Below are 72,089 nucleotides of genomic sequence, written 5' to 3' on the forward strand. Positions count from 1 at the left end.
TCGCGTAAGTGCACGATAATGTCATCACGCATCATTTCATGCTCAGGCGTGTGGAGCACGCACACACACACAGCGAGCGTAAAATTCTGCCCTATTACTTCTTTACAACGTTTTATCACTGTCGTCTGTTTCAGATGCATATTTGTGTCTAAAGTGTTCTCTGGTTCATACAGTTGTGGTTGGGTATTCTAATGTCATTCTGTAATCCTGAAAATTCCAAAACCTAAAAATAACTTGGTCCCAAGCATTCTGAACTGGAGAAGTTACAGTGTATCTGCAATGGTGACCAAACTACCAGATTGTCGTAAAAAAAAAATCCAAACTGGTTCACTAATATCCATTAGGGAAGGAAACCTGCTGTGCCTATCCGATCTGGCTTGTATGTCACTTCAGGTGCCCAGTAATGTGGTTGGCTCTCAAGTGCCAATGGGCTAGCAATGGCTAACAAGCCCAATGGTATACAAGAAGGTGGTTAACCAGCACCTTCAGGGGCAATTAGGGATGCACAATAAATGTTGGCTTTTCTCGTGATGTCCGCAACCTATGCACGAACAAAACAATATTCCGATTTATTGTTTACCATGAGCCAAAGTCTGAAAGGGAAGTAGGACATGAAGTGTATCCTATACACGCGAGATAGATAATTTAGACAGTCCATTTTAGATATATGAATTTTAATCAATTAATGCTCTGAACATTTTCAAAACGGTGGGCAATTACATCGGAAGAGTTGAAAATGAAGTTACATATGCTTGGCATTTCATCTAGGTTTCTCAATTTTACAAAATGACAAATGAGAAAGGCATTTCAAAAACAACCTTTTATTTACTGGAGGTTACAAACCATTGACAATCATGTGTGGAAAAAAAACTCAAAATAAATACAGGACAATTTCAATCAATCTGATGGAACGAAACAAAAGAGCATACACATTTGGAAGTCAGCAAATGACGGTAAGGTGTCAACTGGAAATTAACAGTATTTATTCCCACAACTTCAAATGAAGAGTTTTACATAGGACAGAACATGCACAACACTGCAAATGAGACGGTGCACTAAAGCGCTTGCCAAGGTTTCCATACAAAATAAAAACAGGGACGAGGGTATTTTAAAAGAAAACCTCTCAATGCTCAATATATTATTTTGGCACTAAAGAATTATTGAAAATTATTTAAAGTATAACCTCTGATTCAGCCAGGGACAACAGCCATCAAGAATTGTGTTGTGACCTTCTTGCCCATTAATTAGACGACACATTTTTCTTTTTGCATACCTTATTTGATTCAGTTTTCTACATGTTCTGAACCATTCTGCCAGGTGATAGACTAATTTTGTAGTTTATTTAGACTTTGAAAAGTCTAATACTGATCTTTCAGAACGATCTGATTGGGAATTAAGGTCACTGATACTTTGACATTGTAATTGATTAGAAGTAAGGATTTCAACGTTTCAAAGCTGTTTAAGGATGCATCTGTTATACTGGAGTTTAAAGGATTGGGTTCAACTTATCCACATTGCAACTCTCCTCATTCTTTGAATGAAGTTGGTCTCTTCATACCAGAAGGAATCAAACAAGCATTACAGCAACTCAAGCACAGGAATTCATATCCTTAAATAAACCATCAGTTTGGGTGGTGTACCTGATGACTAGAGGGATGAGATGCATGTTTCTGCCCGTATCCTCCACCTCACCCATCCCAGCACATGGAGTAACAGATTTCAGCCACATGGCAATGGGGAAGCGACAAGTAGAAGGAAAGCTGGAGAAAGCCATATCAGGGCCATTCTTGTCCAGCTCCTGTTACACGATGTTGAATTATGGCGAAGCATTGGCTGAATGCTAGGAGATGCAAGAATATGGGCTTATGAGAGTTTTGAGGGATTAGGCATCGCAAGAGTTGAAGTTTTGCTCTAAATTTACTGTTCAGCAAAAATACACTGCTTTAGACTGACTGCTGCCTTCTGTTAGGTGTATTACCACAAGTGGCCTTGTTACTGCGAAAACTTATTATTGTCACTAAAGACAGAGGAAACGAACACTGAGGCTCAGCTGTCTATACAGCCTTGTCTCTTTCTATGTCTGTGGGAGTAACAAACTTTTGTAAACTGTTGAAATATAATCAACCACCATTCTCTTTTAAAATTTTTCCACATTAGGTTTTGCTGGATTGTAGTTTAATATTGAAAAAGCAGGTCTATACATTATTTTTATTTCTCCTCTGTTCGAATTAGGGAAGAACATTTTAAAATCTAGGCTCTACTTCCAGTTGCCAGAAATCAGCACAGTTCAGTTTCTTTTTGGCCAAAAAGTGTAGGGTCATTTAACTCTTGCGCTGCCTAATCTCTCCAAGTGACCTCAAACTCATTCTCTCACAGATTACTCACCATCATGGATATGGACAGTATGGGAAGATCAAGATGATGCAGGAGAAACATTACTTTAAAAAGCGAGTATCTAATATCAATTTACTATGGCTCCTTCTTGCAGTTTCAAGGCCCCTAAAAATGTTCATCTTTAGTTTTTTCTGACCAGAAGATACTTACACCAATTATATTGTCAGTCCATTATCTTAATGTTAACACCAGTCTCATGGCACACCTACCAGTGACACACCTACCAGTAGGTACCCATTGATTTTGATATACTATACAATATGTAGCCTATGGAAGTACAAACCAATAAGGAGAGGGATGATCCGCTTTCTTAGTAGAAGACGTATCCAGAATTGTTTGCTGTAAGCTGTAAAATTTGTGACAAGGTTGACAAAATAATAATAAAGATGATTTTTAAAAAGTTTGGGGCTATTCCATGGGATTGCCCTGTATACAACATAAAGTTAAATCATCAGATCACATGGACATATCAGATGCAGCAAATCAATATCTACTGCACCAAATAGCAGGACACCCTTTATTATAGCTCACATTCAGCTTTATTTGCATGGGACATACATTTTAAAGAGGATGTCCTGGTGATTTTGGTCCCCTTAATGTAGAAGTAGAGTGTTTCACTGAAATTAAATTCTCTCTCAAAAGTACACAGGATGAATTAGAAACCAAGTTCCTGTTGGACACACAGTTGGAATTTAAATCCTTTTAAGCAGAATTTCATGTAGTCTAACATAGCAAAACACATTTGCAATTAGCACATACAACAGCATTCTCCTAGACAACATCATGGTTTGCAAGGCCTAAGTGTTCTTAAATGCAGCCTTGCACTTGTATAATGCCTTTGAACACTGTGTTCTAAACATGACATAGCGTCATTACGGCACAGAAGGTGGCCATTCGTCCCATTGAGTCCATGCTGGACCCAGCAACTGGAAGCAAGGGCAAGAGTTCATTTCACGGTTACATTAGATGCTAGATCTCATTTTTTCTGTAATAGGTACTCCTGCAGAAAATGCAAAGAGTCTCATCTCCCAAGTTGAACACAGCAGAAACTGGGTTGCCCATTCCCACTCTGCTTTTCCCATTAGTCTAGCTATAGCGTAATAATGACGATTCATCTTGAACTACACAACTTGTACCCTATCCCATACAAGTCATACTTATCTCCTCTCTTCTTGGCAACAAGCATTAGCCCCCAATCCCTCATTCAAGTTCAAAATCTCAGCAGAATTACTTCATGGCCTTTTTTCTTCCTACCTATACAACCTTCTTCAGCTCCAGTTCCTTGTCTACATTCTCTGTTTTACCAATTCTGGTACACTGTGCTCTACGCCTAAACTCCTATCCTACCATTGGCAGTACATTATTTAGCCATCTTTCCAACATGTCCTGAATTTCCCAAATCTCTTGGTTTTGCTATGTACCTTCCAATCTTCTGAAGCCTGCTCAAAATCTAATTCTGAAGGCATCTATTGGCAGCTTCTTCGGAGATATTGAGAGGCTGTTTTAGGGGTCATAGTCTCAGGATATGGTGTCAACCATTTAGATGAGAAGAAATTTCTTCACTCAGAGGACTGTGATTCTTCAGAATTCACTGTCTCAAAGGGCTTTGGATGCGTGTCGTTGAGTATATTCAAAGTGAGATTGCTTGATTTTGGGAGTATCAAGGGAATCAAGAGATATAGGGAAAGGGCAAAAAAGTGGAGTTGAAGTAGAATATTAGCTATCATCCTAATTAATGACAGCGAAAGATTGAAGGGACCATATGACCGACCCTTGGCTCATACTTATATCCTTATTAGTTTCCTTTGGATTTGACCTCTAATTATAAAATGACTCGAGACATTCTATTAAAGGTTTGAAAGGAGAACACTGCTGTTAATGCAAAGTACTTTTTTTGCCCTTAAAATATTCAAATTTTCCAGTAATTTGAACTAAGTGATTTAAATAACAGCGCTGGAGCTGCTTTTGCACAACTTCAGTTTGAACTAAAACATCTCAAGTTAAGCAACTTTGAGATATGATGAGACTATAAACGTAAGTTTGGTTTCTTGAGAGCACAAGTAAATTCTTTAAAGGGAAAAAAGCCTACTGAAGCTCGTTTGTCTAATACCCTAACTTGTCCATCTTGGCTCCAAATCTCCTATTGGCTTTGCCACTTATATACTTTCTAAGTGTTAGCTACAGATTGACATTGGCAGAAGCCAAAGCATACAGTAGGGGTATGGGTACTTGTTGAAAACAGGATATATGAACCTAAAGAAATTTTAAAAAGTGCACGGTTCCCAATGTCACCCCGGTGGAACCTGTTAACTCTGTGGATAGTTTTTATGTTTAAGTACTGAAGAAGTCATGAAAACAAATTTCAATGCTGTCATCAGGCAGATTTAACGTATGGATTATCAATGTGTTGTATTATGGAGGAGAATAAAATCGCGCTTATACCTCAAGTTTGCATAATAAACTTGTGCAATATTCTTAATTCGCCAAACAGTCTGGGGTTGGGCAAATAAGTTTCCTTGGGGTAATGTTAGCCTCAAAGTGGCACACATGGCAGAGATAATCCTCTGGCAGACAGATGCCATGACTGACCAGCCAACTTGGCTCACTGGAGGGCCCTACAGGGGTAATCAGTTTTCTCAGCACTAGCATTCTTCTCACATGGTGCCAGATAACTGCAATCAAATATTCGAATAGACAAAATTTATCTTAACTGGACTTTATGTGCAGGATACATAGCAGCTTTTCAAAAGTTGGGCCACACATTCCTGCATTGTGCAGGGAGTTGCTTTGGCTGGCAATACAGAAAATGTGCCCGTTTCAGGCTTGTGATTCAGGCTTCTAATATATTACACAGATGCGACAGGCTATGATGGCATCCACCTAGTAGTGTCCCTTTCTCTGGAGATGATCTGAAGCTTTCCCAAATCGATTTGAATCACTTACAGAACTATGGATTCACCAGGGGTGTTGAAAAACAGTTAAGACAACCCCTATAAAGTCTGTCTATTCAGAAACACCCCGGCTTTCCTTCTAAACATCTGCTACCCCATCCGAAAGGAAATAGGGAGAGTTTGCATCAGAAACCTCAAGGCTTTTCCCTGCTCCTTCGACTGTGTGATGGCCAGCTCTTACATGTGCTAAGTGCACTTGCCCTGAAAAAGATCCTCGTAACTAACCACTATATCTTCCCAATGCAGCCTCTTCTCCTAATTCAACTTCAGAAGATTTCCCCCTTGTGTCAATGGGTCTTTGCTGGGACTACTATGATACTAGAGAGTGGCCAAACTACCAAGGTAAAGTCGACACCTTGTAGCAATGATTGCTGAAGGAAGTCAGGGAAAATGGGATTTTAAGGTTTTTGCGAGGAGTTGCAGATCCTCCCGTCTGAAAATTTCCAGCACTGACATTCCCTTGAAACAAGAATTTCATGGTGCCCCCATTGCATACTCAGACTATCCACTGTATGCGGTACAGAACCAACCGATGAGGATTTGCATTGTAAAGTATATGGTATACACATAACGTGTTATATATCCCACTCTGAACATTTCCTTAATCCTGCTTTGCAATAATAATCAGCAGTCAAAACATAATGTTTGGGAAATTACCAGGGAAATTTAGTATTGGAATAACAAACATTTTACATGCTAAACAATGGAGTAATTGTGCTCAGGTTTTGTGAAGCGTGGTGACATCTGGTTGTGCCCAAAGTTAGAATCTAATTTTTGGTATCTGAGATTGTTTACTTTCCTATGTTTCTCCTCTTTTCACCAGAAAAAAGGAGACTTCTTCAACAGAAACTTTCCAGTCAGAGTGATATTTGTCTTTCCTGATTAAATTTGAATTGTTACATTGAGCATTCAGTACTATGTTACGTTTGCTAACTAATGTGCTCAAGAGGTGCATGAACCACTGATTTGACTTATGTTGTTGACTCTGCTGGTCTCTGGCTTCACCTGTGATGATAGCCAGCCAGGTGGTGGGCTTGACTACCTCCGATGGCGGCTGTGTCCTTTGTTGGAGTCCCTATAATGGCTGCGTTCCCTGCTGGAGTCCCTACGATGACGGCTGCGCTCCCTGCTCGAGCTTTTCCGGTGACGGTTCCGCTCGCCACTCACCCCCCGCCGCTGGCTCCGCTCCTTGCTCAGATTCCGCTGGCTGCTCCGCTCTCTGCTGGAACCCTTCTGGACGCGGACCAGCTCCTTGCTCACGTTCCTCTGGTGCCGCTTCCGCTCGCGGCTCATGTCTCGCCGACTGCGGCTCAGCTCATTGCTGGAGTCTCGCCAGTTTCGGCTTTGCTCCCTGCTCGAGTCCCTACCGTGCCGGACACTATCCTTCCTTGAGCGGCCCTGGTGCCGGCTCCATTCCCTTTGATGGCAGCTGCCATCACTACTCGAGTCCCTCCAGTTTCTACTACGCTCACTGCTCGTGCTGCTCTTACGGGATTTGTGTGCCCTTTTCAAGTCCTTCTGGATTTGGTTGCTTTCAACTTTGACGGGGTTGGTTTGAAGCTCTTTTCCTTCATGGCTGGGGCCATTTTGGTATTTACCTTTTTTACTACTGCACTCCTGCAGAGAACACCCTTGACTTTTAGATAACACAGTTACGTGCTGCTCATCCTGGGCAGACTTGCATGCACTCTGAACAGCAGCGTTGTTAATATCTCTTTGTCCCTGCATTTGGTCCAAATCACTGCTGGATCTTTCAGGTGCATCTGGCTTTCCATTGATGTCCTGACTGAGTGACACTTTCTTGCCATGGGCAAGAGCACCAGTGCATGCAAGCTGACTGGTAGCAGCTGGTGCAGCAGAGACAGTGGTTGTTCCCAATGCTGGACACACACTCACAATTGCATTCACAGCTACCTGGTCCCTGGGGCACAAATTTGGCTCCGCTCTGCTCTGCTGGCTCTCACCTTCTTCCTTTCGTTTCAGGTTTTCCAGCAGTTTCTCCCTCAATTCCTTCTCCTTCTGTTGGAGCTCTACCACTCGCTCTTTCTCTTCCTCCACTCGCTTGAGCTCGGCCTCTTGCTGCCGGCGCTTTTCTTCCATCTGGTGCAGCCGAGCTGCTTCTGCTTCGCGTGCCTCCAGCTCCTGCTGTTTCCCAACCTACAGAGAGCAGCCAACAGTGAATAAAAGTTCAACAGAAATACTCTCTTCGAAACTGAAAAAAAACCTGGCGTTGCAAATTTTGTAAAAACAGAAGAAACAGAAATCCTTTCAATTTTCACAAATGGCTTATGAAAATAATTCAAGCAGAAAAATAATGAAAATATTTCTGTTTTTGTCCTCCCCAGATGGGTTGGTAAATGGAGCTTTTAAGCATCAAACACTTTCAGACCACATGCAGTCTTACTTTTATTAGCTTAAAAGCAAAATATGGTGAACTCTAGAAATCTGAAACAAAAACAGAAAATGCTGGAAATACTCAGCAGGTTGGACAGCATCTGTGGAGAAAGAAACCAAGTTAAAATTTCAGGTCTGTGACCAAATGAACCATTCCAACTGAAATTCCACTCTTCACGTTTTGGATCCACCACAATTATAGACATCTCCTTGACAATTCCTCGAATCGCTGTTTTCACCACATTCTAAAATCCACTTTCAACACCATGCACCACCCGCATGCACATTCTTGACCACTTTCTTAGGCAGCACCAACCTGCTCAATTTGAAAGTTGTCCTGGTCTGGGGGAGGCAGTGGCGTAGTGGTATTGTCACTGAGTAGTCTTCTGGAAACCCAGGGTAATGCTCTGGGGACCTGGGTTTGAATCCCAGCCACAGCAAATGATGAAATTTGAATTCAATAAAAATCTGGAATTAAAAGTCTGATGATGACCATGTAACCATTGCCGATGCTTGTTAAAAAGCCACCTGGTTCACTAACGTCCTTTGGGGAAGGAAATCTGCTGTCCTTACCTGGTCTGGCCTACGTGTGACTCCAGACCCACAGCAATGTGATTGACTCTTAAATGCCCTCTGAACAAGGGCAATTCGGGATGGGCAATAAATGCTGGTCTAGCCAGCTACGCCCACATCTCATGAATGAATAAAAAAAGAAAGTTTTATTTCACCCTTCAACAGCAATTTAACCAAAAACATTTTATTTTCCTTTTCATGTATGAAGAATCGCAAGATTAGCAACTCATGGGTACCAACATCCCTCCTGGACCCTTCCTCCGACCTCATCTCTTACCCCTTGCCATGTATTCACAATACCCTGATCTGCCCCTCTCTGCTGAGGACAGATCACTCAAAGGCTTCACCTTCATTCCCTTATGCCCCTAATTCAATGAACGTTGTGGTAGGCACAATGTTGAGCTCTTGTTCTGTTGCCTTTACCTCCATGTCCATTTTTATGGTCAGGAGTTTTTTCTCCACTTATGAACCTTTTACCCATTTCCAGTGTTCTCCCTCCATCTGGACCCCTCCCTCTGGCCTCTTACCCTCTCTTGATCTTCTCACTGCCGGCGTGACATCAGCCATCTCAATTTCTCTGCTCCCCTCACTCACTCTAACCTATCTCCTTCTGAACTTGCAGAACTCTGTTCTCTCAGATTCAACCCTAGCATCGTCATCAATTCTGATGAAAGGTCACAGACCTGAAATGTTAATTCTGCTTCTCTCTCCATAGTATGCTGTCAGACCCGAGTGTTTCCAGCATTTACTGTTTTTATTCCTATTAATTAAATGTTATCTTAATTCAATATTATTTCTTGTGCTAAGAAACTTTGTATTATTCAGTATTTCAAGTCAAGCAATTCAGATAAGACAACTCTGGCGGCATTCAGGGCAACTTGAGTTATCAAACCAATTCACATTACAGTACAGGACGATGAATTGATAAGCATAAACCGTATAGCATGAACTAAATGTTTGAAAAATTGTTTGCCACCCCGCCCTAATGCCATGTTTCTGAGAGAAGTCACAATACAAGTAGTGATAAGCTGGTAGAAAGTTCTAACTTATCATAAAGCGAGTTTCTTTAAGAAATATTTCTCAGTCTCTTTTCCCGTGAAATTAAATTTAAGCAGTGACCCAGACATTGAAAGAGCACAAATAAAAAAAACAAGCTGGTTTGAGAAATGGGCAACGTGCGCTTCACAAGCTAACAGAGCTCCAAAGCATCCACTATTTGAAATAGGAGGACTTAAACAACAGAGAGGAGAGCGGAGGGAAAAGGATATCCATGTATGGAGCTGGAAAAAAGGGCAGTTCAGAAAGGAGCTGCCAGCCTAGTGGCACCTTCTTAGTATTTATCTCTTCATGGCACTGATTGCTCAAACTGGAGTACATCTCCAGGACGAGCTCCGGATGCAGTACATCTATCCATTTTTTAACCGATAGGCAGAAAGCCATTTGGCTGCAGGGGCTTTACAGATCAGCCATCTCCTGTACCTACCTGACCTCCATAGCAATCAAGCCTGGATTATTTTCTTATCCCTAACCCAGAGCTACCCCAACTGACGCCAATTGGGCTGGTTGACGATGCTGGGTTGAAGTCTTGGAACTCCCTACTTAACAACACTCTACAGACTAAAAAGCAGCTCGCCATCATGATTAGGGATGGGCAGTAAACACAGGCCTTGTCAGCAACACCATTATCCTGAGAATTTTTCTTTAGAATTACTCACTAGGTAAAAAATCGCTGAATGGACAAGAGAGCTTCAATAGCAATTTCACATGAATATTTTTAAACGCAAAACTCATTACTTTCCATACTGGCAGCACCAGGGCCATTAGCCCTTCAACAGATTTTTCTTGAAATTCTTTGGGTCCTTCTCTTTCTTTCACCCTTTGAAACCACTGGAATTGAAATTCTACACAAAATTAGCAGATCATTGGCCTATGGATGGAAAATCCTTGGTGAAAAGTCCAAGGTTCGGCCACTGTCTCACGCTCAGCTGCACAATAATCACCAGCAAGGAGTTCAGCAGGGGATTGGGACAGTGCTGGGATGGCAGCATGCCCAATATTTCTGTGGAAATTTCACAAAAAATTGTTATCACTGTTTAAAAGAAAAACTAGATGAACTCACACAGTCTTAAATGTGTTTATCGCCTCCGAAAGGTTAGGGGCTTATTGAGGTTGTTTGAGCTATAACCAGGCCTGCAGTAATCCAGTTCGACCTGCTGACCCTGTCTGCTTCATGCTTTGTGAATACTCAGTGCAGCGCATCCAAACCAACAAGTTATTACTTTGTTCAATATCATGTAATATTGTAATATATGTAATATAATTACCAACCCAATGAAAAATCCTATGATACTTACACTTGTGTATGGGGTATCATTTACTCCCTTAATACCACAATTTTGCAGAAGTTTCAGAAGCAGCTAAAAAAGCTAGTTTCAGAGCAGATCTGCACTTCATCAAATCATCTGCTCCTATAGTAGAAATGGGCTCTCCTTTTTGAAAAGCTTTCTTCAGGTGAGACAAATGGCCCAAATCCAAGCCAGTTTTAGTTTTTTTAATTCATTCATGGGATGTGGGAAATGCTGGCTAGACCACCATTTATTGCCCATTCCTAATTGCCCTTGTGAGGGTGGTGGTTAGCTGCCTTCTTGAACCACTGCAGTCCATGTGGTGTCGGTGCTGTTAGGGAGGAAGTTCCAGGATTTTGACTCAGTGACATTGAAGGAAGGGCGGTGTATTTTCAAGTCAGGATGGTGAGTGGCTTGGAGGGGAACTTCCAGGTGGTGGTATTCCCATCTATCTTGTCCTTCTAGATGGTAGTGGTCGTGGGTTTGGAAGGTGCTGTTTATAGAGGCTTGGTGAGTCCCTGCAGTGCATCTTGTAGATGGTGCACACTGCTGCCACTGTGTGTCAGTGGAGGAGAGGGTGAATGTTTGTGGATGAGATGCCAAACAAGCGGGCTGCTTTGTCCTAGATGGTGTCAAGCTTTGACTGTTGTTGGAGCTGCACTCTTCCAGGCAAGTGGGGAGTATTCCATCATATTCCCGACTTGTGCCTTGTGGATTGTGGACAGGCTTTGGGGAGGCAGGGGATGAATTAATCATCACAGGATTCCTAGCCTCTGACCCGCTCTTGTAACCACAATATTTACTTGGCTAGTCCAGTTCAGTTTCTGGTCAATGGTAATGTTGATAGTAAGGGATTCTGCAATAGTAATGCCATTGTATGTCAAGAGGCAATGGTTAGATTCTCTATTCTTGGAGATGGTCATTGCCTTGTACTTGTCTGGCACGAATGTTACTTGCCACTTGTCAGCCCGGGGCTGGGTATTGTTCAGGTCTTGCTGTATTTGGACATGGGCTGTTTTAGGATCTGAAGAGTCACGAATGGTGCTGAACATTGTGCAATCATCAACAAACATCCTTACTTCTGACCTTATGATGGAAGGAAGGTCATTGATAAAGCAGGTGAAGATAGCTGGGCCAAGGACACTACTCTGAGGAACTCCTGCAGAGATGTCCTGCAACCACAACCATAACCATCTTCCTTTGTGCTAGGTATGACTCCAACCAGCAGAGAGTTTTCCCCCTGATTCCCATTGACTCCAGTTTTGCTAGGGCTCCTTGATGCCACACTCAGTCAAATGCTGCCTTGGTGTCAATGGCAGTCACTCTCACCTCACCTTGGGAGTTCAGCTCTTTCATGCATGTTTGAACCAAGGCTGTAATGAGATCAGAAGCTGAGTGACACTGGCAGAACCCAAACTGTGCATCAGTGAACAGGTTATTGCTAAGCAAGTGCCGCTTGATAGCACTGTTGGTGACCCCTTCCATTACTTTACTGATGATCGAGAGTAGACTGATGGGGCAGTAATTGGCCAGGTTTGATTTGTCCTGTTTTTTGTAGATGAGACATACCTGGGCAATTTTCCACATTGCCGGGTATACGCCAGTGTTGTAGCGATAGCGGAACAGTTTGGTTAGGGGTGCAGCAAGTTCTGGAGCACAAGTCTTCAGTACTATCGCTGGAATATTGTAAAGGCCCATAGCCTTTGAAGTATCCACTGCCCTCAGCCGTTTCTTGATATCAAGAGGAGTGAATCGAATTGGCTGAGGACTGGCAGCTCTGATGCTGAGGGCCTCTGGAGGAGGCCCAGGTGGCTCATCCAGTCGGCACTTCTGGCTGAAAATTGTTGCAAACGCTTCAGCCTTATCTTTTGCACTGATGTGCTGGGCTCCCCCATCATTGGCGATGGGGATATTTGTGGAGCCTCCTCCGCCAGTGAGTTGTTTGATTGTCCACCACCGTTCACGAATGTACGTGGCAGGACTGCAGAGCTTAGATCTGATCAGTTGATTGTAGAATCGCTTAGGTCTATCCATCACTTGCTACTTATTTGGCACGCAAGTAGTCTTGTGTTGTAGCTTCACCAGGCTGAAACCTTTTTAGGTGCTGCTCCTGGCATACCCTCCTGCACTCTTCGTTGAACCAGGGTTAAGCCCCTGTCTTGGTGGTAATGGTCGAATGAGGGATATGCCGGGCCATGAGGTTACAGATTGTGGTTGAGTACAATTCTGCTGCTGCTGCTGATGGCCCACAGTGCCTCACGGATGCCCAGTCTTGAGTTGCTAGATCTGTTTGAAATCTATCCCATTTAGCAGGTTGGTGTGCCACACAATACGATGGAGGGTATTCTCAATTTGATGCCAGAACTTCATCTCCACAAGGACTGTGCAGTGGTCACTCCTATCGATACTGTCTTGGAAAGTTACATCTGCAGCAAGAAGGTTGATGAGGATGAAGTCAGGTATGTTTTCCCCTCTTGTTGGTTCCCTCACCACCTGCCACAGACCCAGTCTAGCAGCTATGTCTTAGGCAAGCGTATTAAGAGTTAAAGGGTCAAGCCAGTAGACGGAGTTCAGATATAGATCAGCCATGATCTAAAAAGAACAAAAGACTTACATTTATATAGTTCCTTTCACTGCCTCAGGACATCCCAAAGAGTTTTAAAGTCAATAAAATACTTTTGAAACGTAGTCCCTGTTGTATAGAGGAACAGGCTCGAGGAACTGCATGGCCTACTCCTGTTCCTTTATTCCGAGCACCAGATGGGAAGTGTTTTCAGGGGGTGAGATCGCAATCTCAAGGCCCTGGCAACTTACATAAAACTACCAAGTGAGACCCAATAGCCATAGCTCATGACGGTAAAACAAGTGATGCATAGCACCTTTACAACATTGCTATCTGCCTAAGCACAACGTGTTAACCTGCTGATCCCACAGGATTCAGACACTCACCTTGGCTCTACTCAGCAGCTCTGCAATAAGTCGGATGGACTGTAGGTTCCTCTGCGCCAACAGGAGTTTTCTTTCTTCCAGGGCAATTTTCTCCTGCAGCCTTTTCTGCTCCTCCCGTTGCAGTTTCCGCATATTCCTTCTCTCCTCGCGCTCCTTCTGCTTCTGTTCCCTCTTTCTGACCTTTTCTTCCCTCTTCTTCTCTCGCTCCTGCTCATCCAACTCTTTCTGCTTCCTGGAGAAAAATGAGGAAGAATCCAATCAGTAGCAAATTCTACTGGATCTGTAATTTTGGAAAAGGTAAGACATCATGCTGCCTGACAGGCTCGCAAATATTAGGGTCCATGGTGAGAGACAGAAGAGGGACTGCTACATTTTGATTGAAAACTAGAGATAAAAATGTCACAATCAATGCCAAATTCAAGTTGCTTTTTTTAATTGTTAAATGGGGTTACGCCTATTACATGGCTCACAAAATGTTTTGAACACAACACACTGTGGTCTGTGTTGCAAGCAGTTTACATCCTTCAATAATAATGCAGTACTCCTACTATTCAAATGGGGGAGGCGGTGGCATAGTGGTAATGTTAATGGACTAACAATCCTGAGACCTGGGCTAATGCTCTGGGGATAAGGGTTCAAATCTCGCCAGCTCGTGGGATTTAAATTCAATTATTAAAAAAATCTGGAATATAAAGCTGGTTTCAGTATTGGTGACCATGAAATTATCATCCATTGTCATAAAAACCCATTTGGTGTGACTCCAGAACCACAGTAGCATGGTTGACTCATAGCTACCTTCTACTATGGCCTAGTAAGCCACTCAATTCAAGGGCAATGAGGGATAGCTAACATATGTTGGCCTTGCCAGCAGCTCCTACATCCCACGAAAGGATAAAAAAGGTCAATGAATGTAAAGCTTATTGATATGGCTTAAGGAGTGTAAAACAAGCCTATTGTAAATGGGTCCACTAAAAAGCAAATAGACAAATGTCATACAAACACTATATGTCTGTCCACTCATATCAGCAGTAATATCTAGGCTATAGTGAATTCTGAAGCAATCACTTGGTAGTACAGAACTTGAGCATTGCTGAAAAAAGAGACGTGTTATCAAAGCTTTTTATCTTGCATGCATCAGGAGAGACACAAGAATGCCAAATTTCAAAGGGAACAACAATTTATACTGCATGAGAAAAGAAGCGCTGGTTGGTTTGCCAATCAGGCAAATCAGCTGATTGGTTAAGACATTGTCATGGAGAATGCACCAGGGAGCTATTGTTCCCATGCTTTTGTTTATTCCAAAAAGTGCAATGTCCGGATATATTCCTTTTGCCCGCAGAGGACAGGTCCCTGCATTTGAATATATGTAGCTCCTAGCAAGCATGAGTTAGTTGTGAGCCTGACTGAATCTTAAATTGGTTGTCAGTGTAATTCTTAACACAAGTGCTATCCAATCATGGAATCACAGTTAATGTTAGACATTACGTTCTGAGTTTTGCAAACACAGTCAGTATTCTACCTATTGTGAACAGCCGAAGGGACATGCTGTTTGATACAATCCGCCCAGTCATTGGGATGTACAGTCTATGTACCTGGCATCACACAGGCACTGAAATTCATATCCTACATTACTCATCTGGGTGATATGCAAAACATCCTTTTGCCTTGACAGCAGCATCCTGTTAGTGGAAAACACCACTTGTGTTGCCACTCCAAAGTGGCAGTGCGAAACAGCTAGTTTCACCAGTTGCTCAAATGTTTGAGATACTGTACCCTCTCAGGGTAATTTTGAAATAGACTGGGCACTTTATTCAGGTCTGAAAGTGGCAGCCTCAAGCCCGTTCATGAGTCTGAGAGATATGCAGTGAGCAATGATCTGATTGGGGTAGCCATTATCTCTCAGGATAGCTCTGATGCGTCCTTTTTCAGTATCAAGCTTGCATGGTGAACTTGAACGTTTTTGAACAAAGAAAGGCATGAGGACAATAGTTCCCTGGTGTATTCTCCTTGGCAATGTCTCGTCCAGAGCCAACTTGACAACTTAAGTGCAAGAAGAAAAGCTTTGATAACATGTCTCTTTTTCAGCAATACTTGAACTCTGAAGCAGTTAAGCGCACGATTGCGATGTTTTAAAGGAAATTTGTAGTCAAATTAGTTAAGCTAAAGGAAGACAAAAGTGACAGTGCCTGATGGAACATATTTGACGATCCTGGTGGAGTTGAGGAAGGAGATTGTAGAGGTCTTCCAAATTGTATTTTACAGTTCTATTCAAGGCGGGTACATTCTGGAGAACTGGAATAATGATAGGTAGGGACTTAAAAGGTGTTGACCCAAAGATGATGAATTAGAATGGTGGAGAACTAGAAAGCAATGTTGCTCGTATGATGTTGCTCCCCTTGCCCTTCAATGAAGCACTGATCATGGAGCTGAAAGATACTTTCAAAGTAAAAGATGAATGGTGTGACTTTGTTCAGTGGAGTAAACATAGTTTAAACTAAGTTTATGAACAGGAGCTATAGACTTTACTTCCTCTGGTTCTAAACTCAATGTATCTCATTTGCCCATAAAGGAAACAGGGAAACATGTTGAAAAATACTTTATATTGAAGGAAAGAGACTACGCTGATTCCTTAATATAATCAGTTCAAGTAGACTGCACCCTATGCAAGTCAGAGGAAATGGTGCATGTGAGAGTGAATTTATAGCCTGGGTGACCAGGACCAGAATGAAAGAAGATGGGGATGGTCAGTTGCTGTCAGCTCAATTCAGCCATTTGTCAAATGGTAATCTCTGGAGGGGTATTACCCAGTGTAAAACTCATTAAATCAGACCTCATGCCCCTTTGACACAGCACCAACAATATTCTGCTGCTTGTCTGGTGGAAAATGTTGTTATTTAAAAGGTGATTTCATCTAGTCAAACCAACGTACCTTTCTTCCTCCTTTTTTCGCTCCTCTTCCTCTTTCTCCCGGCGTTTCTGCTCTTCTCGCTGCAGTTCCAGCTCCTGCAGCTTCTGTCTCTCCAGCTGTCTCCTCCTGATAGAAGCATCACTCAGGTGCTTTGTTGTGTCAAACGTCACCTGCAATACAATTACTTTTGAATACTTTCTTTACACCCCTGCTTTATTTCTCTCCTCTCGAGACACTGCCACCTCTCGAGGTACAAACCCACTTGCTCTGGCAGCCCCTTGGTACCTCAGCGAAGTGGTCATTATTCATCTCTGGGCCACTGCAATGGAGCTAATAATGAAACATTCAACACATTTTGCATGGGCATTGACTCCGCGCATTATCAACTGAAAGGCTGAATGCCTACTCCACATCTGATGCTCCTACATCTCCCAATGCAGCCAGCTAGTATTCAAGTAATGTCATGGCAATTAGGGGGCCTCCCCATGTTGCGACAGGAGTGACTATTCCAAAAAGACACTGAAGGAGAAAGCGAGCAGAGGAAAAGTCTTCCTGGCTCAAGGTGACCCCTAGTTTGAAATGAGGTTCTCTTCCTGCTCTTGCCCACGCATGGTACCATCCAATAGCTAAAGGAAAAGGTCAAAGTAACCCAGACCAGCTACACCAATAAGAAAACAGCTAACCCAATCCACATGTCTCTCCTGCCATGTTATATTTACTACATGCCAGCAGCTTATGTACGTGAACGGACCTCAAATTATGGTTAAGCAGTGTACCATCAGTAGTCTTGTTTGGAATAGTTTCATGATTCTTCTTTTAGGTGCTTCCTTAACCTTTTCTTCTTTAGTTAATAGTCTTGTTCACCCTAGTTTCTTTCCCAATCCCCTCCTGCCCCTCTCTGAGCTCATGTTGTCCATGAAACCCATCTCCTTCCTCCTCAACCCTATTCCCACAAAACGGATGATGACCCAACTTCCCCTCCCTGCACCCTTAGCCAATATTGCTAATGGTTTTCTCTGAATGGGTGTTGTTCCTCTCTCCTATAAATTTGCCATCATCACCCCTCTCCTAAAAAAAATCCTTGACCCTACTGCCACTGCAAACTGCCATCCTCATCTCCAATCTCCTTGAACATGTAGTCCCCTCCCATCTCAATGCCCATCTTCCCTGGAATTTCATGGTTGAATCTCTCTAATCAGGTTTCCACCCCTGAAGCAACTCTTATCAAAGTCACAAGTGATATTCAATGTTACTGTGACAAAGGCAGTCTATCCCTGCTTATCCTTATCTGCAGCTTTTGACACTGCTGGCCACAACATCTTTCTCCAACACTTCACCACCGCCATCCAGCCTGGTGGGACTGCTCTCACCTGGTTCCATTCTTATGTATCTAAGCATTGCCAAAGTATCACTTGCAATGGCTTCCTTTCCTGCTCCTGCAGCACTATCTCTGGTGTCCCTCAAGGATCTATCCTTGGCCCTCTCCTATTTCTCGTTCACATGCTGCCTCTCAGTATCATCTGTAAGCACGGCGTTAATTTTCACATATGCGCTGACATCACCTAGCTCTACCTCACCACCACCTCTCTCGACTCCTCCACTGTTGCTAAACTATCAGTGTGCTTATTTGACATCTAGTACTGGATTAGCAGAAATTTCCCCTGATTAAATATTGGGAAGAATGAAGCTATTGCTTTCGGTCCCTGTTGCAAACTCCATACACTAGCTACCATCTCCTTGGCAACAGTCTGAGACTGAAGCAGTCGGTTCGCAACCTTGGTGTCATATTTGACTGGGACGAACTTCTAGCCACATATTCACCAAGGACGCCAATTTCCACCTCCGTAACATCACCCAACTTTGTCCCTGTCTCAGCTCATCCGTGGCTGAAACCTTCATTCATGCCTTTGTTACTTGACTATTCCAATGCACTCCTGGCTGCTTACCCACATCCCACCCGCCTAACCTGTAGTTCATCCAAAACTCTGGTGGCCAGGTCTTAATTCACACCAAACCCCTTTCCTCTATCACCCCTGTGCTCATTGACCTACATTGGCTCCTGGTCAAGCAACATCCTGATTTTAAACTCTCATCCTTGTTTTCAAATCCCTCCAAGGCCAGGGCCCTCCTTGTCTCTGTAAGTTCCTCCAACCCTCCAAGATATCTATACTCAGCCAATCCTGGCCTCGAATCGCTGCACTATTGGTGCCTGAATCTTCAGCTGCCAAGGACCTAAAACTCTGGAATTCCCTCCTTATACCTCTCTGCTTCACTTTCCTCCTTTAAGACACTCCTTAAAACCTCCCTCTGTAACCAAGCCCTTAGTTATCTGACCTAATTTGCCATATTTTGTTTTATAATGCTACTGTGAAACTTCTTGGGGCAGTTAATTATGTTAAATGTGCCACAAAAATCTAAGCTGTTGCTGTTATAGGAAAAGCTCCATTATTAACTATATGCATCATCCCAGTGAATCAATCTGCACCTTTTCCATTGCTCTTGTACTCTTTATATAATGGAGTGCCCAAACAGCACAGAATGCATGGCAAGCTCACCTTTATGCTGCAGGCCACGGCCTTGGCATCATCCCCTTTGTACAGCAGTTTCATTCCCCTCAGGGCATCCATTGCCTTCACAAATCCTATGTATTCCTGGTACTGTACGTATGCTTCAAAGTTCAAGTGACCGCCAAAGCTGAAGGTGTGAAAGTTCTTCCCAGTCATCTCCTCTCTGTAAGGGTCCAGCATTGGGATGTCCACGTTTCGGATCTCCCCGAAGGTTTCAAACACCTTGCGCAGGATGAAATCACTTGGCTTCTCTGAACTGGAGTTCTTCAGGGCAAACCACTTACATGGCAGCCCCTCCAGATGTATGGTGTCCGGCCTCTCACCTGGTAAAGTCTCGTTTATGTCCTTGGCATCCCGGAAGAAAGAGTCCCAATCGTGACGGGTCGGGAAGTCTATTTTAACCTCAGCTGCTCGCACTTTTAAGGTGTCCGTGAAGCCACTGAGTTTAATGGTCTTGGCATCCAGTTTGGACAGGAAGGCTTTCACCATGTTCTTGTTTTCAACCTCCCCTTCGAAGCGAACAAAATCCATCGTGCTCTTGGACACACGAAGTGTAGCGAACTGCTCAGGGTGAACCATGTACTTGAGTCTCTCCATCACCTCCCAGTTTGATATAGACTTTCCTGGCTGTTTCAGCTGAGGAAGGGACACGCTAAGAGTCAGCTTAGCGATTGGCTTCAGGAATAAACCCTGTGGGGCAAACAGTTCCACGGCCTCCGAGGTATCATGTACTATTGTAGCAGCCATCTTAATAGCGGCCAGGAATTTACCTGGGAAAAGGAAATAACGTGTGTTAATTGGAATAAATCAGGGCCTTGCTGTCGTTAAACATGATACTTGCTCAAATCTAGACCAGTTTACTAGAGCCCGGGAGTGTTCCTTTGGATTGGAAGGATTTTCAAGGAGCTCGGATTTTCTAAAAGGGTGATAAGGGGACTACAGGGCCAGTAAGCTTGTCAGTTATAGAAAAGATGTTAGAAGGGATCATAAAGATGCTCTTTAGTGGAGTAAAGAAGCAGTCATCAGAGATACAACATAGCTTCTAGGAAAGAAGGTCATGTCTTAATAACTTGCTTTTTTGTTATTTAAGTTCCGGGGTTAGTGGTTCAACGTATTGAAGCACACGCATCAAGCTTTTGATAGGGTACTTCACAATAGGTTACATTGCAAAAACACAGGATCATGTGGAATCAATAGAAAGCTGACATAGCTGGCAAGTTATTAATGGTATGTGGATTTGCTTGGAAGCCAGTGCTTTCTCAGAGGGATCAGTGTTGGGATCATTGCCTTTTGCTAACTTTATAAATAACCCAGATACAGATGTCACAAGGATGAGCTGCAGGTTGTACACGTACGAGTGTTAAGAAAACATGGAAGAAAGTGTTAGGAGAATGTGGAAGAGAAGAAATATCTGAAAGCAGATATAATACTCTCGGAGAATGGGTAAATCTGGTTTATGGTGTTTAAACTAGATAAGCGCAGTGTTATATGTTTGGGTAGAACCAATACCAAGTATGCTTACACTTTACATGGACCTAAACTGAAATCATTTCAAAGAACAGGAACTTTGCACTGCATTCATAATTCTCTAAAAGGTCAATGGCCAGTGTCAAGAAGCAACAGTAAAAGCAAACAATGTATTAGGTTGTATTAACAGAACTATTCAAAATAATGTATAACATTTTTCCCTTGTACAACATCTTGGCTAGACGATATTTAGAACACTACATCCAGTTTTGGTCCCCTCATGTGGTGACAGAAATAAGCCGAGGCCTAACCAGTGACTTATGAAGGTATAGCACAACTTCACTGCTTTTATACTTTATGCCACTATCAATAAAGCCAAGGATCCCATCTGTTTTTTTAAAAAAAATTAAAAAACTACCTTTTCAACTTGTCCTATCACCTTCAAGGATTTGTGTATATCCGCCCGCAAGTTTCTCTCCTCATTCTTCCTGTCAAAGTGTATCACTACAGACTTTTGTGTGTTATATTTCATGTACCGTTTGTCTGTCCATTTTACCAGCATGTCCATGAGCTCCTGAGGTCTGTTATTATCCTCTTCACTGTTAACTTCATTTGAGTTTTCTATTATCTGCAAACTTTGAAATTATGTTTTGTATTTATTAAGGTATTAAGAGTCAAAAACAAAGAAGGACCCAAGTTCACCTTTTGTCTCTTGTAGAATCATAGAATGGTTACAGCACAGGAGGTCATTGTGCCCATCGCTGTCTGTAAGAGCTGCTCAGCTAGTCCCGCTCCCCTGCCTTTCCCTCATGGCTCTACAAATGTTTTCTCTTCGGATAATTATGCAATTGCCTTTTGTCTGCCACACTTGAATCTGCCTCCACCGCACTCTCAGGCAGGACATTTCAGATGCTATTCATGGGCTGCTTTAAAAAATTTGTCTTCACGTCACCTTTACTACTTTTGCTAATCACTTTCAAGTCGATGTCCTCTGGTTCTCGACCATTCCATCAATGGGAACAGTTGACCAAGCCAGGACCAGAAAAGAACCATTTAAGACATAAACAGGTTGCATGGAACGCAAAGAAACTGAACTATAACATGGTCATATCTCAATCAAAAAATGGCACCACAGCAAACTACTCATGTGAAATGGACCAGTGTAACGCATAGTTGCTACTTATTGTACCAATACACAGGAAACTTGAGAACACCAAGATACAGGAACAAACCGTATTAACAAGTTATTCTTTATTTGTACAAAATGTTATGGGATATTTGTAACAGATTGCTACATTAGTCTCTGAATCTCCACCATAGCCCTGAACTCATCCGCTTTTCAATTTCCCCTCTAACCCTTCTCGCAACTTCACCATGGAGACCGGTCCAGTTCCCCTGGTCCTATTCTTACTACATTGCTGACCACCTCTGATCAGCTCTTCTGCGTTACCAAGATGCCAACTTACAAATGTTCCCTTACTCCTCACAGCCTTATTGTGCTGGAATCGAGATTCACTGTGCCAGTTACTACTATAAGAATGGGGTCAGGGGAGCAAGGGGCATTGCAAAAGGAGCCTCAAGAGGAGCTTGGCAGGAACACATGGAAGAATTCTTCTTATTGTGTCCACGGACAGTCTATACATGGCCCAGCCAGAACTGGACACATTTTTGCGCCTTGTTAAATTCAGCAAGATCTGCAACAGTGCAGGGCTCCTCTAGCAATAGGCATTGCAAGAGATGTTGCATAGTCTGTGGCTCAGTTCCACATTCAAAAGTTGTCGGGCTGGTTGTATATCCCCATTTGCTTAGTGACACCTTTGAACGACCTACACCAGTCCTAAGTCTGTTAAGGCACTTCCAGGTTGCCCAGTTGCAATTAGCTCCTGGAGGAAGGCTTTCATCCAGTAGAATTTCCATCGCTGGGGGTTGTTCGAGACTGGCGAGCCGGTCTTTCCACAAGGCCGGAATTGAATTCATGAATGAATGAACACATGGAGGAATTGAAAACAAACTATACAGACAAAGAAAGAGCGAGTGACCACTTTCGTTTAACACATTCATAAATGCTCTGGAGCTAGGAATCACAAACATAATGACTAAATTCACAGATGATACAAAAGCTAATGAAGGTGGACCATGTCAAGTCCTATTATAAATCTGTGTGGTTTTACAATATACTCAGAGGTGGAATGTATAAGAGCAAGAAGCAAGGTTTTTACAACTGTTCCTGCTCTTTTTGAGATAGATTCGTCTTCCACTTCCAAAAGCTCCTGACCTTCAGCTCAACACAAAGCCCAATGCAAACTGGATCAACAGCACCTCATCTTCCATTTCAGCACTTTACAGCCTTCCGGACTTAACATTGAATTCGACAACTCCAGGCCATGAACTCTCTCCTCTATCTTCACCCCTTGTTAATCCCTTTTTAAAAATTAATTTTTATTGTTTATTTGCTTATTTTTATTCATTGTTTTATCCCCTTATCCCTTTCTCCCCAATCACCGCCCCCTCTTCTCACTCCACCCCCAAAAAGGCCGTCAGTTACTTATTCCATGCTGTTCTTTCACAGACCCTTGTTCTACTATTCACATATTCCACTTTCTTACCTTATGCCACTATCAGCACCTTCTTTAGCCCTTACCAATACCATTAACACTCCTTTTGTCTTGCGTCCATGACATCTTTCTCAATCTCTCCTTAGCCTCCACCGATCGCTGATCTTCTATCCAGCTTCACCTGCTCCACCATCCCCCCTTAAACAGTATAAATTTCACTACATTTCTATTTCTCTTTAGCTCTGAAGAGTCATACGAACTCAAAACATTAACTCTGTTTCTCTCTCCACAGATGCTGTCAGACCTGCTGAGTTTTTCCAGCATTTTCTGTTTTTACTCCTGACCTTTAACTGTTCAGCATGCAGCCATTTAGATCTTTGCCCCACGAAAAATGGCAGCAGCTAGTGAGTGGAAAGGTGACAGGGCGTAATTAAAAAGCATCTCACGATGCCATGATCCAAACTATGGGAGTGCATTTTCACCCAATGGCGTGCATTGCGTTCATATCCCACACAGATTGTGGCCTGAATTGATCTTGGTGGAAATGACAACAGTTAGCCAGAGATTTATACCCCTGTAACCAGGTCAGAAGGTGATTAAGCAGCAATGCACTTGTATTATAGTCTGCAAGCTCTTGAAGCTTGCAAGTGAACACAGTGACATCTATTAGCTTAAACCTTAGGAATTACTTTTATTCTTTGACAGCTCTCATTTTAATCAGCATTTTTGACAGAAAGCAGAAACAAATTATCACTGGACCCATAACACGTAAAAAAGTAGTTTTAAAGTCAGTCTTTACCGCCAATTTAAAAACCTGGGCTTTACAGGGCACCGTTCAGTTTTTATTTTTAACACAAAAGATAAACAAAAGAAAAAAAATACAAAAAGCCAGGACAAATTCAGCAGAAAATCAGCTGTTACTTTGAACACTACTGAACTTCACGAAAATAGCAGGAGACTAAGAAGACATGGTTAAACGGGAGGACAACCCAGGATTATTTACACCGCTTACAGACAATACTTCTATACCACCTTGATGGCTGTTCCAAGAATTCTACTTTTAATGTACTTTCTCTCCCCGCCACCACACCCACCAACCCCGACCACCCCCCCTCAGGCACAAGACAACACTTCCATTGAAAGCTTCAGCTAATGGGGGCCTCAAGGTACACTTTGCTTCTCTCCGCCACATGAGAAAGAAGCTTATTAAACAGGCATTGAGGATCACAGCCAGTAATGTCAAAAAGCGAATTTACCTCAGTTAATTTACCTCAGCGAATTTACCCCGCAGAAACATCTTGGAACTTACAACCATTGATAAAAGCATCAGGCTCACAGCTACAGACATTTAAAATAAAATCATAAAACATGTTAAAAACTGCAATACTTGCTTCAACTTATATGCACCAGGGCCATTCATACACAGTACAGGGCAGTCCAGAAAAGGTGCGCAAAATGGAACGCTCAAGGCAAAAAAATTTATAAAAAGTATACGAGAACTGTGAAGTTATATTCACCAAAGACCAAACAAGCCGAACCGGCGGTGGCGTAGTGGTATTGATGCTGGGGGGGCCAGGTTCGAATCTTGCTACGGCAGATAGTGGAATTTGAATTAAATAAAAATCTGGAATTAGAAGTCTGATGATGATCATGAAGCCATTGTCGATTGTAAAAACCCATCTGGTTCGCTAATGCCCTGTAGGGAAGGAAATCTGTCGTCCTTACTAGGTCTGGCCCACATGTGGCTCCTGACCCACAGCAAAATCAAAACAGCATTTTACGTTGACTCTTAAAATGACTTTGAATGGCCCAGCAGGCCACTCAGTTGTAACAAGCCGCTACAAACACACAAAAAGGAGTGAAACCGGACGGACCACCCAGCATTGACCCAGGCACCGGAATCGACAACGGCAAGTTCAGCCCTGTCGACCCTGCAAAGTCCTTCTTACTAACATCTGGGGGCCAGTGCCAAAACTGGGAGAGCTGCCTCACAAATTAGTCAAGCAACAGCCTGACATAGTCATCCTCATGGAATCATATCTTACAGATAATGTCCCAGACACCACCATCACCATCTCTGGGTACGTCCTGTCCCATTGGCAGGGCAGGCCCAGCAGAGGTGGCGGCACAGCAGCATACAGCCAGGAGGGAGGTTCCCCGTGAGTCCTCAACATCGACTACAGCCCCCATGAAGTCTCGTGACATCAGGTCAAACATGGGCAAGGAAACCTCCTGCTGATTACCACGCACCGCCCTCAGTGCGAATCAGTGCTCCTCCATGTTGAACACCACTTGGAGGAATCACGGAGGGTGGCAAGGGTGCAGAATGTACTCTGGGTGGGGGTCTTCAATGTCCATCACCAAGAGTGGCTCGGTAGCACCATTAATGACCGAGCTAGCCGATTCCCGAATGACATAGCTGCTAGACTGGGTCTGTGGCAGGTGGTGAGGGAACTAACAAGAGGGAAAAACATACTTGACCTCATCCTCACCAACCTGCCTGCTGCAGATGCATCTGTCCATGACCCTCCATTGTGTTGTATGGCACTACCACTATGCTAAATGGGATAGATTTCGAACAGATCTAGCAACTTAAGACTGGGCATCCATGAGGTGCTTTTTGCCATCAGCAGCAGCAGAACTGTACTCGAACACAATCTGTAACCTCATGGCCCAGCATATCCCCCACTCTACCATTGCCATCAAGCCAGGGGATCAACCCTGGTTCAATGAGGAGTGCAGGAGGGCATGCCAGGAGCAGCACCAGGCATACCTAAAAATGAGGTGTCAACCTGTGAAGCTACAACACAGGACAACTTGCGTGCCAAACAGCATAAGCGGCAAGCGATAGACTGAGCTACACGATCCCACAACCAACGGATCAGATCTAAGCTCTACAGTCCTGCCACATCCAGTCATGAATAGCGGTGGACAATTAACTCACTGGAGGAGGAGGTGGCTCCACAAATATCCCCATTGCCAATGATGGGAGGAGCCCAGCACACCAGTGCAAAAGATAAGGCTGAAGCATTTGCTACAATCCTCAGCCAGGAGTGCTGAGCGGACGATCCATCTTGGCCTCCTCCAGAGGTCTCCAGCATCACAGATGCCAATTCGATTCACTCCATGTGATATCAAGAAATGGCTGAAGGCATTGGATATTGCAAAAGCTACAGGGCCTGACAATATTCTAGCAATAGTACTGAAGACTTGGGCTCCAGAACTTGCCTCAACCCTAGCCAAGCTGTTCCAGTACAGCAACAACACTGGCATCTACTCAGTTATGTGGAATATTGCTCAGGTATGTCCTGTACACAAAAAGCAGGACAAATCCAACCTGGCCAATTACCGCCCCATCAGTCTACTCTCCATCATCAGTAAAGTAATGGAACGGGTCATCAACAGTGCTAACAAGCAGCACTTGCTTAGTCATAACCTGCTCACTGACGCCCAATTTGGGTTCCCTCAGGGCCATTCAGCCCCTGACCTTATTGCAGCCATAGTTCAAACATGGACAAAAGAGCTGAACTCCTGAGGTGAGGTGAGAGTAACTGCCCTTGACATCAAGGCTGCCTTTGACAGAGTGTGGCATCAAGCCCTAGCAAAATTGGAATCAATGGGAATCAGGGGGAAAACTCTCCACTGGTTGGAGTCATACCTAGCGCAAAGAAAGATGATTGTTGTTGTTGGAGGTCAGTCATCTCAGCTCCAGGATATTGCCGCAGATGTTCCTCAGAGTAGTGTCCTTGGCCTATCCATCTTCAGCTGCTTCATCAATGACCTTTCTTCCATCATAAGGTTAGAAGTGGGGATGTTCGCTGATGATTGCACGATGTTCAGCACCATTCGCGACTCCTCAGATACTGAAGCTGTCCAAATGCAGCAAGACCTGGACAATATCCAGGCTTGGGCTGACAAGTCACATTCGTGACACTCAAGTGTCAGGCAATAATCATCTCAACAAGAGAGAATCCAACCATTACCCCTTGATGTTCAATGGCATCACCATCACGGTATCCTCCACTATCAACATCCTGGGGGGTTACCATTGACCAGAAACTGAATTGGACTAACCATATAAATACTGTGGCTACAAGAGCAGGTCAGAGGCTAGGGGTCATGCGACGAGTATCTCACCTCCTGACTCCCCAAAGCCTGTCCACCATCTGCAATCAGGGATAGGCAATAAATGCTGGCCCAGCCAGCGAAGCCCACATCCTATGAATGAATGAATGAGTAAATATATAAAAAGGCTGGAGCTCCTTTCTCTTGAATGTAGAAGGCTAAGGGGTGGCCTAAGTTAAAATTATCAAAGGTTTTGATGAAGTGGATACAGAATATGTACCCATTTTTGGGGAAGAGGAAAGCTAAAGACCATCAGTATGATAGTCACCAAGAAATCAAATGAGGAACTCAGAAGAAACTTCTTTACCCAAAGAGAGCGTTGAGAATGTGGAGCTTACTGCCACAGGGAGTGGTTTCAGAGAATTGGGGATGTATTTAAGGAGAAGCAAGAAAAGCGCAAGAGGAAGAAATGAACTGAGGGTTATGTAAGTAGTTAGATGAGGAACGATGAGAGGAAACACGAGTGTAGCATGAAGGCCTGCAGAGATTGTTTGGGCCAAATGGACTGTTTCTGTGTTCTATACTCTTATTTTAGTGGGGAGTGGGTGAAAGAAATAAAAGGGAAAAAGAATCATACATGAATGGGGAGATAAAGTGATGAAAGAAACTGAGTGAAAAGGGGAGGCCACTTTTGAAACAGCTCAGTTACAAAGTGGACCCTGCAGCAGGCAAAACAGCTCCGAAGGATATTTAGCATCCTAAACCTCAGGAGCCACACTGCATTGAAAAAGCTTCATTGTGGGTTAACTTGTAGCTGGTGTGAAATTCTCTGGTAGATTCTTCACCTTTTATTTTACTGTGCATTTTGTATGAAAGGAATTCACAAGTGTTTTGTTTGGGGATTTAAACTGTACACCTTTTTACCTCTGTGTGCTGCCCCTGAATTCAGCATGATTAGCTCCAGGGAAATTTAGATTCCAAGTCATATCTTATTCAGAGTTTGGTCAGAGACTCAATTTTGCTGGGTTTGTACTTTTGCTCTTATGTAATTTTAATTTTTAAAAGCACCAAAACCAACTTGCTATTATTTGGGCCTTTAACTTGGTAAAATATCCCAAGGTGCTTCACAGGAGTGTTATCAAACAAAGTTTGACACTAGCCACACAAAGGAGGTATTAGGACTGGTGGTGTCTTAAAGATTGTTTTGAAGGCAAAGAAGTTTAGGGAAGGAATTCTGGAGTTCAGGGTCTAGGCGGTTGAAGACACAGCTTTCAACGTTGGGAAAATTAAAAGGAGTGCACACAAGGCCCGAATTGGAGGAATGAGAATTTTAAAATCAAGGCATTCCCAGACTGGGAGCTAATCAGCAAGGCAGGGGTGACGGGTGAACAAGATATAGATGTAATAGATAGATACAGATAGGCAAGGCATGGTCTAGTCTCTTGTTTGACTTATTTGAGAGACAGACGTGCTCAAATTGCAGCGTCTAATTGATTAACAAATGGCTGGTGATTTTTGTGACAATCTGTGCCCTGATGCAGAGCTTTATACACACATTGGGAAAGCAGCAACCACTTTTGGCTAATGCACATCAAGCTGACCCTTAAGACCAAGTTGACAGTTTAGAAGGCGTGTGTTCTCAACACCTTGCTGTATGGCTGTGAAACATGGTCGACTCTTAGCTATTAAGAAAAGATTTCCATCTTTACCCTCTGCGACACATTATGGGAATATCCCTGCAGGACTAAATCACGAATATGGCAGTCCTCTCAAACGCAGAGCTCCCAAGTTTGTTAGCATGTTGGTTCGGGCACATCTCTAGGGTGGAAGACGGACGTATACCCAAGGACCTTTGCGTCCTTTGTATAGCTGAAGCCAGACAAACAGCAGGGTGCTCAAAGCTCTGCTTCACAGATGTTTGCAAGCATGACGTGAAGGCCCTAAACATTGATTATCGCACCTGGGAGTCGCTAGCTGATGTCAGGAAAATGGAGACATCTCTGACGAGCTGGTGTGCGCCACCACGATGACCAATGGCTACAGCAGCTTAGCAACAGAAGCCTATGTCAAAAGCAACAATGACACTTGGTAACTTCAGGCGCAGCACTTGTGGCTAAACCTGTCGCTCAAGGATTGGCTTCTTCAGCCATCAGCAAAAGTGTGACATACGAAGACACGGAATCTGAAATGGTTTGCTGGCTGCGTGTCAAACTTTCATAGGTGGAAAGATGCCAGACTGATTATCTAGCCCTAGAGATAGGTATACCTGGCATGATTTGCCACAAACCCACCCAATCATGCACTTAATTTAAAGCAGGTCTTTTTCAGGCAACGTGCTTAAGTGCACATTTCCTTCAGGCTTACAATCCTCACACTGAAGAGTTGGTGCAACATGGAGCCCTTTGAGGCCACTGCACCTTACGGGAAAATTTAATAATTTAAGCAGAGAATCATAAAAGTCTATGGACAGAGACCAGGATAGGGAGATTAGTTTTGAACAGTGCTAGCAAAGAGTTGGCAGACATAGTAGGCCTAATGGCCTCCTTTTGTGAAGAAAGGCTTGCATTTACATAGCACCTTTCACAATCTCTGGAGATCCCAAAGCACTTTACAGCCAATGAGGAACTTTTTTTAAAGAGTAGTCACCATTGTTAAGTAGCAAACAGGAAAGCCAAATTGCATTCAAGCTCCCACAAACAGTGATGCAATAATGACCAGATAATGTTTTTATGCTGTAACCAGTGTCTTTGGCTTTGTAATTCTCTGCTTCACACACATAACTGAAAGGTTCATTCAGGAAAAACAGCAGCAAAGAACCATTAGACTCTAGAAAACTGCTCTCTTATTGATTCGACTAAACGGTTCAAATCTTGCCAGAACAGGGATCTCGGGGCGCACATCATTTACTAGACTTTTTCCTGCAGCCTACTGCTCAAAAATGATTTGCCTTGTAGGTTGTTGGAGGCCAACAGGATATCGGAGGTATCAATAAACAACAGGACCAGCAGTTTATCTGCTTAACCAGGAATCCTGTGGAGAGTAACTCAGCTCCTGACTCCCAAAGCCTGTTCACCATCCACAAGGCACAAGTCAGGAGTGTGGTGAAATACTCTCCACTTGCCTGGATGAGTTCAGCTCCCACAAAACTCAAGAAGCTGGAATACCATCCAGGACAAAGACCATAAGACCTAGGAGCGGAAGGTCATTCGGCCCATTGAGACTGCTCTACCATTCAATGAGATCATGGCTGATCTGATAATCCTCAGCTCCACTTTCCTACCTTTTCCCTAAAGCCCTAGATTCCTTTACTAATTAAAAACCTCAACATTGAATATACTTAATGACCCAGCCTCTGCGGTAAAGAATTCCATAGATTCACTACCCTCAGAAGAAATTCCTCCTCATCTCTGTCTTAAATGGGTGACCCCTTACTCTGAGGTTGTGCCCTCTGGCCCCAGACTCTCCCAGAAGGAAAAACTGCCTTTCAGCATCCATTTTTGGCAAATATTCACTCCCTCCACCACCGAATCACAGTAGCAGCAGTGTGCATCATCTACAAGATGCGCTGCAGGGATTCACCAAGGCTTCTTAGGCAGCACCTTCCAAACCCATGACCACTACCATCCAGAAGGACAAGGGCAGCAGACACATGGGAACACCACCACCTGGAAGTTCCCCCCCAAGCCACACACCATCCTGACTTGGAAACATATCATTGTTCCTTCATTGTCACCAGGTCAAAATCCTGGAACTCCCACCCTAACAGCACTCTCGGTGCACCTACACCACATGGGCAGCAGCGGTTCAAGAAGGCAGCTCATAACCCCCTTGCCAAGGGCAATTAGGGATGGGCAATAAATGCCAGCCTAGCCAGCGATACCCACATCCCATAAATGAATAAAAAATCTGGGTGTCCTTGTCCATGAAACATTTAGTATACAGTTACAGCAAGTAATTCGGAAGGCAAATGGAATGTCGGCCTTTATTGCAAGGGGGATAAAGTATAAAAATAGGGAAATCTTACTACAACTGTACAGAGTGTTGGTGAGACCACACCTAGAGTACTGTGTACAGTTTTGATCTCTTTATTTACAGAAGGATATACTCGCTTTGGAGACAGTTCAGAGAGGGTTCACTGGGCTGATTCCTGGGATGAAGGGGTTCTCTTATGAGGAAAGGCTGAGCACCTTCCCACAATCTCTACCATCTGGAAGGTCAAGGGAGCAGACACATGGGAACACCAACATCGAAACGTCAACTCTTTTCTTCTCCGCCGATGCTGCCAGACCTGCTGAGTTTTTCCAGGTAATTCTGTTTTTGACCTGAAAGCTCCCCACCTCCACATCCCCCCCACACCCACAAGCCACACGCCATCTTGACGAGAATATATCATAGTTCCTTCACTGGCACGGTTCAAGAAGACAGCTCACCACCACCTTCTCAAGGGCAATGAGAGATGGACAATAAATGCTGGTCTAGGCAGCAATGCCCACGTTCCATGAATGAATTAAAAAAAGGCCACAGAGGGATTTGAAAACAAGGGTGAGAATTTTAAAATCAGGATGCCAATGCAAATCAACAAACAGAGGCATGATTGTGGAATGGGACTTGGTGCAAGATAAGACAAGAGCAACGTCTTGGATGATCTAAAACTTACAGAGAGTAAAACGTAGGAGACCAGCAGGAGTGGAATGGAATAGTCTGGTTGAGTTAAATGAGGGTTTCAGCAGCAGACGGACTGAGAGAGGGGTGAGGCTATAAAGGTGGAAATGGATGATCTTAGTGTTGGCACGAATAGGTCAGAAGATCAACTCGGGGTCAATTCTGACACCAGGGAGAGAATTTTTAGTTCATCAGGCAGGCACATGCCTGACCAGACAGAGTGTAAAGTAGCACGCGATGACGTCAAGCGAGCATCCTGACATCTTCGTGCGATATTTCGGTCGGCGGGCACATGCCAGAGTTGACAGCACGCCCGCCGATTAAAAAGCCTTAAAAAGGTAATTAAAAGAAATATTTCTCTGCCCATCCAACCTTACAGATGGCGGGCAAGCGAAAAGGCCAAGCGGCCTTTGCATTTTTTAGGAAACCTCATTCACAAGCGGGGTGAGGTTTCCAACAGCAAATAAAAATAAAATAAAAAGTTTAAAATTTTATTAATAATATGTCCCTGATCATGTGACAGAAGGGACGTTTCATAACATTTTAGAGAGCTTTATTTTTTATTTTGAAAAATGCTCATCTCCCTGAGGCAGCTCTGTGCCTCAAGGAGCTTTTCCAGTGCGCACCCGCGCACATGCACAAAGTTTGTGCTCGCCCTCCTCCTCCCCCCACAGGTAGCTGCTGGTGGCCCCTAAATTGGCCAGCCAGCATGAAATCACAGTCGGCTTCCCGGCCACCCCCGCTGAGCCCGCCCGACTAAGGAAACATCCTCCCCCGAGGCTGCAAACGGGCTAGCTTAATCTCAGACTGTTGCCAGGAAGAGTGATGGAGTCAGTCTTTAAGGGTGAAGTTTGGAGCGTGAACCAAAAACAGCTCCAGTCTCCCCGGTATTAAACCAGGGTAAATTTCCACTCTTCCTGTGTTGAATGTCTGATAAGCAGTCAGAGAATTTGCAAGTGGAAGGGTCAAGAGAGGCGATGGTGAAATAGTGTCAAGTGTTGTCAGTATACATATGAAAACTGACACAAAAACAGAAATACCTGGAAAAACTCAGCAGATCTGACAGCATCTGCGGAGAGGAATACAGTTGACATTTCGAGTCCGTGAGACCCTTCTTCACTAACGTTGTGCATAACATATCAAAACCCCCCAAGGCGCTTCACAGGAGTGTTTTCAATTTTGAAAATTCCTGCCAAACGTGTGTCAGTGTTTCTCTTCCCCATCTGGCCTATGGCCATTTTCCTGCTGGAAGCCCATATCCCTCCTTTCAAACTAATTCCCTTATAAATGGTCTTGCTTTAACAAAAGTTTGTGGCAGTAAATTCCAAATTCTATTCACCCTCACTGCCAAGCAATTTTTAACTCTGGCATGTGCAGCTTTGCAGTTAAGCATTCATGTGTCACTCCAGGTTATATTGCATTGGACGCTAACCCCTGGCACTCATTACCTCCAACCATCTGATCAAAGACAGAACATCCACTAATCTCTCAATTTAGTTGCAAACTTCAGGCGGGATTTTCCAGCCAGCCCCGCCTGCCACTGCGATCGTGCAGTCCTGCCGAAAGCCAATGAGCTTTTAGCTGGACCACTGAATGTCCTACAGCGGGGTCTCACAATGGTAGGGCCAGAAGATCCCAGCTTTCAAGTCTTGAGCAAATCACTTCTGTTGCCTTCCAATCAATTGCTTCTTCTGCTCCACTCATATTAAGTAGTTATTCTTCAAGCACATTCTGAAATGGCACCTGATCAATCACAGGCTCAGGAGATTGTGGGTTCAAATCCCACTCCTGGACCTGAAAGCAAAAAATCAAAGCTAACACTTCAGGGCAGTACTGAGGGAGTGTTTCCCTGTCAAAGGTGCCTTCTTTGAGATGAGACATTAAATTGAGGCCCCATCTGCCTTCCCTGGTGAACATAAAAAATTCCATGGCAGCATTGCAAAGAGCAGGGCGGGGGGTTATCTCCAGTGCCCAGACCCCTCAACCAGCATCATAATAATAGATGATCTGATCATTGTGACATTGCTGCTTGTGGTAGTTTGCTGAGCTCAAAACTGGCTGCTGAGTTTCCCACATTACAACAGTGATCACACTGCAAAATAGTACTTCAATGGCTATAAAGTGCTTTGAGATGTCCTGCAATCATAAAAAGTGCTCTATAAATGCAATTCTGGTTTTTTATCAATATAGTTCACTACTATTAGTTAAAATTCCCAAGTTTAATAGCTGACACAATTTGTTGTAAATATATTACTGACTCCAAAGCACAAGTGACATTTAAAGGAAGATACTAGCTGATGACCAGTTCCATCCAAAATTTTATTTTCAATCTCAATCAGGGTGCTTCAATATTATTTACCCCATAATCTCCTCCCAGGAAAAATAGGAAGTGCATTAAATGCCACATCTAAGATTATTTAGTGTACTGGGATTAGTAAATTACACAAGGGGAAAAAAAATCTCAATAACACCTTGCTCACAAACCAACCTGAAAAAAATCCCTGACCATACAAGTAAAATAAATGATCTTAAACTGTGCTCACTTAAATCAGTATAACATTCTGGCCTTAAAGAGACAGGCTAAATTAAACATAGCTCTCCCCTCTTTTCAAACAGAAAAATACACCAAATTATACTCTTAGCATTGTAATATAATGCAGCACCCAATTTACCAAAAGCAACACTATAGATCATATAGTATATCTTTAGAAATATTAGACAATGTCATATAGTGGATGACCTTTGGCTTTTCCCATGGCATGAGGATGTAGGAATTTTCCCTTCAGTGCATCTAGGAGGCTGGAGGCATAACTGTGGGATGCTGCAGCTTTTTGAAGCTCTTTCTAAATAGTAGGTGGGTGCAGTTGCTGGTGTGACTGTGTCACATAATGGTGGCACCCAAATAAGGAGAGTGCAATATATCAAAAAAGTTAGCATATGTAGATTTAATAAAGTTATATATAAAGCATTTCTATATTATATTTGCATCATAGAATCATACAGCACAGAACAATACCATCTGATCAATTGTTTGTGCCAACTTGTTGAAAGAGCTAATCAATTAGCTAAACTCTCTTGCTCTTTGCCCATACTCTTGCAATTCTCCTTTCCCTTTTCAAGCACATATCCAATTCTCTATTGAAAGTTACTATTAAATATCATTTGACTACTCTTTACAGGTAGTGCATTTCAGGTCTTAAATCAATAAAAAAAATCTTCCACTGGTCTTTTTGCTAATTATCACTTACAAAAGTAAAAATATATAACCTGTGTCTTCTTGTTCTCAACTCTCCTGCTAGAGGATATAGTTTCTCATCTAATCTATCAAAACCATTCATAATTTTGAAACCGTCTACTGAATCTCCACTTAACCTTCACTGGGAAAACAACCCGAGCGTCTCCATTCCCTCCACATAAGCAAAGTCCATCATCCTTGATATTATTCTAGTAAATCTCCTCTGGTCCCTCTACAGGTCTCTGACATCCTTCCAAAATGCAGTGCCCAAGACTGAACACACCACTCCAGCCAAGGCCTAACCAGTGATTTACAGAGATTTACCACAACCCGACTGATAAAGCCAAGGTCACTTGAGCAGCCTAATCTCAAGCTTGACAAGTGTATGGACATATACACAATCTCTGCCCCCTCCCTGGTCACTCTGCTCCCTTTAAAATTGCATCATTTAGTTTATGCCAACATAAAAAAAACTAATTAGCAAATTAACAGCCCCTCAAAGGGACACAGTAACTAAAAGCAAAAAACTTCAATGGAAACTTATAAAAATTAAATTAAAATAACATTTTGGCAGCTGATGATGCACTCCAGAGCATTTAGTTTATGTTACCCCTCCTCATCCCTCTATCCAAATACAAGTAGACAAACATTTATCACGACATGATTAAAGCCAGGTACAATTTAATAGAGGCAGGGTTTCCAATTGAATGTAAACCTATGCAGGATGCTACAGCTCCACGTCTTGTGAGACACGGGCTGATTGCCTCTATTTAAACCTGATTCCTACCACTTACTCAGTCATTAAGTTGCACTTGGCACTGCTTTACCTGAAGCCGGGCTGGAGGCCTCCCGACAGCAGCAGGAATCACTGCGACTCGACTGAAGAAGGGCCCCGCTTCCGCCCTCCCAACAACTGCCAGAGAACCTAGCCAGCGCCTGATAAATTAACCCACCTAATTTTGCTTCAATCAGTTTTTGTCTTACGCATAATTCCCTACGTTACCAAACTATGATGGCTCGCGGGCGCGTTTCAACCGGGAACGGTCGCCAGCCCGACATCTTAATTGTAAGGAGTTATCGCAAGACACTAAAAGCCGATGGGGCTTTTCCCTTCCCCCGAGCAGGAGCGGAGAAGAGAGAGATTTGGCCGGGGGTGGCAAACGCAGTAAGGTGCGCATGCGTACTCATGACTGCAGCCCCGATCGTTGCCATCTTTGTGAGGGGCAGACCGGAGGCGCGCGCGGGTGGTTGCGGGGGGGGGGGGGGGGATATAGCCGAATTTACCCGAAGGTGAGCGATCATAGCCGAGTATTGCCACTGAGTCGAATGTGGTTTGGGTTAAAGAGATTCAATGGAATCACCATTACAAAATGTTTCCATTCCCCAGAAATAACAGAGAGCAAAAAAAAGTAAAGCAAAATTTTTAAAAATCCATTCTGCTGATGAGTACAATTTTATTTTAACTTTATCACAATTCAGTTGTACTTACAGTAGCTGTATGTAATACAAAAAAGGAAGAGAGTAGCTAAAGTAAAATGTGGCCCCTTTACAGGATAAGGCTGGGGATTTAATAATAGGTCAGCACTTCTGAGGAGTGGCAATCAAAGTTGGATTGCCACTCCGTGCTTTTTTTTCATACCTTAGTTGGTAGCTGCACATTCCACGTCTGACCTTTGGCCGGTTGAGAAAAGTGTGGCACAGCAGGTTCCTGAGACCTTTGGTGCAATGTAGCAGTGTTAGACAAAAAGAAGCCACGCCCCCTTTTTAGGCACTAGCTGCTGTAAAGCAGGTAAGTTTAAAGGTCCCTCCCACTTTGAGAAGATAAGTGTGTAAGTTAAGTGGGTAGAATGGGAGGGGAAAGGGTCTGGGTGGTCAAGGGAGCTAGGATGGGTCGAGGGAGTCAAGTGGTCTGTTCAGTGGTCAGTCAAGGGGAGTTGAGGTGATCAGTGGGGGAGTTGAGAGGGTAGTTGGGAGAGTTGTTGGGGGTTGGGGACTCGTGTGGAGGGTGGGTGAGTAGTCGGGGAGCACTTGGGGATAGCCAGAGGGTCACTACTACACTTATCCAAGAGTTAGAAGTGGTTTTGATTCTTCTAACTGGTCTCAGGTAACTGTTCTGGTAATACAGTCGGAATCATCCAAAGTCTCTGATCCAAAGTCTCGGAGTACCAGCTGTTCCCAGCTGCAAGATAATTGCCTACCAGAAGTTTGAACTCCCAAGGTAATTGCTGTGCAGTTCTTGCATGGGGATTTCGACAGGGTCTCCCAGAGCATCCAGTGGGGTACCTCCTGGGTATGACCTCCCCCTCCCCCTAATGGTGGAATCTATCACTAAGGAAATAGTTGTATCTTGTACATTCAGTAGATGTTCTGGGTCTTGTATGGTTGAACATTAAGTGTTTATTGATAACACATAACTATGTACATATGTTCAGGGTATAGCCCAAGCTATGAGCTAACTCCACACTTGCTTCCACACAGATCTCTGTCCAGTCCACAACTGACCCAAGTCTCAGGTCATGTATCTCTTTACATCACACTGTGTGTGGTACTGCTTCCCAGTCCAACATTAACCCTTGCTACGTGAGATACCTTTATACTACACCCCAAGTCTTTACCCAACATGTTTGCATTACAGTCATGTTACATCTTCTCCATTTCCCCCTAAGATACTGACTTTAGAAATTCAGACAGCCTGGAAGCTTGATGATTCTTCCAGATCTCACTTGGTTACATTCGAAGGAATGGTGGGCTGTGTTGATTTGGGCAACCTTTGTTGATTCAGAGTTTGAGTTTTAGTCTGTGTTTCTGGCATTGATTATCTTCTTCTGAGATGCTTTTTCCGCTCCTTGGCGTCGAACTTCTCTTTGTGAACAAACCACTTGCTCTGCTTGGGGACCAATGGCTTGTCCACTTCTTTCTAGAGAGATTATTCACTCCATTCATTCATAGTACAAACCTGGCTTTTCTTTTTCCATGTGGTCCGCTGTGATCTTTGTAGGAATTGAAGGTACCCTTCCCTGTCGTTTGGATGTTCCTCATCAACTGGCTCACCTTACAGTTTGGCTGTTAATGCAACACTGTGTTCTTCTGTGTGCCTCTGTGTCTCACCTGAGAAGTTGATGGTCAGCAGCTCCTTGCTCCAGCATCATCTTGCAGCTTTGCACACTAGCTGGAGGTTGCAGTGTTTGTGCTGTGGTGTTTACAGGTAGTGTGACAGCAAGCATTGGAGCCTAGGGTTGTGGCTCATTCTTCCATTGTTGGTCATTTTTCTGTGTGTCTTTCATTCATGGTGCTGTAGTGATTATCTGAAGGTTTGGCTGGTCTGAACAAAGAGGAGTGACTGGCACCTGTGAAGAAATTAGACAAAAGCAAAATACTGCGGATGCTGGAAACCTGAAACAAAGGCAGAAAATGCTGGAAAAACTCCACAGGTCAAACAGCATCTGTGGAGAGAAAAACAGAATTAACGTTTCGAGTCTGCATGACTCTTCTTCAGAGCTAAAGAGAAGTAAAAATGTGATGAAATTTATACTGTTTAAGAGGGGTAGAGCAGATGAAGCTGGATAGAAGACCAGTGATAGGTGGGGGCAATGGAGAGATTGCCAAAGATGTCATGAACAAAAGGGCAAAGGGGGGTTAATAGTGGTGATACTGGCTAAAGGAGGTGCTAAAGGTGGCATTGAGGTCAGAAAGCAGAATGTGATAATAGCAGGACAAGGGTAAGCACTCTGAAAAGAACGCCATGAATCAGTGAAAGATGGCCCTAATGGGGTTGGGGTAGGGGTGGTGGGAAAAAAGATTGAAAATAGGATAAACAGTGGCATAACCCAGACCTTCGTGTCACTTGCCATTTCAACACTCCACCCTGCTCTCACACCCACATGTCCGTCCTTGGCCTGCTGCAATGTTCCAGTGAAGCCCAACACAAACTGGAGGAACAGCACCTCATCTTCTAATTAGGCACTTTACAGCCTTCAGGACTTAATATTGAGTTCAACAACTTCAGAACATGAACTCTCTCCTCCACCCCCAGCCCCTTTTTTATCCCCTTATTTTCAATATTCATTTTAATTTTTATTTTTTATCCATTTTTTTTATTCACTGTTTGTTTTATTTACCTTTTATCCTATTTTTAATCTTTTTTTTCCCACCACCATCCCTTCCCCCTACCCCACCCCTACAAGGGCCATCTGTCACTTGTTCATGTTCCTTCCAAAGTGCTAAACCTTGCCCGGCTATTACCACATTCTGCTTTCTGACCTTAATACTACCACCAGCACCTCCTTTAGCCAGTGCCACTATCATTAACATCCTTTTGTTCATGACATCTTCGGCAAACTCTCCTTTGCACCCATCTATCACTGCCTTTGTATTCAGCTTCACCTGCTCCACCCTCCTTAAACAGTATAAATTTCATCACATTTTTACTTCTCTTTAGCTCTGAAGAAGAGACATAAGGACTCGGAATGTTACCTCTGTTTCTTTCTCCACAGATGCTGTTAGATCTGCTGAGTTTTTCCAGAATTTTCTGTTTTTTTTTAAGAAATTGGACCAACCAGCTTTGTGAAGAATGAAGGCAATTCAGAGCTGAAGTCCCAGGTATTTCTTTACTGGTGGGTGTCTCGGGCACTTACACTACTGTGTAGTTGATGATAAAGGTTATCCTGATGTCTTCTGCTGTTTTAAGAAGGCTAAGGGCAACACAGGCATGTCTGCTCAAGAGAAAAAAAGATTGGTTTTGGATGACATACTTGACTTCTATTAGGAACTAGAAATAATTTTAAGTAAGCTACATTTATCTTTAGTGGCTGTGAGGAACAAGATAAAGCTTTAAGTTTAATTTATTTTTAAAATTTACCTTTTAAGAAAGATGAAAACTAGGTTTGGTTTCAGTTTAGAGGCTTTGTGGGATGGAGCCAGCAAGTACACATGCAATTTTAATGAGGATTTACGACCCTTGAAGTGAAGAGATGGGTTACCAAGCAGTTAGCAGTTTAGGGCAGTTAAAACAAAAAAAAGCAGAAAAAAATTGTGCTATTGCCTAGCAACAGAGCATCAGAGAGAGACCCACAGGGACACGGAGATACAAGAAACAGATTCAGAGACACAGGGAGAGACAAAAGCATTTTTAGTTACAGTTGGTATGGGTATACCACAAAATGAAAACAAAAAAAGATGCTAAGACTCTCCTTGCCCTGGAGTCTCTCTGTTGTTTTGTTTGTTTACCATGAAGACAGTTGGGGCTGTTCTGTAGCATGGCTTGCTTTTGCCATGTAAAAAGGATCAGTGCTGTTGGCAGATTTCAGACTGTCTGGATATTTGATTGGCCTTTTCTAGAGTCAGATCTTCCGTAGCCTGTAGTATATATGAAAGGGCATTGCCAGCCACTCTGACAACACTACTAACAGCACTATGGGTATACCTACACCACATGGGCTGCAGCAGTTCAAGAAGGCAGCTCACTACCACCTTCTCAAGGGCAACAAGGGATGGGCAATAAATGCTGGCCCAGACAGCAAAGCCCACATCTCGTAAATGAATTTAAAAAAAATCTATCTCTTATGAGCTCTGACTTGGTCAACATAGTCATAGCCTCCAGCCAATCTGCATAATTTCTTTATAAAAGAGTCACTGATTCTCCAAGCTGTTGGACATGTTTGTTGAATTTCGCTCTCTCTAAAATTTTGTTGCTTCTTAGATCGAAATATGTATTAAATGATTTTAGAACTCCATTAGCTTTATCTGAGGAATCATTTTCCTTGCCTCATAATGATATCATTGGCTGACGGACCTACTGAATAAAGTTGCTTATTCACTTGTTCAACTTCTGTCTTTTTATCTAATCCTAAAGCTACCATGTATGTTAAGAACCTGTTCTGCCAAAGTCTCAAATTTTGTGTTTCGTCTGGCCCATGAATCATTCCAAATTGGTCTGGTAATGCTGATTTGTTCATGGTTGCTTTAAAGTCCAGGTGAGTACAGCTTTAAATGCTGTGCAGGTTTTAAAGATAGCATTGCAGTCAGATCCCAACTGATAATACTGGACAAGTCAGATCCCAGGATGAAACCTGGCTTGATAGATCCTAACTTTGTTTTTTTTTTAAACTGTGGAGGAAAGTTACTGAACACATTCACAGGAGTTTACTGATGAACTTTTAACATAAAGAATAAAACATTTATTCAACAAGGAAAGATGTATCATATTACACCAGACAAAAAGACTGGAAAGATTTCAATACAAGAAAATGATTCAAACTCACACTGCTCCTTTTATCCCAGCAACACCCTTGCAAACACACAACCACAGTAAAGATATACCTCTATCTTAACACCAAGGGTTCTTGCATGGGCTGATCCAGTTGCAAATGTTTTTTCCAGCAGATTTCTGAGCATTCACTAGATGCTTTTTCCCCAGCTGGTATCCCTCCTTGAGACACCCAAAACCACCATTAAACTCACTATTACTTCAACTACAGAGCAAACAGGTGTTCCCTAAACTCAGTCCCCCAGCAGCCTTGCTAAGTATTTCTTATCAGAGAGCTTAGAACTCCTGTCTTCCTTCTCTGACATACACATTCTTCATTTCTTTTCCATCTTTCCCTGTGTCTCCGTGTGTCACTGGAGCCCTGTCACTAGGCAACAGTGTCATTTTTTTCTACTTTGTGTTTTTTCCCAAAATCAATAAAATATTAACCCCTTTGTAACCCATCTCTTCAATTCAAGGGTTGTAAAACCTCATTAAAAATGCATGTATACAAACAAATCCAGGAAAATCTGACCTTTTGCTGGGAGGCCCTCCAGACTTTGCAGTACCAAACTCACAAAAAAACTAAATGAAACTGAAACCATGGCCTGAATTTTCCCATCGGTGATTTGGGGGCAGGACCCACTCGCTGATGGGAAAATGACGCGGAATGACGGCAGGAAGAACCCCCGACGTCATCCCGGTCCATTTAAATATTGAGGAAGGCGGGCGGACAGCGACATCAGCTGTCTGCCCACCAACCTGTCAATGGCCATTGACAGGATAATTAAGGTAGTTAAATGCCCTGCCCATCCAACCTTAAGGCTAGCGGGCAGGCCAGGAGCCCCAGCTGGCTTCTGATAATACATGAAACCCTCATCCACTAGCGGGATGAGGTTTCATGTTCGTTTTTAAAAACTTTAATAAGTTTATGTGTTTCTTATTAACATGTCCCATCTCGTGTGACATTGTCACATGAGGGGGACATGTTAATAATTTTTATATTTTTCTATTTTTAAAGTTTTTTTAGAATGTCAGTAATCTCCCTGAGACAACACTTCGTCTCAGGGAGCAGTGCGGTCTTTCGGATGCATGCGTGAAAGAGTGCACTTTGACAGTTGGGGAATCCCTCCTGCCCCCCCTCCCCCCCTCCCCCCGCCACACACACAGGAAGTGCATAGTGCTTCCTGTCAGGCAGGCCACTGGGTGGGGCTTAATTGGCCCGCCCACTCAAAATGGCGGTGGGCCCCATTTCGGCGGCGGAGTTCGTCTGCCTGCCCACCACTGAGCCAGTGGGGCCCGCCCGCCAACCAAGGGCAAAATTCTGCTCTATGTCTTAAAATGCAGGGATAAAATATAAATGAAACTTAGTTATACATTGTTCCTGACAAGAGTCTTCCTGTGCTTAACATGTTTTGGCAGGCTCCCATGGCAATGGCGAGGACTTCTGGGCATTTTACAATCAATTCCCAGCTTTGGCTGAGGTTTTTAAACTGTCCACATCTTTATAGCCAACTAAATATTTGTGAAATTGTATTGTAGGAAATGCAGTAGGCGCTCCAGTACAGTACTGAAGGAGGGCTGCACTGTTGGGGGTGCCGCCTTTTGGATGAGATGTTAAACTGAGGCCCTGTCCGGCCTCTCTCTTGTGAATGTAAAAGAACCCACAGCACTATTTTGAAGAAAAGCCGGGTAGTTATCCTAAGAATCCCACCCAATTTTTATCCCTTAACCAAAATTGCGAAAGCAGATTATCTGGCCATTATCACATTGCTGTTTGCGGGAGTCTGTGTTTCCTTTCTTACAGCAGTGGCTACATTTCAAAAGGACATCATTGGCTGTAAAGCGCTTTGAGACGTTTGATGGTTGTGAAAAGAGCTATATAAATGCAAATCTTTTTCACTCCAAACTGATGGCTGAGTTCTGGACTCACTAATACTGTGAAAATTCTGCAGGTGTCACTGTTTGATACTGATTGAAGAGGAATGATAAAAATGTTGAGCTGAGGAAAGAAAATTCTGCCACTATCCTTAAAAAAAAATTAAAGTTAAATGGGAAACAGATTCTGTCTTGTTTTATCGTGGCAAGATTCATCTTAAATAATGCCGCAGGTAGATTTCTAAATGTGCTCTTGTTTTATTTTTGCTTTGTGGAGAGACCATTGATGCTGGGATTGCTCTCCTTAGAGTAAAATTAGAGGTGTTCAAAATTATGAGCGGTTTTTGATAGAGTTAATAAGGAGCAACTGTATCCATTGGCAGGAGAGCTAATCAACAAAGCACACAGATATAAAATAATTCGCAAAAGAACCCAGAGGGAGGTGAGGTGAGCTTTTATTTTCAGAACAACTCACAACATGATCGGGAATGAGCTGTCTGGATGGGGGCTGGAAGGAGAATAAATAAATAAACATGAACTTTCAAAATGGGGAATTTATACATATGCTCAAAAAGGAAAATTGGGGTCAGGCAGGAGAGTGAGATTAATTGGATAGCTTTTTGAAAGAGCCAGCACATACACAATGGACCGCACTGCCTCCATCTGTATTGTTAGGTTCTATGATTTTACTATTTTGTTAGAAATAACGACTACAGGAAATACTCTCATGACATTTATGATGTTACTAAGGCATTGCAACCAGAGTCAGCATAATCTTGTAGCAAGTTTTTCTACTGGGCAATTTTAAAAGTATATGTATTTTTAAATATCACATCAGGCTCTGCAGCTGCATTAATAGTTGTCAAGATTTAGTGGACTGTTCTCCAGATACCAGGAATTTCCATGTGCTAGATTATTCTATTTCCCCCACATTTATTTTTTATTCATTCATGAGATGTGGGCTTTGCTGGCTAGGCCAGCATTTATTGCCCACCCTAATTGCCCTTGAGAAGGTGGTGGTGGTGAGCTGCCTTCTTGAACTGTTGCAGTCCATGTGGTGTAGATACATCCACAGTGCTGTTAGGGAGGGAGTTCCAGGATTTTGACCCAGGAACTCCCTTCCTAACAGCACTGTGAATGAATTTAAAGAAAAACCAGGGAAATAGAATAAACTAACATATGGGAATTCCTGGCATTTTATCTCCTCTTCTCATGTAGTTGACCCATAAGCGGGGGTGATGGGGTGGGGATGGGGAAAGTAATTTTGACTTTGTGCACTAGTGTAAAACATGTGGTAGCAAATCTGAATTCTGTTTCATATCTCTCAGACTCTTTATTTCCACTGATGTCAAATACAGATCAGCCGATATTGTGGGTGTCCCTGGCAAGGCCAGCATTTATTGCCCATCCCTAATCACTCTTGAGAAGGTGGTGGTGAGCCACCTTGAAGTGTTGCAGCGAATCTGGTGTATGTACACTTAGTGTCGGTAGGGAGGGAGTTCCAAAGTTTTCACCCAGAGATAGTGAAGGAATGGCGATATAGTTCCAAGTCAGGACAGTGTGCAGCTTGGAGGGCAATGTGCAGCTGGTGGTGTTCCTATCTACTTGTTGCCCTTGTTATTCTAGGTGATGGAGGTTGTGGATTTGGAGGTACTGTTGAAGGAGCCTAGATGAGGAGTTAAAGTTCATCTCGTAGATGCATTGAATGACAAAACAAGCTCGATGGGCTGAATGGTCTCCTCATGTTCCTATGTAAGATGGACACAAGATTCACTATTGCATTATTTGTCCAATAGTGGTTTAATGGATCAACGAGTGCTCATTCTGGTGTCTTGCTGAAATGCTCATCCTCTACATGTGAGCCAATGATGCAATGTCGAATGCTGTTTAAAAAATGCTCTTAAGAGAGTAAAGAATGGCTCCAGTTCTATCCTTCACCACCTACCTTTCTGTAGGACAGTGCCTGTGAAACAGTGTGATTTTAAAACTTCCCATTGTACAGGGTTTTGGTAAGACTGCATCAGGAGTACTTTGTACAGTTTTGGTCTTTACATTTAAGAAAGGATATACTTGCATTGGAGGCAGTACAGAGAAGGGTCACCAAATTGGTACCTAGAATGAGGGGGGTGTCCTATGTTGAGAGGCTAAGTAAATTGGGCTTATATTGTCTGGAGTTTAGGAGAACGAGAGGCGATCTCATTGAAGCCTACAAAATTCTGAAAGGGCTTGATACAGTCGACGCTGAGAGATTGTTTGCACTGGTCGGGGAATCTAAAACATGGGGGCACAGTCTCAGGGTATGAGGCCGATCATTTGGGACTGAGACGAGGGGAAATTATTTCACTCAAAGGGTTGTGAATCTTTGGAATTCTCTACCCCTCAGTGTTGTGGATGCTCCATCGTTGAATACACTTAAGGCCGGGATAGACAGATTTTTGGTCTCTCAGCGAATTAAGGGATGGGGGAATGGGCAGGAAGATGGAGCTAAAGCCCAAGATCAGCCATGATCATATTGAATAACGGAGCAGGCTTGGCTGGGCCATCTAGAGTCCTCCTGCTCCTATTTCTTATGTTCTTTATCGCACTGGTGTTTTCTCATAGTCAATTTATTGAAGTTCCCTAATGCAAAAAGCTAGTGATATATTAAGTACGGAATGATTCAAGCAAACGTAATGCAGAAATGGGCTGAAAAGATCCAGTAAATGGCCTCAGCTGAAGCAATGTTATGTCGCAACACTAGGTGTCAGCTTGTGCCCATGTCAGGTAACAGGACAGACTTTGCGAGCGCAGCACTTTCATAAAGAGGAATAATCAGCAGATCAGGCAGCATCTGTAGAGCGGGAAAACATTCTTTTCCTGGCATATTCTGATTTCCAACATCCGCAGCATTTTGCTTACGTTCAGGAAGAGGGTAGGTTCTCTGTGACATTCTCCCACTTGGCAGAAAGCCCTGCAGAAACTCTGGGGTTTCTCCTGACCTACTAACCAAGTTATATTGGACATTGGGGACAAGTCCCTGGGGAAATCCCAGGCAAGCTCTGTTCCACTTACTTTGAATATGAAGGTTGACTCAACAATGGAGCATTTGGAAAATCTGAGATAAAGGCCAAATACTGCTGATGCTGGAAATCTGAAACGAAAACAAGAAGCGCTGGAAAAACTCAGCAGGTCTGACATCATCTATGGAGAGAAAGACAGAGTTAACGTTTCGAGTCCGTATGACTCTTCTTCTCAATCCTCTCATCTTCTGCTGATTCGGAGAACCTGCTTCCCTGATACAGGTCAGTCCACCCAAATGCCTTATTTGCAAGGCACTGGATTCAGCAATTCAAAATTATCTCAATGTGTTGGAGGACATTTAGCTTGTCACTGGCAAGAAGCTGCCAACCTCTCCTGTGCCCATGCACTCAATTGATTTCACTTCAACTGTTTACAGGGCTGTCTCCTCCATGTTGAGGCAGTCACTTTAGGTTGCTCATCAGTCTTGTTGTCCCACCATGGTGGTGAGCAGCCTTCCCCTTTGAAAGACAAAGCAGAAGGCTGAGGGGTGAACCTATGGTGCTACTTAAGATAAGGAGAGGATTCGTTAGGTCAGATATAGAGATGTTTCCATTTGTAGGGAAAACAATACCAGGGCTAGAATTTCACGTGCTGCGATCGGATGCGCGACCAAACTAGCGCAAAATCACCTGAGAAAACGTTGGGTGGGCCTCCCGACATCATAGCGATGTCACGCCATATCATGGTCGGCGGGCAGGCACGGGAGTTGGAAGCGGGCCTGCTGACAATTAAAGCTCCAATTAAAGCCCCAGTCGACCGGGTTTTTAGTGGCCTGTGCACTTTTACGGTTGGCGCGTTTATGCTCAACCCCGTTCAACATATCCTTCTATTCCTTTCTCCCTCATGTGTTTATCTAGCTTTCCCTTAAAAGCATCTATGTGATCCGTTTCAACTACTCCTTGTGGTGGTGAGTTCCACATTCTAAGCACTCTCTGGATAAAGCGGTTTCTTCTGAATTCTTTATTGAATTTATCAGTGACTATCTTATACTTTTGAACCCTATTGCCTGAATTTTGCGCCTGTCAGGTGCACACCAACAATCGGCCAGGTGGCCTTCACGTTTTTGCATCATTCTCGACCCAGGGCAGGATAAAACGCCCAGAAGGTGCTTGAAGGTTGAGGAGTTCTGAGGACCGCTGTCAGTTGTTTGTAGTTACGTTAGGGAGAGTTTACTTTTGCATTTTCTGTATGCAAATATCCTTTGAAGAATACTGCAGCTGCATCGCACTTTTCAGCCTTCAGGGAGCTTGTTGTAAACCGCCTGCCTGCACCCTCATTTTTCTCGGTGCCTGGCAGTGCTGACCCTCTCACTGTGTGCCTTTTCCGCTGGCTGCCAGTTAATTGGCCAGCCAGCGTGAAATCAGGTTTCTTCCCCGATGTCAGCCGGGAGCGGATTCTATGTCCACTTCCAGGCCTGCTGGTGGTGTGCACCTGACAGGCGCAAAATTCAGGCAATAGGGTTCAAAAGTATAAGATAGTCACTGATAAATTCAATAAAGAATTCAGAAGAAACCGCTTTATCCAGAGAGTGCTTAGAATGTGGAACTCACCACCACAAGGAGTAGTTGAAACGGATCACATAGATGCTTTTAAGGGAAAGCTAGATAAACACATGAGGGAGAAAGGAATAGAAGGATATGTTGAACGGGGTTGAGCATAAATCTGAGGAGCCGAATGGCCTGTTGAGTGTTGTAGCTTTTATGTCATCCTGTTTAAAAAGTTAGCCAAAATGTAGAATTTTTCACCTTCGGAAGGGCTGAGTGTCCAACCTCAGTGCTCCACCACATCCCACCTTGTGTGAACACAAGAAAGCAGAGTATAAGCAGCTTTGGAATCTGGTCTGAATTAATTCCATGACATTCAAATGATGGTGTGAGAACATCTTTAAATGTCAATCTCAGATTTCAACATGGCTGACATTGAAGAGTAAGTGTGTAAGATCTGAACAATTATGGCAATGTCTCCCATGCTCCTTAACTAATCCTGCAGTATTCTAAGAGAAAAGAGGGTGTGGATTCATGTAATGCTTTTCACAACCACTGGACCTCTTAAAGTACTTTATGGCCAATGATGGTAATTTTTGAAGTGTGGTCACTATTGTGATGTAGGGAACCTGACGGCCAATTTGACCACAGAAGACTCCCAGAAACAAACATGTGGTAATGTTGCTTGCAAAATAAAAATTGACCAGAAAACTGGGGAGAATTCCCCTGTTCTTCTCTGATATAGTGCCATGGGACCTTTTACATCTACCCATGCAGACAGATGGGGCCCAGGTTTAACAATAACACAGTGTTTATGGCATATTTGCTATGAAGGGAGACACTGTGCTGGCATAGGCCCTTTTGCTTTGATGTCCAGAATTAATACCAGAACAGGCATTAGGCACCATAAATATGTCAATCAGGGACTTAATGGCTGAGTGGGAACCTGTTTCAAAATTCATGGAACCAATGACCTGTTAAAACTTTTGAATAATCATCTTGTGGAGTAACAGGAGCACGAACATATTCTTGCATAACTCCCCATTCCCTCCTCCACCCCTTCTCCCATTCCTCCCTCTCCTTCCCCTTCTTCTTTCTCCTCCTCCTTCTGTTCCACTAGCTTCTCTTGCCTCCTTGAACGCCACCCTCCCAAACTCCATAACATTGACCTAGCCTGATTTCTAGGCCACTCTGTTGATCTCTGAACTATGACCACACTCCAATCTCTAAAAGCTAACAAAGGTATTGACTGCCTTTGATATGCAATGTCTAAATAGTATATTCAAGAACTGTAAACAAAGTTTATGTAATGGAAAATGAGGAGACTGTGAGAAATAAGAAGGGAGTATTAGACACTGATATTGATCGCAATAGATTTTTGCCCTGATAAGTTTGAAATTTTGCAAGATCATGAGATAGTATCTGGGAAAGAAGATCATTTCAATCTACCTGTTCCTATCCTTCCAAGTGCCAACTCTATCTTTCTCCCATTATAGCTTCCAGCTGTTTTTCAACTGAAGCCATTATATTAAACATAACTGCACTTGCAGGCTTTAAGCTTCTGCTGAAGACGTTGAAAAATCTGCAAGATTAAGTTGCATCCCTGACTGCCAAACACCATCGCATAAAGCAGCAGGATGTTGTTTGAGCAGCAAGCCAATTGCTATTAAATCTATCTATATCAGTCATTGAGACACAATGCATTGAGGTTAAAGAAAGGATGTCATTTCGTAGTGCTTTCTAAAATGCACAGTGCACTCAGGTCAGGACACTATAAGTCTATTGCATCCAACTTGCAGTGAGATGGTGCATTTAATGTAAAAAGAAAATCCCAAGTTACTTCACAGAAACCTAATTGGACAAAACGGACACTGGGCTAAAGAATGAGAAGGATTATCCCTCCAAACATATTGGCCATACAGCACTTTGGAATCTCCTGAGACTATGAAAGGTGCTGTGTACATTGCAAGTCTTTATTTATTGGGAGGAATGAAGAGTTGTAAAAGTGATGAGTGTTACGTATATTCGCTGGTTTGCTGTGTACCTGAGATGCCTAATTTATCTCAGAACAATGCAGAGATCTCTCCAGTTCTAAATCACAATGGATTTATTTACAGCACTTCAAAATATCTCAGAACTTATAAGAGTTCAATACACATGGACCTGGATTGTCACCTAGTCAAGATGACTCAGGAAGCCTTTAAAAACAACGGCCGAGATTGGATTCTGGGAATCGTACCCCCATTTGCGAGGGTCCTGATTATCAGGAGTGTTTTAAGGATTGGGGCTGGTTCTTTTCATGAGTTTGAACCCTGCACTTCCAACCTGGTCGATTCCCCTGCAGGGATGGGAATGTCCTAAGTCCTCCACAAATTTCATGGAGTCGGGCCAGGTTTTCAATGAGTCATGGTTCACAATACCTCCAAGGTGTCGTGAGCCATGGTATGCATGAGGGGACAGTTTAAAAAGCAAGTTCAAAGGTCTCCATCATGCTCCCATGCCAAGATATGTCCCACTACCCACCCCCTAGGGCTCCTCATGCCCCATGCAAGGTTATGTCCCCTATGCACCTCCTAAGGCTCCTCATGCCACCTATGCCAAGGTATGTCCCCCAATCAACCAATATGATTACTCATGCCAAAGTATGACCCTCAAACAACTCCTATGACTCCTCATGCCAAGCTTTGGCACTTCCATGCCCATCCACCAACTATACATTGTATAGAAGCAATGAACCCAATAGTGACAGTAATATGTATAAAAAATATATAATTTTTAAAAAGTGCTTCATAAATATCTTTCCACTTTCTTTTTAAAAAAAGCTCCTTTTTACTACAGCCCAATAAATGTGTCAATCATCCAGGCCCTATAAGATTTCAATAGCTGGACCTGCAAGCACTTGAAGCCTCTTTATCTTGTATAAATAAGCGCTGTGGAAAAACTTGTGAAATTGACAGCATAGATCAGAGAGCCAGAGCTGTCAATTAAACAATGCTTTTTCTGGGACTTGGGTGCTTTATTATTCTAATGGATGTTTTGTGCACATCCAACTTTCCTGGGCAACTATTATTATAAGATGGTCAGAACCATCCGAAGTTTGCAATTTATATCGTACTTTTGATTGGTTCCCATTGCAGGGAAACTGACCAACGGAAGTTCAAACCTAAACAGAAAATGCTGGAAAAGCTGAGCAGGTCTAATAGCAACTGTGCAGACAAAAATAGAGTTCACGTTTTGAGTCCATATTACTCTTCTTCAGAGTTCTGCATTTTGCGGTTTTTTAAAATTTTTTAGTGGGGGGGAGAAAACCCCACCAAAAATTTCTGAGTTTTTGTTTCAGATTCCCAGCATCCTCAGTATTTTGCTTTTATCTTGGAAGTTCAAACTTCCTGGGTAATTGCTGTGGAACCTTTACATGGGGACTTCTGCAGGGTGAGGGGTATTGGTGTGGAGGATGGGGGAGTCCCCAAGCAGATCTTTATGGTATCTCTCAGTTATGATGCCCTGGACCTCAGAGGTTACGAGTAAACGCATTAATTGTCTTTTCAGAAAATCATAGAATAACAATGTTTATATTCAGATAATCGTCCATTGCCTTCTTGAATGCCTCAGAAACTACTAGAAAAACGATGTGCAGGGTTATGGGGAAAAGGAAGGAGATTGGTACTAAGTTAAAATGCTGAGAGCGCTGGTGCAGACACGATGGGCCGGAACACCATAACAATTTTGTGACCCTAAGCCCTTTTAGCATTATGTTAATGGATTATTTCCTCCTTTGCTCCTTCGCCTGGTGGGAGCTCTATCCACGTTCTGGTGTCAAAGAAGAAACATAATTAGTTTGCGTGGTCAGAACAATTACAGCACAGCTATTAAAAGGGGTAAAGATTACAAGGCTCTGGGGAAAATCATGGAAATACAGCTAATTGGACAGCACTTTCAAAGGGTGAAATGACCTCCTTTTGGGTAGCATGATTCTATCATTCTATAAACATGCATAATGAACCTGCTGAAACTATTGATGTCCCAGTTTGGAAGGAACCAGAGGCGTAAAATGCTTAGAGCCATGGTGACCTTGACTGCCACAGGAAGTGCTGTACACTCATAAAAAACATAGAAAAATAGAAAATAGGAGCAGCAGTAGGCTATTTGGCCCTTCGAGCCTGCTCTGCCATTCATTATGATCATGGCTGATCATCCAACTTAATAGCCTGCTCTAACTTTCTCCCCGTTTCCTTTGATCCCTTTCACCCCAAAAGCTATATCAAACTCCTTCTTGAAAATATACAATATTTTGGCCTCAACTACTTTCTGTGGTAGCGAATTCCACAGGCTCACCACTCCCTGGGTGAAGGAATTTCTCCTCATCTCAGTCCTAAATGGTCTACCCAGTATCCAAAGATTGTCACCCCTGGTTCTGGACTCTCCCACCATCTGGAACATCCTTCCTGCATTTAACTTGTCTAGTCCTGTTAGAATTTTATAGGTTTCTATGGGATCCCCCCTCATTCTTCTGAACTCCAGTGAATATAATCCTAACTGACTCAATCTCTCCTCATATATCAGTCCCGCCATTCCAGGAATCAGTTGGTAAACCTTTGCAGCACTACCTCTATAGCAAGAACACCCTTCCTCAGATAAGGAGACCAAAACTGCACACAATATTCCAAGTGTGGTCTCACCAAGCCCCTGTATAATTGCAGCAAGACATCCCTGCTCCTGTACTTGAATCCTCTCGCTATGAAGGCCAACATACCATTTGCCTTCTTTACCGCCTGCTGCATCTGCAGTGACTGGTGTATGAGGACACCCAGGTCTCACTGCACATTCCCCTCTCTCAAGTTATAGCCATTCAGATAATAATCTGCCTTCCTGTTTTTGCTACCAAGGTGGATAACCTCACATTTATCCACATTATACTGCATCTGCCATGCATTTGCCCACTCACTTAGCTTGTCCAAATCAAAGTGAAGCATCCCTGCATCCTCCTCACAGCTCACCCTCCCACCCAGCTTTGTGTCATCTGCAAATTTGGAGATATTACTTTCAGTACCCTCATCTAGATCATTAATTTATATTGTGAATAGCTGGTGTCCCAGCACCAATCCCTGTTGTACCCCACTAGTCACTGCCTGCCATTCGGAAAAAGACCCATTTATTCCTACTCTTTGTTTCCTGACTGTCAATCAGTTTTCTATCCATCTCAATACACTACCCCCAATCCCATACACTTTAATTTTACATGCTAATCTTTTATGTGGGACTTTGTCGAAAGCATTCTGAAAGTCCAAATAAAACACATCCACTGGCTCACCCTCATCAACTCTACTTGTTACACCCTCAAAATTCCAGTAGATTTGTCAAGCATGATTTCCCTTTCATAAATCCATGCTGAATCTGTCCAATTCTGCCACTGTTTTTCAAGTGCTCAGCTATTAAATCTTTTACAATGGACTCTAGAATGTCCCCCACTACTGACGTCAGGCTGACTGGTCTATAATTCCTTATTTTCTTTCTACTTCCCTTTTTAAATAATGGGGTTACATTAACTACCCTCCAATCTGTAGGAACTGTTGCAGAATCTATAGAATCTTGGAAGATGACCACCAATGCATCCACTATTCCTAGTGACACTTCCTTAAGTACTTAAGTACTGCTGCACCCACATGCTTACCTTCAGTGACTGGTCCTTAAGTACTTTGGGATGCAGATTATCAGGCCCTGGGGATTTATCGGCCTTCAATCCCATCAATTTCTCCAACACCATTTCCCTACTAATTCTGATTTCTTTCAGTTCCTCCCTCTCATTAAACCCTGTGTTCCCCAACATTTCTGGTGTGTTATTTGTGTCCTTCTTTGTGAAGACAGAACCAAAGTATGTATTTAGTTGATAAAAACAAAAAACTGCGGATGCTGGAAATCCAAAACAAAAACCCAGAATTACCTGGAAAAACTCAGCAGGTTTGGCAGCATCGGCGGAGAAGAAAAGAGTTGACGTTCCGATTCCTCATGACCGGAAGGTAATTCTGTTTTTGTTATATATTTAGTTGGTCAGCCATTTCTTTGTTCCCCATTATAACTTGCCCTGTTTCAGACTGTAAGGGACCTATATTTATCTTCACCAATCTTTTTCTCTTCACATACCTATAGAAACTTTTACAGTAGTTTTTATGTTCCCCACAAGCTTACTCTCGTACTCTATTTTCCCCTTCTTAATCAATCCCTTGGTCCTCCTTTGCTGAATTCTAAACTGCTCCCAATCCTCAGGTCTGTTGTTTTTTTGGCCAATTTGTATGTCTCTTCCTTGGATCTAATACTATCTCTAACTTCTCTTGTAAGCCATGGTTTGGCCACCTTTCCTGTTTTACTTTTGCACCAGGCAGGAATAAACAATTGTTGCAGTTCACCCATGCGCTCTTTGAATGTTTGCCATTGCCTATCCACCATCATCCCTTAAAGTAACGTTTCCCAATACATCATAGCCAACTTGCGTCTCATGCCACTGTGGTTTCCTTTATTAAGATTCAGGACCCTAGTCTCAGAATCAACTATGTCACATTCCATCTTGATGAAGAATTCTATCATATTATGGTCGCTTATCCCCAAGGGGTCTCACGCAACTAGAATGCCAATTATTCCTTTCTCATTACACAATACCCAGTCGAGAATGGCCTGTTCTGTAGTTGGTTCCTCAATGTATTGGTCCAGAAGACCATCCCATATACACTTCAGGAATTTCTCCTCTCCGATATTGTTACTAATTTGATTTGCCCAATCTATGTGCATATTAAAGTCACCCATAATTACAGATGTTCCTTTATTGCATGCATCTCTAATTTCCTGTTTAATGCCATTCCCAACATCACTACTACAGTTTGGGGGTCTATATACAACCCCCACTAACATTTTTTGCCCCTTTGTGTTTCTCGGCCCAACCCATACAGATTCCACATCATTGGAGCTAATATCTTGCCTCACTATTGCGTTAATTTCCTCTTTAACTAGTATTGCAACTCCACTGCCTTTCCCTTTTTGTCTGTCCTTCCTAAATACTGAATACCCCTGGATGTTCAGTTCCTATCCCTGGTCACCCTGCAGCCAAGTCTCCGTAATCCTGACTATATCACACCTGTCTACATCTATTTGTGTGGTTAATTCATCCATTTCATTGCGAATGCTCCTCAAGTTAAGGCACAAAGCCTTAAGGCTTGTCTTTTTAACATTACTTGTCCCATTCCCCACTATTTTTCACTGAGGCCCTGTTTGATTCTTGCCCTTGATTTCTCTATCACTTTTCTTATTCCCCTTTCTGTCTTTTGTTGTTGTCCTTGATTCCCCTTCCTCTGACTCCTTGCAATGGTTCCCATCCCCCTGCCATTTTAGTTTAAACCCTCCCCAACCACCCTAGCAAATGTTCCCCCTAGGACATCAGTCCTGGTCCTGCCCAGGTGTAACCCGTCCAGTTTGCACTGGTCCCACCTCCCCCAGAACTAGTCCTAATGTCCCAGGAATCTGAAACCCTCCTCTTCACACCATCTCTTCAGCCACATATTCATCCAATATATCCTGCTATTTCTACTCTGACTGGCACGTGGCACTGGTAGTAATCCTGAGATCACTAATTTTGAGGTCCTACTTTTCAACTTACTTCCTAACTCCCTATATTCTGCTTTTAGGACCTCATCCCTTTTTTCACCTATGTTGTCTGTACCAGTGTGTACCACGACCACTGGCTGCTCACCCTCTCCATTCAGAATGTCCTGCAGCTGCTGTGAGACATCCTTGACCTAGCACCAGGGAGGCAACATACCATCCTGGAGTCTCGCTTGTGACCACAGAAACATCGATCTATTCCCCTTACAATTGAATCTCCTATAACTATTGCATTCCCACACTTTTTACTCCTGCACTGTGCAGCAGAGCCAACTGTGGTGCAACGAACTTGGCTGTTGCTGCTTTCCCCTGAGAGGCCATTCCCCCCAACAGTATCCAAAGCGGTATATCTGTTTTGCAGGGGAATAGCCACAGGAGATTCCTGTACTGCCTACCTAGTCTTCTTGCTCTGCCTGGTGGTCACCCATTCCCTTCGTGCCAGTGGTCTCTTAGCTCTGCAATGTGACCACCTCTCTATGCGTGCTATCCATGACACTCTCTGCCTTGCGGATGCTCCACAGTGTCCCCAGCCACTGCTCTAGCTCTGAAAACTGGGCTTCCAGCAGCTGCAGCTGGAGTCATATCCCGCAAACATGCTGGCCCTGGGCACTGGAAATGTTCCTCGGGATGTGCTGCTGAGGCTTTATAAGGCTCTGGTCAGACCACATTTAGAATATTGTGAGCAATTCTGGGTCCCGTATCTCAGGAAGGATGTTCTGGCCCTGGAGAGGGTCCAGAGGAGGTTGACAAGAACGATCCCAGGAATGAAAGGCTTAACATATGAGGAACGTTTGAGGACTCGGGGTCTACACTCGATGGAGTTTAGAAGGATAAGGGGGGGATCTGATTGAAACTTACAGAATACAGAAAGGCCTGGAAAGAGTGGATGTGGGGAAGATGTTTCCATTAGTAGGAGAGACTAGGACCTGAGGGCACAGCCTCAGAGTAAAGGGAAGACTTTTTAGGACAGAGATGAGGAACTTCTTTAGCGAGAGAGTGGTGAATCTATGGAATTCATTGCCAGAGAAGGCTGTGGAGGCCAGGTCATTGAGTGTATTTAACACCGAGATAGATAGGTTCTTAATTGGTAAGGGGATCAAAGGGAGAAGGCGGGAGAATGGGGTTGAGAAACTTATCAGCCATGATTGAATGGTGGAGCAGACTCAATGGGCTGAATGGCCTAATTTCTGCTCCTATGTCTTATGGCTTCCCACATAGAACAGGATGAGCGCATCATGGCTTTGAGCACTCCTGCCATGATTTACTCCTTTAAATTAAATTAAAACTTTTGAAAGATACTTAATATCAAATAACATCAATTACTCTAGGGCCCTTCTTCCCTGCTCCTCATTGTTACAGAAAACAGCCCTTACAAATGATGAACTACCAAATAAGTCCTTAAAAACTATAAGTGATATAAGTAGTAAATACTTACTTTGAGTACCGTGAGTACGGCCGGGTATCACCTCATTCCCTCCTCACTGAACTCCCTTAGTCATCAACTCCAACTTAAGCACTCTACTGTAGCCCAGAGCAGCACTCCAGTGGCTTGGTGTTGGGCTCTGATTTTCATTGCAGAAGGTTGCACAGATAATTGACTATCTGCCTATTGAAGTGCACTTATCCTGCGTGAGGTATAGACATGATGATCGGTTCCTGAAGCTTTACTTGCCACCTTCATCCTCTTCTTACAGGTCATTTCTGCTTGCTTGCTGCTGTTCCTCATCATTTGGAAACCTCTAGGTTAAGACCAGCACTATTCACATGTTTAGCATTTAAGATCAATCAATTATTCGTCATCTGTGGCTCAGTTGGTAGCAGGGCCAAGGAGAGAAATCATGGCCCCAGTGCCTCTCCTCCCTTTTGGGCCCTTATTCCCTACATGTGCCCCATCCCCCCACCCATAACCCTCCCCCTCAATCATGCATGATATTTTTTCTCCCTTTCAAGATTCAGCATTCACAAAGATACTAGCAAAATGTGGAAGGGGTCCTGTCCCCTCCCTCCTTACAGTGTATCTTGGACCCTGGAATTACAAGAACAAAATACACATGCCAAACTGGTTTTGCCTCACCCTTAAACTTGTTAGTTTATTAAACCAACAAAACCCCAGCACAAATCCCTTTATGATTTGACTGAAACTTACAATCACCTACATGATTGGTCATTACCGGTGTTGATTGTGGGCAAGGATCTGGAGATGGCCAGTCCCCGTCCTTCTCCTGACTGCAGTAACCACTCTTCTGTGTTGTCCTTTTTTTCATAGTGTCCCACTCACGCTATGATACACCTGGGGCTTAGGCGTAGATTCAGTTAACAGCCTGCTGAATCATCTGGTCTTTCAATCTCCTGAGCTGATATGCCGGGCCAGAGGCAATTCCTTAGCTCCTCCCCTGCTCTTCACACGACAGAAGATAGGGTGATTTCCCTCAGCGATGGGTTCATAGCTCATAACATTATTCTGATGTTAATGCTTCTTCCATTGTTGGCAGAAACTGATGGTGGTTCATAATTACAGGTAACCTATGGCATTGTCCAGTTGTTAACACTCTTCAACCCAACCGAGTCTGTGTTTCAGTTAACTCATTCTTTCTGTGCCTCGAGGTTAACTGTTTCATGTCCTTCAGTTCTCCCCTTTTTAATATCTCTTTTTACACTAGAGTTATCACATCCGACGATCCTCCTCCCACTGGTTTCAGCCAAATCTTACATTTCTTTAATCAGGCTGTACAATTGGTTCTATTATCCCAAATCCCCATTTTTAAACAATCTTTCAAGTTTCTCCTTTTTACCCTTTCTTTTTCGCTTACATGACAATATTAACAAATACAATACAATAATCAATTATACAATCACTAACACTTGTGACACATCACAAATCCAAGGAGGAACCTCAAAATTGAGCCCAATATCCCACCAAGGTGGGTTAGCTATTTCTTTGCTTTCCTATTTTTCCTGCTGTAACATATAATGATGTTTTTGGGAAAACGCTGCATCCTTTACCAGTTTAGTAAAATGTTCGGGTCATGGTGGAATATCATATCCAAAATGGGATAGGTCTTCCTGGAGTACCATTCACTGAGATTTATTCATACGTGATCTAAGATAGGGATTATCCTTCCCTGTGCTACTTGAACCTCTATCTGGGGTCTGAAGCAGAAGGTATGATCATGCACTGGGCACCATGTATCACTGCATATTCCATACCCGGCTTGTACTAGTGGTGACACCGGAGGTTCCATTACCCTCATGTGCAACCTGGGGCGGAACATGGCTCTGAACCATCACCTCCAGCAGCGCAGTTGATAGGCTGTCTGCCTTCAGATTCAAACCCACATACTGGTTGGTTGAAAAGATTCAGATGGTATGGACAAACCACATGTGCACCTTTTTCCCTGGCATCCCTCCAGGTTAGTGTTGCTCATGGAGTTCCTCCATTTAATGACATGCAGAGGGGCCTTATGATGCCTCATATCTACATCATTTTGAATGACACCATATTTCCCACCCTGTACACTGGTACTGGCCATTGTGACAGAGAACTATGCCCAATATATATGGGCTTCTTCTTTAACCGAGGTTTCCCACCCACGGTGGCTGACAGGGCCCTCGATCATGTCCGATCCATCTCCTGCGCCTCTGCCCTCACACCTTCCTCTCCCTCCCAGAACCATGATAGGGTCCCCCTTGTCCTAACTTTTCATCCCACGAGCATCTGCATTCAAAGGATCATCCTCCGCCATTTCCACCAGCACAATGCCACCACCAAACACATCTTTCCTTCACCCCCCCCCGGGTTGGCATTCTGTAGAGACCGTTCCCTCCAGGACACCCTTGTCCACTCCTATCACTCCCTACACCTCAACACCCTCCCATGGCACCTTCCCATGCAATCGCAGAAGGTGCAACACCTGACCATTTACTCCCCCCCTCCTCACCATCCAAGTGCCCAAACACTCCTTTCAAATGAAGCAGCGCTTCGCTTGCACCTCCTTCAATTTGATCTACTGCATTTGTTGCTCCCAATGCGTTCGTCTCTATATAGGAGAGACCAAACACAGACTGGGTGACCGCTCTGCGGAACACCTTTGGTCTGTCCGCAAGCATGACCCAGACCTTCCTGTCGCTTGCCATTTCAACACTCCACCCTGCTCTCGTGCCCCCATGTCCATCCTTGGCCTGCTGCAATGTTCCTGTGAAGCCCAATGCAAACTGGAGGAACAGCACCTCATCTTCCGACTGGGCACTTTACAGCCTTCTGGACTTAACATGGAGATCAACAGCTTCAGATCATGAACTCTCTCCTCCATCCCCACCTCCCTTTTTTGACCCCCCCCTTCTTTTCTTATTCATTTTTATTTTTCAATTTTTATTTATTTATTTTTTCCCACTTATTTTCTTTATTATTTTTAAAATGTATTTCCATTTTTATCCTCAGCTTTCAGCCTTTTTGATCATTTTTCCCCACCACTGTCCCCTCCCCCCACCCCACCCCCACTAGGGCCATCTGTCACTTTCCAGATGCTTACCCTGGTCCTGCTATCGTCACATTCAGCTTTCCACTTAATGTCACTATTAGTACCTCCTTTAGCCAGTACCGCCACTATCAACACCCCTTCGACCTTTTGTTTGTGACATCTTTGTCAATCGCTCCTTTGCCTCCACCTATCACTGGCCTTCTATCTAGCTTCACCTGTTCTGGCCCCTTTAAACAGTATATATTTCACCACATTTCAACTTCTCTTTTGGAACCATCACTACCAGCCCATGGAGGTGCTCCCTCGACATTCTAGGCAGACTGGTCTGCCTTCTTTCGCCTGTACTTTACTGGCCATGATATTTAATTTTAGACAGGCCATTGATACTTCCCCAAATTTGGAATACTTGGTGGAATTTGAGCTGAATCAACTCAGCCATTTTCAGTCATGGAATTATGTAACTACCCTGTATTGTACCCTCTTGTGTTAGAGGGGGCCCGGCTCCCCCCAATACCTCTAAGTAAAGGATACCTCAAAGTCCCTTCGAGCACCCTTTCCTGCTCCAATTAGGATCACCTAGCCACAGTGTGAACTTCGTCCTTCATCCTTGGCTCGACTTGCTTCTACAAAAGAAAAATAGGAGTTAGCACCGTTCTGAGAGGTCTTCCCTCCACAAGTCACACAAGTTATGTACATATTTAAACCATACACTCCAATCGTCACATTCCCTTTTCCTTTCCCCCCCTGGTTTGGACCTCTTGCGGCTCGAGGTTGGTGTAGGAGGTGGCACCCAGCACCCTGGATGTAGCTGTCTCACTACGCCTCTTTACCACCCCATCCCCTGGGTCATCTTCATCATCCCACAACACGGGAGGAAGACTTACACTGATTAAACTCATAATTGTTCACTAGGTCTTGGTCTGTTTTGTTCTCCTTTCTTTGGGATCATAGAGTTTACACTAATTTAAAACCATTTTACCTCTCTTGGCAGTTGTGCTGCATTTACCATGGGGCTTGCTTTATCCACTATATTATATGGTCCCTATACAATGGTTCAAATGACCCAACTCTTGCATAATTTTTGACTATGACCTGCTCCCTTCTTTCTATTCCTGTGCTATTTGTGGCCCCAGCAGTATCTTATACTTTTGGTGCCATCTCCCCATGTTAGTTTCTCCCAATGCACCTTTTAATAGAGTGTCATGTAGGTCTCTCGAACCTGTCCTGGGTGATCTCCTTAGTCTGGGTTTTGGTCAGGATTAGTGCCAACACAAGGCAGAGTATTCATTGCCCTTCCGGTCATCAACTTATGTGGGGAGTATCCTGTACATTTGGAGAAGTTGGCCTTGATGTTCATTAGGACTAAGGACAGGACCTCATCCCATCGCCTTGGATCCTCTCCTTTCTCCTTCCTAAGCCTCTCTTTGATGGTATGGTTCCTTCTCTCTACTATACCCGATGACTGGGGGTTATGGGCCACAGGTTATTTTTCCTGTATCCCGAGAAGTTTCAGGGTGGCCTGCATAACCTGTCCAGTGAAATGACTTCGCTGATCTGATTCCATTATTTGGGGCTGTCCCATCGGGAGAACTCTTCCGTCACCAGCGTCCTAACAGTGGTTAATGCTGTAGCTTCTCAACATGGCAGGCCTCCACCCACGTGGAGAAGATATCCACCAACACCAGACAATATTTATTGCCTGTTTTTGGAGTGGGCAGTGGCCCAATGAAGTCTATTTGTATAGAATGCCACGGTCCCTCTACCCTCCCAGTGTATCCCAACAGAGCCTTTCTTCATTGGGGGTCTGGGATTATTCGCAGTGCACACTAAGCAGTTATCACAATACTCCTTTACATCTTCCCATGAGATAGAGCCACCAACCCATCTCCTCCATTTTATTCAAGGACATTTCTGTTCCTGGGTGTCCAGCTCCTGGCCCCCTCTGAGTTGCTGTACGACTTCTTCCTGGTATTGTACAGGCATATTGTACAGCATCCCCTCTTTAACCACTACATCTGCTGCTCCAATGAGTCCTTCATTTGCTTCCCTTCTTCCTCTTTCCTAGTTACTGCTCTTAGAACTGCATCTTGCGTTTGAACTTGTGTCAGATCTGGGAGTAAATTTAGCTCCTGTGCACCTTCCTTTCCCTTTTATGGTCATGATTTGCCCAGATTGGCGCAGGTCCCAAAGTACTCCTTCCCTGCTCCCCCTTTTGGCCAATTCATTGGCCTTCAGTTGACTTCCCAATTAGGCTCTGTTTCTTTGCGCCTTCACTTTCTGAATGTAATAATCTCATTATTGCCTGTAACACCCAAAATAGTTTCCAGCAAAGGGGCTGTCACCACCCATTTCCCGTCAGAACTTGAATCCTCGCCTAGCCCATATCACTAGATATCCAGTGCAGGAATTGCAGGTGAACATTGAGCCTGAACATATGGTGTAGGGGGCTGGGAATTCATTGGGGTGCGCCACTCCATAGGATATAGCTGCCAATGTCTCTGGGGTAAGGTCCTTTCTGGGAATAACTGGGTACTGCAGGAAGTTCACTTAGCCATGGCAGCCCCTCTGCTTAGGCTCCTTAGGAAAGGAGTAGAATTTGCAAAAAGTTTTTTTTTTTATTCATTCATGGGATGTGGGCTTTGCTGGCTGGGCCAGCATTTATGTCCCATCCCTAGTTGCCCTTGAGAAGGTGGTGGTGAGCTGCCTTCTTGAACTGCTGCAGTCCATGTGCTGTAGGTACACCCATAGTGCTGTTACGAAGGGAGTTCTAGGAATTTGACCCAGCGACAGTGAAGGAACGGTGATATATTTCCAAGCTGAGATAAATGGAAATCAGGACTTTTACCTGGAGGTGGCAGCTTCTGGGGATATTTTGAGCACAGTGTCATTTCAAGAGTGACAGGGCAAGTTGAGACCAGTGGCCTACATCTCTCAAGACCTGACAGATGTAGAAAAGGGCTATTCAAATTGTTAATGACATCTTTGGTGACATGTTGGACCGTCAAATGCTTTCACTTATTCATGGGGTCATCCTTGGTAACCCTATTGACCTGTCACACCCCAATACAAATGTGTTGGAGTTTTATGGCCCTCTCTATTCCAGACTCCAGGTCATAAATCCCACACCCTGTCCTACATTCTCCGCTTATCACTGAGCTGGACCAATCCATCTCAATATCTTTACCTGTCTGGTGTTCCCCTGTCCAGAATCCCACCTCTACATCCCACGCTCCTACTGAATACACATGGTACGTCCCTGGGTAGATCATATTCAGAGTTAGCTTTGGTCCTCAAAGTCTCTCCACTTTCAGGCACCTGGGAGAGCATCAACATCCACTGGGCAATAGGACTGCTGTCTATTGTCCTTTCTTTCAATCTACCATCCAACATCATTTGAGAAACTCTGTTTCTTCTGTCCCCTCACATGTTGCCAGACCAGCTGAGTTTCCCCAGCATTTTCTATTTTCATTCTACTGTTGTCCCTTAAACATAAAAGCAAACTTCTGCTGATCCTTCTGTCTCACAGGGATAGACTAAAACTCATTGGCAATATTGAGTATGGTGAATGATGTTTTCCCCTTAAGAATACTTCGTATTAGGTCTGCTACTGCTGCTACAGTGGGCATGCAGGCTGGGAATATTGTAATTCAGAACCTGAAGGTGCAAGTTGTCTCTCCATGACTGACTGGGCTTCTTAACTGGCCAAAGGGATGAATTCATTTGAGTAGCTATCAGTCTCAATGCATCTTGGTGTGCACCAGGGAATCTGATGCATTTTCCAAGCCCATCTCTGCCTCCCCAGGGAAAACTACTGTTTGAGCTTGTGACATTGGGTCCCCGCGTACCTTCACCTGTACCCCCATTACCCTTCCACAGCATTTAATCAAATTGGACAATGAAAGGGTACTTAAAAATGTTTAACTTAATATTGAGTTACCTTCCAGGCAAGTATCAAAGTGATTTGGGGAAGCTATTGCAGTCACAGAAAGCGATTTGTGGGAATTAGCTGGGGAGGACAAATTTAGCTATACATGATGTAAGTGTAGAGGATTCAGTTTCGATAAGGCAACATTCTTATAGATTAAGTCCAGCAAAATTATCACATTCAATTTCTTCCTGTACTTGTCCTTCAAAATGACATCATTGAGTCTAGTTGCAGTAACTAGAGTTCGTTTATTGTGATGGTACCGGTCCCAGGTGGAACACAGGCTGTGTGGATTATTGAAAGGGGAATGCAGTGACAAAATTGGATTCACTTCCTATACCAGGGTTGGGAGATTGCATTGAGAGAGTGGGACAAAGTTTATCACAAAGACTGACTTGCTGAGAGGATATTGGCAAGTACCGTTATCGGAGAAAGCAAAGGAGATTTTGGCTTTTGTGATGCCAGATGAACTATTTCAGTTTAAAGTCATGCCATTTGGTATGAAAAATGCACCAGCAACATTTCAAAGACTGATATAAAATAATTGCAGGGCTGAGCAATTGTGCTGTTTATATTGGCTACTTGATAATTTCCAGTTAAACATGGGAGGAGCATTTACAACATCTGGAAGAACTGTTTAATCGACTGCAAGAAGCTAATTTGGTGGTGAACTTGGCTAAGAGTAAATTTGCAAAAGTGTAAGTTACATGTCTAGGCCATACCATTGGACATGGTAAGATGGCTCTGAGTGATGCGGAAGTCAAAGTCGACATGAATTTCCCTGTGCCTACAACAAAATTAAGTTTTGAGATTTATGGGCATGAATGGGGTTTACCAGAGGCTTGTACCAAATTTTAGCAGTGTGTTTGCCCAACTAACTGAAATATTAAAAAAGGAGCAAGGAGTTTCAATGATCACTGCAATGTCAGAAGACATTTGGCAGATTAGAAACTGTATTCACTACGACACCAGTTTTGGCAGTACTTAATTATGCCAAGAAATTTAAGTTGGCAGTTGACACAAGTGATGTAGACATTGGTGCTGTACTGTTGCAAGATGATGAAACTGGAAATGAGAAACCGATAGTTCACCAAAGCTGAATGTACAACAAAGAAGATATTCAACGATTGAAAAGGAGACTCTAGGTCTGGTGTTAGCGTCGCAGCATTTTAAGTTTTATGTTGAAAGCAATTAGTCAGAAACAATTATTTAAAATTTCTGGATGAATTGAGACCGAAGTACAAGCCTGTTCAGATGGAGTTTATTACTCCAATCATTTAGTTTACAGATTATACATGTGGCTGGATGATAAACTTGAATTGCAGATGCATTATTGAGTGTTTAGAGCTGAAAGGAAATTGAACATTTAAAACCTGGACACTGGACTGAAATAACCTCTGTTGATATAAGGGATATGTATATATAATGGTAATTCATGCACCTGGTAATGTAATACTTTGGGTATATAGATAAGTATAGTAAGTAGTGTAAGATGGGTTGAGAAAACGAAGCCATGCTTACATTACGACCGTTCATTTTTCCATAAAGATGGAAGTGTTAGGAAAGTATAATTTTCATAATATTCTCAATTATTATAAAGTAGGTTTATGGGTGTGTGTAGATGCTTCTGTCTATGTGATTTAATTACATTTGGAGTCAGGTAGACTGCAAGCTTGGAATTATCAAAAGAAGCTTAGTGTGTATGTACTTGAAATGCCAATGAGTAAATGTGAATGTTGTCTTAGCATGTAAGGTATGAAGGGAATTTGCATTTTTAGATAAGGGATTGTTTGAATTTCAATGGGATGTTAGCTTGTTACAACTAAGCAGATAAGCAAAGCCAAGGAATGTGTTTATTTTTCCCAAAGGTTACTGACAATATTGGAAACCTGAAAGTTTTTATGTTATGGGAAAGGTACAGTTCCAAAGATATATAGAACAATGGAATGTACATATTAAAGAGAGAAACATATATAAAGGAGAATGAAAAGCTATGTTGTAGGCCATATAAGATCTAACAGGAATGTGTGAAGCAGCCTTGAAGAAGCCTCCAGCCAGTTGTACATAAGTAACTGAAGTTGGAGAAAACCATTTGGAATTCCACTGTCATGTGTTAAATTGCTGGATTTAAAAAAAAAAATCTAAAATCTATTTTGGACCGTTGCCTTAAAGGGTGTGTGTAACTGGGAGTCAGGTTAATTAGGAATTTTAGGATTTGTTATAATAATAAATATTTTAGCTTTTAAATTCTCTAAAGGCTTTAGTGAGCTCATTACTTCTGGATTCAGTACACACATCTTCTCGTTAAAAGGTATGAGTTGCAAAACCGTTGTGATAGAATGGCCCAAGTTTCCCTTGTAGATTTGGTCTGCCTGGTACATACCATCTGCCATGTCATAACAAGTGTCCCATTTTTCCACAGATGAAACATGCCTGGGATCTGCCCGCATCGCTCCACCCCCACTCCTTCCATTCCCTTTTACTAACCACGTTCCCTTCTATTTCGTGCACCTTCAACTTTTTTGTTCAATTTCTTCTCCTCTGTTGGATTTGAAAGCCAAAGTAAGCTTCCTTAACATGCCTGCCTCTATATTTGTCTCATCTCGTCTCGTCTTCTGCTTCAAACTATGACTCATCCCTTGCTCTGATCTGCGGCAAACTGTTGGCCACTATAGTCCTCAGCCAATGATTCCTGGGAGCCACTATTAAACCTGTGTGTACTCGATTTCCCCCAATCACTTTCAAGCATCTGGGCCACAACCTATCTGCAAATGGATCTGGTGTCTTGCCTTCTAGTTGTCTGGTCTGCTCAGCCTGTAAGAAAGGGTTACCTTGGCTATGTCTTAGTGCCACTAAAATCTCATCTTTCAGGCCATCCATGGTACTGCCCCCTAGTTTAGGGTCTGCTGATAAACTCTGATACAGCTTCCCCCCCCCTCCAGGTAGAGCATTATCACTTTCTTCATTTTTACAATTATTGATACCACCTATCTGTTCTACGTTGGCAAATGGATGGAGGCATCTCCTCCATGTTTCAATTTTGGCACATTAGTAACTATTTCTTATACCTGGAGGGACACATATGGGAGCACGTGATCACTCTGCAATGGCACCAGACCACCGCCTGTTGCGGGTGTGCCGAAGTTCTGCCCCATCGGATACATCAGTGCCTTGGGAGCCAACCGACACTCATTATACTAGGTCCCATCATCTGGCTCCTTTCCCTCCTCATCCCAGTCTTCCTCAACTCCTCCTGGCGCCAGGAGACAAACCATACCTCTGGCTCTGATTAATGCAAAGGTCAGTTAACAAGTTTCCATGTTACAGGGCCCATGATGAGCCTCTTAATATCCTTGACTTTGGGCCACTCCTATATGCCACCTTGATATCTTTGATTGCTGCTCTGCCTTATCAGCTCTCTAGATTCCTGGTGCTACCTCTTACATTCAGTAACTGACATTGTCAGTACCCTATTGAATTTTGTGCCACTTCCTCCTGCGCTTTTCTCTCTTGTCTTTCCTCACCTAACTCTTTCGCCATGGCCTTTGTCACTTGCTTTACTCTCCTATTCCCATTTTTTCTTCTAACTGTTTTACCTTCTCCCATGAGGATCTGGTTTTCTTTGTAAAAACAGTAGCCAAATTGCTTTATCTTTCAATCTCTTATGGTCACTGTTACTTATCCACTCCGCTGTCTTCTGTGAGAGTTTCCCTCCATGGTGCCAATAAAATATTGATGGGTCTACTTCCAACTGAAGATAGCCCAGCTTTAGCAAAACTGACCTCACTGAGAAATACCAAACTCCCGAGGCATCATTTAACCTGTATACACGTTTATTTATCTTCGAATGTCCCTTCTGTATTTGGTGCCTCTTTTGATGGATGGAGAAAAATTTCCCTTTTAAAGTTGCTGTCCCTGCAAAAAAAAAAGCAGCTTTAGGACTTACCTTCCCAAGCATTTGTAGCTAATAGAACTAAAAAGATCTTCAGCGTAACTTTCCCTGCCGTAGGTGAATCTACTCTTATATCCTGGTCATCCAATTTTTCTTCTAACTCTTGTGCCACTAGCCTGACTTTAGCTTTATAAGTCCCATCAGGAAGCATCTTTTCCATGTCTATCAATCTGAGATGGAGCTGGTTTCCCCCATCTGGCACCTCTGTCTATACTCCAAATTCTTTCCAACTATGTAGTTCTTGCTGTTTTGCAAACTTTATTAATTTATCGTGTAATTTGTTTGAGGCGACTAAGACTTCTTGATCACGTGCTTCAAATCATTCTGTTTCTGCTCCTTGTAGTGTTACCAGTTTGTGCCGTATTCCTTGATCTTGTTAAGCTATGCCCTGTATCCTTCCTTCTATCACGTTTGATCGCCTTCCCCCCATTTGTAGATGTTCTATCAACAGTTCGTGATCTCTTCCTAGAGGCATGTCCACTCCCAGACCCACTGTCTGAACTGATACTGAGTTTCCATGCCTTCCATTTTTGACTTCATGTTCCCAATCCATAGGTCTAACCTCCTGTTCTTTATCTCGTACATTTTCCAGTGGTCTTCCCTGCTCTACCTGTAATCATCACATCCTGCCATTGACTGGCCCCTTCTGGCAAATATGTAACTTGAGTGCCAGCTTTCAGCAGTTGTCCCCTGGAACAAATTGCATTATCTTCTTTGTCCAAATTACTGTCTCCATCTTCAGATGCCCTGTCAACTTCAGCTCCCTGGTCCTCAAAATCATGCAGCATATGGGTATGAGAAGTATATGATTCCTTGTCCCTTCTTATAACTCTTTCCGAACCTGCAAGTTTGTAGTCTACGCCAAATAACCTTGATGAGTGTACTTGAATATCCTGGTTCCCATGTTGTAAAATGACTGTTTTACCATCTTCACCTATAATTTCTCCCAGGCCTTCCCACTCATTAAGTCCTTTTCTTATAAAGTCCTTCCCTTCTAGTATACCATTCTTGGATGTAAATAGTGTCCAATGGACGTACTGTGTGTCTTAGAGCTCGCTGAATTCTTTGAAACTTTAGCTTTAAGGAACACTCTTCTACCCGCGTGTAGTGCATTTAAATGCTCAGAAAAGGTCGAGTTAATTGTAGCTCCGTCCCAAGCTGAGGGATAATTATTCAGGATGAAAGGAATTTTTGGATTTCTACCAAAAACACGAACTGATATGGACTACAGCACCCAACCACCTGCAGTGAATTCTTGGCACGGACAGCCCATTCTAGAGCTGATAATTTACAGTTTGGTCTATCTGCCAATATTTTGTGAAATATTTCATCTATAACTGCGTGATCCCTTTCACACACTCCGTTACTAAAGGCACTTTCAGCTGTGGTATTCATTACCAATTGTATTCATGTTTTCACATATCCTGGAACTCATTGTTAGCAAAGTCCCCCTGTTTCTCCTCCCTCTCTGCCCCCAATCATTATCAGTGAGGAATTTCATTGGTAGTCCCTATCCACTTCTCCATTACCTGATCTATTATTTTCTTCACTGTATGTGATTGTTGACTGGCTAAACCTTGTCACCAAATCTATGAAATGTAAAATAAAAATGCTCTTTCCTTTATACCACACCTTTAAATCCATTGCCACAACTTCATCGAAATCCATCACTAAAGGTAGACTCACGGTCGGCCGATGGTGTCCTTCTGTATTTTAGAGGAGATAAGCGGTAAATGTGACAAGTTTAGCATACTGTTCCCCCCTTAGCAAAATCTTTAATCTTTAAGGATGGGTGAACTGCCAATGTCATTTTAACACAATTTGCTTTTTGTCTTTCAAATTCCTACCCTGACGCTAATAACACTTTTTAAATCTCTTTAGAAGAAAACTTAAGTTTCATTAAAGGAATACAGCAGGTGTCCAGATTGCATAAATTGTAAATCCACAGGTTTTCCAAATACAATGGGCCTTGTCATTTTCCATGTTCAGCTTCGTTTGCTCTTTCTTCATCAATGGTCTGCTCAACAGTAATGGTATTGTTAGACACTACATATGTGCTGATGAAATGACGGACTCCCGCTAACTTACAGGGAATAACTACCCTTTTTAAAGATGTTAAGGTCTTATCATCTTCAAATCGAAAACTGGTGGAACTCAAAGTCTTTAACCTTTTTCTGGTCCTTGTCAATTAAGGAGTCCAGGTAGCATTTTAACCAATCTATTCAACAGGCTGTGTGATGTGCAACTGTGAACTAGCACTGCACAGTCAAGGACTCTGCCACCAAGACTTTCATCACAGGTCTGAAACTTCTTGCAACTAATGCAATTCCATCTTTGGTCAATATCTTCTGTCTTATGTTTAATTTCGAACACATTATATCGTTTATGACAGTTCATTGCATAATGGTATTTTGAATCCTGAAATCCTGAGGTGAGGTGAGAGTGACTGCCCTTGACATCAAGGTTGCATTTGACCAGGTGTGGCATCAAGGAGCTCTAGAAAAACTGGAGTCAATGGGAATCAGGGGGGAAACTCTCCTCTGGTTTGAGTCAAACCTAGCACAGAGGAAAATGGTTGTGTTTGTTGAAGGTTAATCATCTCAGCTCCAGGATATGATTGCAGGATTTCCTCAGGGTAGTGTCCTCAGCCCAGTCATCTTCAGTTGCTTCATCAAAGACCTTTCTTCTAACATAAGGTCAGAAGTGGGGATGTTCGTTGATGATTGCACAATGTTCACAACTACTTATGACTCCTCAGATACTGAAGCAGTCCATGTTCAAATGCAGCAAGACCTGGACAATATCTAGGCTTGGGTTGACAAGTGGCAAGTAAAGTTTGCCAGGCAATGACCACCTCCAACAAGAGAATCCAACCATCACCTCTTGATGTTCAATGGCATTACCATCACTGAATCCCCCACTATCAACATCCTGGGGGTTACCATTGACCAGAAACTGAACTGGACTAGCCATATAATTACTGTGGCAACAAGAGCAGGTCAGAGGCTGGGAATCCTGCGACAAGTATCTCGCTTCCTGATTTCCCAAAGCCTGTCCACCATCTACAAGGCACAAGTCAGGAGTGTGATGGAATATTCTCCACTTGCCTGGTTGAGTGCAACTCCCACAACACTCAAGCTTGATACCATCCAGGACAAAGCAGGCCTCTTGACTGGCTATGGGTGTGGTGCCATTAATTCCCTCCACCACCAACGCACAGTAGCAGCAGTGTGTACCATCTACAAGATGTACTGAAGGAACTCATCAAGACTTCTTAGACAGCACCTTCCAAACCCAGAACCACTACCATCTAGAAGGACAAGGGCAGCAGATAGATGGGAACACTAGCACCTGGAAGTTCCCATCCAAGTCACTCACCATCCTGAGTTGGAAATATATCACTGTTCCTTCACCATCACAGGGTCAAAGTCCTGGGACTCCCTTCCTAACAGCACTGTGGGTGTACCTACAGCACATGGACTGCAGCGGTTCAAGGCTCACCATCACCTTCAAGTACATTTAGGGATGGGCAGTAAATCTGGCCCAGCCAGCGACACCCACATCCTGTGAATGAAAAAAAATGCATCCAAAACACCGATTGACCACACCCTGGCTATTTCTGGGGTTCATTCTTTTGTCGTACATCTCCAATTTTTTTCTCCTCCCATATTGTCTAAGGTGTTCTGTCCCCATTGTTTCTGGTTACAAATTTCCTTTAATACTGACACCTGCATCCTGTTTCTAAATGACCTCGCCATCCCATTAACATTACATCCTCCGTTTTCTGTCTTACTGCTGAATGGCTCATTTGCGTCACGAACTTGCTGCCAGAAAGGAATGTTTTCCTAGGAATTTTGAGCTTCTGACATCTGTTCTAGCAGTGTGTGTGACTTCCTGCAAACGTAACTCCCATTAGGACTAGAAGCCTCTCCATATTCGATACTTTGGCACAGTCTAGTAACTGGAATGCCAGCACCGATTGGAGAATTTCTAGACGGAACTTTTGCAATCCTGCATATAGTCTACTGAATTCCATTATGTAACCTTCTGTGGAACTTTCTAAATTTGTCAAAAAAAATCAGACCATGCTTCGTAAGCACTTAACAAATCATCTTTTTGATATATATTATCCATAAGATCGAATAATGTTTCCAAACCTTCCTCAGGCTCCAACTCCAAAAATACTTTGCATCTTATTTTGCTTTCGTATGGTAATGGCCATTCCCTATTTTTCCTTTAGCAAGGGCGTAACTCATGTTCACGTAGTTACCTTATTCTTCCATTGCTCAAAGGGTTCACTCTCAAAATATCAGCGGGTAATCATACCCCAAAAGTCTACCTTTTGATTCAGCC

The 72,089-nt window shown here is 43.3% G+C and overlaps 1 protein-coding gene across 2 annotated transcripts; it reads right to left on the reverse strand.

The window, feature by feature from the left end:
- Nucleotides 1-805: 805 nt before the first annotated feature.
- LOC121284065 (A-kinase anchor protein 17A-like) lies at nt 806-35,938 on the reverse strand. Of its 2 annotated transcripts, none has more exons than XM_041199082.1 (5): nt 35,893-35,938; nt 19,070-19,851; nt 16,536-16,684; nt 13,607-13,838; nt 806-7,502 (listed from the first exon to the last, which is right to left on the reverse strand). In XM_041199082.1, the coding sequence occupies exons 2-5, from the start codon at nt 19,826-19,828 to the stop codon at nt 6,384-6,386; spliced, it is 2,259 nt and encodes a 752-aa protein (XP_041055016.1). In that variant the 5' UTR covers nt 19,829-19,851; nt 35,893-35,938; the 3' UTR covers nt 806-6,383. The 2 variants fall into 2 exon arrangements, with proteins under 2 accessions (XP_041055016.1, XP_041055015.1); XM_041199081.1 differs by having other exon boundaries at nt 35,860-35,938.
- Between the last annotated feature and the right edge of the window lie 36,151 nt (nt 35,939-72,089).

This window comes from Carcharodon carcharias, chromosome 11, assembly GCF_017639515.1.
Source record: "Carcharodon carcharias isolate sCarCar2 chromosome 11, sCarCar2.pri, whole genome shotgun sequence".
Taxonomy (NCBI): domain Eukaryota; kingdom Metazoa; phylum Chordata; class Chondrichthyes; order Lamniformes; family Lamnidae; genus Carcharodon; species Carcharodon carcharias.

Bases quoted from the DNA above. Each gene is read 5' to 3' on its own strand.
- LOC121284065 (XM_041199082.1), bottom strand. From the start codon at position 19,828: ATGGCTGCTACAATAGTACATGATACCTCGGAGGCCGTGGAACTGTTT. The intron at 13,839-16,535 runs GTACGTTGGTTT...ATTTTTCTCCAG, and splicing joins CGAAAAAAGGAGGAAGAAAG to GAAGCAGAAAGAGTTGGATG. The intron at 7,503-13,606 runs GTGAGTGTCTGA...TGCTCTCTGTAG, and splicing joins AGCTGCTGAGTAGAGCCAAG to GTTGGGAAACAGCAGGAGCT.